The 72,089-nt window shown below is 36.5% G+C and overlaps 1 pseudogene; it reads right to left on the reverse strand.

Annotated features, from left to right (window-relative positions):
- Nucleotides 1–17,983: 17,983 nt before the first annotated feature.
- LOC145660984 (glucose dehydrogenase [FAD, quinone] pseudogene) lies at nucleotides 17,984–27,540 on the reverse strand (annotated as a pseudogene).
- Nucleotides 27,541–72,089: the final 44,549 nt, after the last annotated feature.

Here is a 72,089-nt window from a genome sequence, read left to right on the forward strand (position 1 = left end):
TCTTAGGAGCAACCAGACAAGTCCAGTGGAAAAGAAGGAGGATCAGGGAGAGAGTCCACGGGCATAATCTTTTCAGTATTTTGTTAACGAAAGTGAAGGCTATAGAAGAGTTTGTCTTCAATTCTTACTCTCAACATTAGATATCTCATAAAGGTTTGCGAATTACACTGTTACACAATCCACTGAAGGCTGAGCAAAACCTGATGGTCGAGGACGCCACGAAGTTCGCCCCAATGCGACATCTGAGCGAGATGTGAAGCACGTTGTTGAATTCATTCAAGGTCTTCCTGCGTTGCCTTACCACTACTGTAGAAATAGAACAACACGACTATATCTTCCCGAGGATCTCAAAAACGTCACTTATCTCTATACGATTTACTCACGTGCAATGAACGAAGAAGGAAATATTCCTGTGAGTGAAAGAGTTTTTCGGGGTATATTTAACTCAAAATTCAACCTTGGGTTTCATAGACGCAAAAACGATAAGTGACAGAAATGTATCGCATTTACCATCAAGACAGACGTAACCCAAGAAGAGAAGGCTGATTACACCCGACATATTGAAGGTAAAGGAGCAACTAAGGCTCGTTTGAAAAACAGCAGAGTTTGAGTGGTAGCCAGGAAGGAACACTTGTCGCGAGTTTCGATTTACAGAAAGTTTTGAGCGTACCTCATGACGATTCCGCGCTTTTATACTACACATGAAAGTATTCCGTATACAATCTCTCGATATATGAATCAAAAAGCAGAAATTCATACAATTATGTATGGTATGAGAGCGAAGGTAACCGAGGTTCGAATGAAATCGCTCCCATCCTTTCGAGATACATAGATGTAGTGGACGAACGAGGTAATGTTTCAAATGTAATCCTGTATTACGATAACTGTGCCAGTCAAAACAAAAATAGAAATATTTGGGCCATTTGGCCATTTGAAATATGAACTTGAAAAATCCAAAAACTGGCAACGAATCCAGATCAATTACTTGAAACCGGGTCACACATATATGCGTGTGGACAGTGTGCATAGTCAAATTGAGAAAGCATCTCATAATAAACAAATGAAAGTCCTTCAGAGAGGATTACCGTCATGAGAATGGCTAAAAGAAAGCCACATCCATATAATGTTGAATTATTGAAGCATGATTCTTTTAGAAATTGGTCAACTTTGTCAGCCCAAATCTTTAGTACTAAGAAACATGAGTCAGAGGAACCTTTCTTGCTGTCAAAAATGAGAGTTGTCACTTTTTTAAAAAATAGTGAATTTGCCAACGTTAAGTATTCAATGACTAAGGACGCAGTTTATCTTAGACTGAAATTTCGCCCACCAAGACAAAAGCAGCCAGGAAGACTTTATGTGGCAGCCATCCCTATCAGTAAGACCAAGTACCAGGATCATATCAAATTGTGTAATCAGAATATTCTACAAGGCATCTACACGGGTTCTACCAGCAGTTGTCACACACGGGAGAAGCACAAGGTACCCTACCTGAGACAGATGAAGAGAACACCGAAGAAGAAATTCAAGATTGAAATATGTTGTCATCATTTTTTATTTTTTCTTGCAACAGTTAAAAATTACAGTTTAGTGAAGTTTCGACAATTTGCATTTATTTAGTAAATGTATAATACAAATTTTCATTGTATGTGTAAGCTTAACAAATCAGTAATAATTTACAGTATTCTAAGCTTTAAGAAATGAAACATATAACGCTAAAAATAAATGAGAAAGTAAATAATGGTGTCAGTTATTATTAACTTAACCATTCAGAAGATTAGATTAATTTTTATATATAAAGCTATATAGCTATAGGATCGCTAATATATTTTAAGCAGCATTATTTCAAGAAGCGTTCGGTATTCTAGCGATCAGTATACAACTAACATTCTTCAAATAACGAATCAGGAATGTATTATCATTTATTTTTCCCCTAAATGTCGCTTAACGCAATCTCACTATGACACCGTGTGCCTTAATGAATTAACACATTTGAATGAATGTCGTTTGAAGCATTGATTTGTTAAACATTTTGTAAGCAAAAATGAATTAAGCGCAGGGGTGCAGCCAGCAGTTTTATGTAGGTGGGGCCCGTTTGTTTTTTAGGGGGGGCCAGCTACAATGTTCAAAGCCAAAGAAATTGTGTTGCAGCTAGTGCTCTTGAGGCCTGGAGAAAACGGAAAATTTTAGTTTCCTTCCGGAAAACTAAAAAGCTGGTTTTTAGCTTATTATTATTATTATTATTCGTTTATCTGCATAAATTATGTTCCAGGTAATTTTTATTATGTTTAACCAATAACTACTGTCCCCGCCAAACGTTATACCTTTCTGCATAACTATTTTAGTTTAAGCCCTTGTATCTTCATAAGACTGATTTTCTTTGAAATTTCACTTAATTTCTTTAAAATTTTCTGACAAAAATATTTATTTATTATTCGTCACTAAAAAACATAATTTTATTGAAAGCTATATCTCATTTACTATTTTAGCGACACTCCACATATTTCGTAACGCTATTTTTGACCAATTTTTACCCCCTTTTCCTCCTTGTCACACTTCGTAACGCAAGGTCGAACCTCTTCAACTTTGTTACGTAACACTTTCTGATTTTTGTGTTTCATCAATTGTGATTATTTTGGGGGTAATTACAATAAAAAAACTATTTTTAATGGTAGAACTTTTTATTACAAAATGCTTATATTATTGTGAATATATTTGCAGCGTTTTTCAGCAACAAATCAAAGTATTAAAAAATGGTAGAACCGTAATTATATTTTAACCCCATAAGGTTGTTTAATTAACCAATCCTAATTCTTCAAAACTACTGTAGTTTCCCTAAGGGAATCGCACCCATTATTTTAGGTCACTGGTGCGCGGTGGCTCAGTGGTAGAGCGTTCACCTCTGGTGCTTGGGGTCCCGGGTTCGATCCCAGCCCCCGCCAAGTGAACTTTGTGGTGGACAAACACCGTGCTCGTGGGTTTTCTCGAGGTTCTCCCGTTTCCTCCCACTTCCTTCATTCCACCGTTTTCACTCATCTCTCATCATCACCGTCTCCTTTAGCCTAACCGGCATAACCGTGGGACGGAAAACTCAAAGATTTCATTTCATTTTTTTAGGTCACTGGTGATTGGCAAGGAGAAAGTACTGCGGAAGATGAAGTTAAAACAGGATCTAAAGAAATAACATCGACCTCTTCTTCCGAGATCCAGGAAGCTTCGTGCATTTGAAGTTCGCCAGTGTCAACGACGCAAAGTTCTGTTCCTCGTCGACCACAGATTAGAAGTGGCTGCACACGTGAAGGAAAAGGGACATCACATTTGTAAACAATTTTTCGAGCATCTTCTTTGGACTTTGGACTTCAGTTTACCACTTTACAAATTCTTCTTGTCCTAAAACAGTGCGAGAATGCGAATAAATTCGATTTCTTCAGAAATATTCAAATCCAAAAATTGAAAAAAAAAATAGTACGATATTAATATCTGACGAATTATAATATCTTTCGGTTTTTAATATCTTTTGGTCTGCAAATCGTGGATCGTTCCGTCGCGGAAAATATTATTTTACGAAAAAGAGTTTCTTCTGTTTCACATGCCAAACCTCTGAGAAGAAAAGAGTGGGTAACGATTCGAATCAAAAGTTGTAAATAATATTCTCAAAAATAGCAATACGAGTGCGAACGCGAAGGAATTTTAAAGCGGAACAACTAACTCCAGAAAAGCATGTGTCATAAATACAATGCTGCGATAGCCACAAAACGGAGTTTTATTGTATTGCAATACACACAGAGTTCCACACCAGTCATGCTGGTGTCTAGTGTATCTTGGAATCCCTACTGTATGATTCAATTTATATAGGCTGTAGTTCAAAACTTTCCAAAATAATGGAAATCTCTCTCTTTCTCTCTCTCTCTCTCTCTCTCTCTCTCTCTCTCTCTCTCTCTCTCTCTATATATATATATATATATATATATATATATATATATATATATATATATATATATATATATATATATAATGAAAGTGACTACGTTTGTAAGTTAACTCTTGAACCACCCGACCGATCACGATCAAATTTTCAACGATGAGTTTCGGGCCTGGGATGGATTTTATCGCTTCACTTTGAAGGTGCACTTTGAAGAGAAGGGGAAGATATGTAAAAATGACCAATATTAATGTCGAATCCATAGTTTTTGGGGTGGCTGATATGAACAATGACAGTTCCGATGCCATTTAAATCCAATTTTTAGTCCCCATTACTACTTCTAAGCGGGATGGTGACGTAAAAATAATTGAAAATTACCGATTAATTGGAATCCAAAGTGAAAAACCGAATAACGGTGTTTTCACCAAATTTTCCATCTGATATAAATATGTTTCTTTAAAACTAGTTACAGCATACAAAAAAGGTAATGCAGGCCTACTTACAAATCAATGTAGTACCATTGTTGTATGGTAGTATTTATAGTAAGTACCCTGTTGAAACATTTGTTTTCAAACTGTCAAATATAAATCGCAGTAAATTGTGTAATCTGCTGTGAAAAGAAAAGTATACCATACTATTTTCCGATCGGTGTAAGGAAGAGATACCATACTATTTTTCGATTGGTATGGTAAAATAGTATTTTTCCATACTATTTTACAGTAAATTATTAATTATATGTAAACTTTTTTATTTTTAAGTGACTGAAACGAGGTAATCTTACGATGATGTTTTAAAAGTTGGTCATTTGGGGAGGCCAGGAAATCATTTGCGATGGGCCCCCCTTGGCTACACCCCTGATTAAGCGCCAAAATAAGTGAATATATTGAAGCTATTATATACGTCATTGTTCTATTTGACGGAGTCAATTTAATTATATTAGCTGCATCTTTCTTACGAGAATTGTCAAGAAAACAAAAAAGTTATACAAGAAAAAACATCAAAATTTTAGTTTTCGGCTCTCCTGTAAAATTTTCAAAATGTCGCTTACTGCATTAATGCCGGAAAGGGACGGTATGGTGCTTTAATTTTTAAAACAATTTCAACACTTCCAGTACCCCTATAAACTGTAATAAAGAAATAAAGGCAACATTTTTTTTTTAAATATTCAATTAGAACTGGACAATAGACACAAAATTTCAAATCGACCCTAAAATGGCACGTTCGTAGCACTTCTGGTTTTCCAGATCTCATTGTCGAAAGGACCGGAGACAATCATATAAACTTTTCTTTATCACGAACATATAAACCTAGCATTTTAATACATAGATCGTCAGGGAAGTGCTCTATATATTTGGTGACAACCCATTGGTTACTGCATAAGGAACAGTTAATTATGAGAACTGTTGATGGAGGATCTTTGGAATGGCTATTAAGAACGACTGTTGAAGTGATCAATTATTTGAAAAGAAGACCAGTTAAGTGCTGACTCTGAGGAAAAATTTTATGACTCTATGACGGAGTCCGAGCATATCATTTTATTACTTGCATTCGGAAACGCGTTGGTTTTCTAGGGATAAAGCATTGTTGCGAGTTTCAAGACTTTTTAAAGACGAAAATGGCAAAGTACGCAAGATTTTTCGAAATATTTTTTGGTTTGTCAAACTAGCACATTCTGAAGAAATTTTCCACAAATTGAACTATCTGAATGCAATCAGGAAACACTAAACATAAAATATTATTTCTGCCACTAACAAAATGCAAAGGCTTTGAAAAAGATGCCGTTTTGGCAGTCTTCGATTATAGAAGGTAAAGTATGGTGCTGTCCTCTATTTAAAAGTTCCGAAAATCTTCCCACACAAAATAGCAAAGAGTGTTTGGATGAGTTAATAAAAGAATACCTACATGCGTTACAAACTTCAGTAACAAAGCAACTTCCCTACCTTGTCCGTTTGAGAGTTAGAATGGGTAATTTGTCCTTCTGGTAAGTCTAGTAAGGTTAACATGCAGACCACCACTAACGTAATTGTCAATGAAAAAAATTATTTGAATTTTCGAATTGACGTGCAATTCTACCACCAACATTTCTAGATACTTCAGTACAGTCCGTTTGGATTTATGCACAATGCATGTATCTCACAATGGCAAATAGGTTTATAAAAGTTTTGCTGCCATTTCCAGTGTAAGACTTGTGTGAATCAGGATTTTGTCTCATGAACATATTGAAATCTAATAGAGGAGCAGAGTGGTACAACTTGAAAATGATTTTCTTGTTCACCTATCAACCAAAAGGCCGCGTGTTGACTATCTCTCTGGGATACACCAAGTGGATAATTATATATATATATATATATATATATATATATATATATATATATATATATATATATATATATACCGGGTGATTCAATAAGAACGTACCAGGCCTATATCGCAGCTAATACTGCACGTAGAGCCTTCAAACAAAAAATTGCATTGCCAAATCCTGTGTGTCATTATGCTTTCATTTGCAGCTAATGCTAGTATATTTTACGCTAATGATGAACATCCCTTTCCTTTAATTTTAGAATGTTATAGGCAATGTTACTGTACATTGCTCCAATATTCTTTCGTAATATTACACAAGTATATCACATTTAATTAAATTTAATAGAATCATTAGTCTCCTTTCCAGCACATCAGGCTGATTTCTGATCTATGTAAGCAATGTTCATCTTGGTTTAATGGAAAGTGAAAAACTAGTTGAACTACAGTAGTTTCTTCTTTACGTGATGTACTACTATGAGCAAAATAAATGACGCGTCTCTTTATTTTGAAGTTTTTTGAAAATATCTCCGTTTTCTTTATATGTTCGAAATTTCGGAAGGTTTCCCCAGCAGGACAGGTTAATAACAAACCCGTTTTTAATATTTGTGTTAGATATTAGCTTAAAATAAAGAAATTAGAAGCAAAAAACATTAAATCGACAGAAATCTCGAGAATTACCAACTCTGCTAAAGTGGGAAATTTTCAAGAACGCGAGGGAATTCTGCAGTTCAACACGAAGCAGCGACATCTATGTCATTGAGAGAAGCGTGGATTAGATCTACAAACGAAAATTTTAACGAAATATTTCTAGTATGTCTTATTATATGCATTATCAGCGAACTCCAAATATATGAATCTATGCTAAGTATTAACGTATAGATAGTGCAAATAGTGTAAATTACCTATGGAAAAAGACGAATTGTTAGCCCAATCGTAATGAAAAATCGTCTTTACTGTAGAACAGGTTCAGCTTACGTACGAAAGCAAATAGCTCAGATAGATAAAGCAACGAGTTTGTATACCGAAGGTAGACGGTTCGAATCCCGTGGAAGTACTGTTGTCATTTTTATCACTAAGGTTATTTTATTTATTTTTTATTTGGGAAAGAATCAAAATGTAACATATGTGTAAAACTCATGACGATACCAAAAAAAAAAAAAAAAAAAGTTTGGATATTTTGATAACAGATTTCCCTATTAAATGTTTAATTTTCTCTATAAATATTTGTCTTAAATTGAAATTGTTTTGAATTTACTACATAAGCAAAGTTGCCCGAAGGAGGAGAGCTCAAGTAATAGATATTCTACGTAAAAGCAACCTATTGTAGAATGATGATGCTTCTTACCTTCAGCACATAATCTTAACGTTAGAGAGTCAGAGAGAGAAAAATTCTGTTTTTCCTCCCCTATGACCACTCATCTTAAAGCTCTATCTATAATGATTCGTGTCACATAATTTCGGCTCTCCAAAGACATTCATATTTATTATTATTATTATTATTATTATTATTATTATTATTATTATTATTATTATTATTATTATTATTATTATTATTATTATTATTATTATTCCTGAATATGAGCCAGAGCCCACTCTGAAAAATTGCATCTGGCGTTCTGAGTGAAAGTTCTATGGGACTATTAGAAAAATATATTCCCGTTTCCACGCTGATGGTAGAATTTCTTAAACAGTTATTGAATTACTTTCGAAAGGTAGGCGTAAATAGCGCCCCCGCAACAATGTGGCGTGGGGACCGCACAAGCTGCAAGGCCAAAAAATATACAGAAAGTACGCCGGGGCGGAGCAGGCCAAATTTTCACACGGGCCAAGTGACTTTTTGGCGCCCTTCCCCTAGTAGTAGCCTATATTTTACATTTTATCATAGTGTTTTTAATAGTTCAAACCAGGAGCGTCATTTCAGATTTTGCTTTGGGGGGGGGGGCAAGACCTCTTGATATAAGTAAAATTTCGCGTTTTTCACTGATTTACTACTATTCTAATGATAAAATCTATATACATCTCAAACTCAGGGGGGGCAAATGCCCCTCCCTGCCCTCCCTAAATGACGCCCCTGTTTTAAACCCATTTTCAAAAAGAAAACCATTACCTAGGAAAACTTCACAAAGAATATGGTCCGCTATAAACAATACCAACTCCACCCCCTCTGGTCTAGTGGCTAGCACGCCTGCCCTCTGTGGTACCGGGTCCAATTCCCGGTGGATTACTGTTGAACGATAAAAGTGGTTCGGATTCCACTATAATTAGTATCCACATCTCCCTTGCCCATTAAGGCATAACCGTGGAACGCTAAACTCAAGCAAACAATACTTAATTCCCGGCACTCTTTATTCTACATGCCATCTCTCAATTTTTCGATACAGCCCCCTTAGTACTATGAAACTCTCTTCTTCCATAGTGAAATGTAAAAAGATCATATAATTGCCACTACTTTACAAGAATATAAACCAAAAACGTCAGTAGAAAGCACATTGTAAAATTTACTTTTTGAGGCTCGTTTTGGTGCCCCTCTTTCTCTGGCACCCCGGGCAGTCGCCCGGCCCTTAGTCCGCCCTTGAAAGTACGGACGCATAACTAAGGACTGCGGAGGAGAGGTTAACCTTCATGTTATGCCACTGGTTTGACGTGTTTGAAATGTTCAGTAAGTGATCGGTTAGTGAAATAATTTCGACGGTTACTGATGTTTAAAGTTTAGGTAAGACAAAGCTACCTAATCAAATACATTTGATATCGCGATGTCACAATTTGATTTTTCCTCACATAAAAAAGATAAAAACAATAGTAATAAAAACCCTTACTCGTACTGGGCTCCTAACTAACTAACAACCTAATTCTTACAGACTAGTTGCTCTGACCAACTGAGTTTCGATTTCTTACGCGAAAGAAGTCTGTTATATTAAGAGGCATGCTTTTCATTATCAAAACTGTTCGAAGTAATACGAACATGGCTTAAGAACAGAGACGGAACTGAATTACCACTCGATTGACCTTGAGGGCAAATCACCAAAGCGTAGCTATAAACGTAAGTTCCAGCATGCATTTCTCTGGAGTTGTGTTCAGTATTCCTATCTGCCAGTCATGCTTGTTCGTAGGAGTAATATGTTACAAACCTAACCTTTCGATAGAGCACAATGACAGAGAATCAGAGGAAAGAAACTCTTGCCATTGTGAACGTGGGATACCACACTGTGCAATAAAACTGACGCGTCTCCTTGAAGTGATATTTCATCGAAAATAACTCGTTTTCCTTTATATAGTCTATCCGAAGTTTTTGAGGGTTTCAAAATGAGGAAATGTTACTGACAAACAAGAACGCATTTAGGGGTGGGTGTAGGGGGTCCGGACCCCCTCTGAAACCCCAACTTTTCTGTAAATTTAGCCTAATTTTGGGGATTATCTTTTAAAATTTTATTACAATTTATCCTAATATTGAAGTCGGACCCCTCCCGAAATAAATTACTGCATACGTGTCTCTGACAATTTTCAATATATTCGTTAAATAATAAAGTAAAATAACTAAATTAGGAGCAAAAAGCTTTAAACACGGGCTAACTTCTGTCTACTGCCAATATTGCTAGAAGGGATATTAATAGCAAAAACTGCTAGTCAATGCTAAACCTTGGAACGTCATCCCGAACAACAAGTCTATTATTGAGAACTACATATGAAACATGTTATTAAAACTTATCCAGCTTTTATCTGGCATGAAATTATTATATACACCAAAATTCACTCTCCTAAAATGTGTATCTAAACAATGTATGAAGCAATGAAAATTTTTTATCGAAATATTTGGGCAGGAAACTCTAACAGCCAGCCATTTTATTTAAATCGTAATAAACCCTGTAACCGTACGTTAACGTGAGGACAAAGCTTGGTCCATTGGTAAATTGTTTGAAGAATAAAAACTCAATGTTCGTAGGTTCGAATCTATCCAGTCACCACAACATTTTATTCTTATGTGTAACGATGAAATAAGAAAAAAAATGTATAACTGTTAAGACAAAACTTCAACCAAGTCTGAAGAGAACAATACTAAAATAATAACACAATGACGTCAACCAAAAATTATTTCATGTAGCGTTTGGACGAAATTACAGCTGTTAACAATTGCAGAAATAAAAACAGGCTGATAGCTGTAATGCAATCTAGACTTCTGAATGCATTTACTTCCTGAAAACTTCCGTCTCGTCATTGGTATGCCGTTAATCATTGTAAAACCTTTCAATTGGAAGTGAAATGACACAAAGTAAAACAGTTTTAAATCAATAAATAATGTCTATGTGTAAAAGTAGGTGTCTTTTATCTGTAGTTCTGAGTTCCTTTTACTTTGAAGTGACAAATGAGAGAAGAAAGTATGGTGTTCGAAAAAAAATCAAATTTGAGATTTCAACGAATTTATACGTATTATAGCCCCTAACACCGAAAAAGTTATTTTTCGATACATGTCTATCTGTTTGTCCGTCCGTACACTTTTCTGTGCACTCGCCTAGAGGCCATACCGTTCAACTTATCTGCACCAATTTTTAGTTTAAGATTTTCATAGTATTTCCTATAGATTTTTTATTTCCCTCCTACTCCCAAAACAAGGGTAGTTTCCTGTACGATGAAAATAGAAAAAAGATATTTTCTCATAACTGGCTCTAACGATCTTGTTTTCTTTCTTTTTTTATAAATCAATATTTAATTAGCAACCCTATTTTGTGGTATAAGGCATTTATCTGAGAAAAATCTACAAGGGGTAGTTTATACTAAGGGGGTGAGCTTTTTCTCAGTGATTTTCTCAAAATGGACTCAAATGTTTTCGTTCATATTTCATAAATAAAGATTTCATTAATAACTTATCAATATGGTATAACTCGTTTGTCCTAAAAAAATGCGAGGGGTAGTTTATTCTTGGTGGAGTATTGTCTGGGCGATTTTCTCAAAAACGACTCAAAAGAGTTTATTCATATTTCAAAAATAAATATTTCGTTAATAACCGAACAATATGGCAAAACTCGTTTGTCCTGAAAAAATATGCGAGGGGTAGTTTACTCTTGGGGGTGTTTTTCCTCCACGGATTTCTCAAAAATGAGTCAAGCAATTTTGTTCGTACTCAGAAATAAACATTTCATTAAAAACCTAGTAATATGGAATAACTCGCTTACCCTGAAAGAATCCTCAAGAGATAGTTTATTCGGGGAGTTATTTTTCCCTCACGATTTTCTCAAAAATTACTCGGACAATTTTATTGATAATTCATAAATAAGTATTTCATTAATAACCCTATATTTTAGTATAAGTCATTTCTATGAAAAACAATTACAACGGATAGTTTATTTTTGGGGTCAAGGTTATTTCCCCGACAATTTTCTCGAACGACAGGCGATTTTGTTCAAATTTCGCAAACAAATATTTCATTAATAACCAAAAGTATATCTTAACTCATTGTTCGAAACAATTCACAAGAGATAGGTTACTCCTGACGTGTTCTTTTTGAACGACTTTCCCAAAGTGACTCATTTGATTTTTTTCATATTTCATAAACAATGATTGCATTAATTGGTCTATTATATGTCTAATGAAAATGTGCTCAAAGTGTGAGTTAGTTTTGTAGTGTGGAGTTTCTTCAATCGAAGTTTTTTATTCGATAATCTGACATTCGATGTATTTGAATAATACGATAATTTTATTCGTATTATCCAAATACACACTTCAATAACAACTGCGGTCTAACACAGTTAAGAAATTGAATTGAAAAAGTTTAGTGCGGTGGCCCTGTAATTGAATATTTTTTGAGAAACTCCCTAGCTTTTTGTGGTAAACTTAGGCTTTTCTTTTTCGAGCGACAAAAGAGAGAAGAAAATATAGTGATTGTGAAAATGATATCAAATTCAGATTTCAACGGATTTACATGTTTCATGGCGTCTACATACCGAAAATGTGACTTTTCGACACCAGTTCTTCCGGTCCGTCCGTTTGGCACACTTTTATATGCACTCGCCTAGAGGCCATACCGTTCAACTTATCTACACCAAATTTTAAACTTAGGGTTTACTTAGTATTTTTACAGGAGCTTTTCCATTTTTTCCTACCACCTAAAATAAGTGTGGTTTACAAACAGCCGAAAATCGAAAAACGCTATTTTCTCAAAAATGGTTTTAACAATTTTGTTTATTTTTCATTAATCAATATTTAATTAACAACCCTATATTGCAGTATCAGATATTTCTCTTAGAAAAATTTACAAGGGGTAGTTTATTCTTGGAGGTGACTTTTTCTCGACGATTTTCTCAGAAAAGACCCTGGCGAATTTTGTACACACTTCATAAATAAATATTTGACCTTACAACATGGTATAAGTCAATTGACCTGAAAAATATATGAGTAGTAGTTTATTCTTGGACTTGAATTTATTCTCAGTGAGTTTCTCAAACACGACCAGTTGGCAACCCTGTATCTCGACAACGAAGCTGAATTCGAAAACTGCAAGAGGACCATTTGTCTCCTTTTGATGTCACGAATCACCTCCCGAAGTTTGTGGACATCTTTCAGGTTCACCCTTAATGAAGCTTCTTTTCGAAAAGTTAACTATTAACTTTAGGCATTGTTTATCTTTTTTTAAATCACAAATGTCGTTATTAATTTTAAGGCAGAGAACTACTTCTGAGAGAATAGATCTTGAAAGATAATATTAAAACTTAGACTTTTGTTTTCGAGACATTCCAGACAAGACGAGACATTTTACAAGCTATCTCGTGTCCAAAACATTTGCCTCGTATTATCTTGGATGTCACAAAGCGCGTCTTGTCTCTTTCTCGAGACATGTCTTATCTCGTGCGCATTCGTTAACACTTGGAAAGGATTATCTTTCTACTCAAAGCATTGTTTTTATAATGGTTGCATATTTATGATAATTGCTGTCCACATAAATTACAGTCCTTTCAGTTGAATTAATTTTTATTATTATTATTATTGAAATTGCAATATCTAGTTTAACGTTGGTCGATTGTGCACCTACGCTAAGGGAGAATGATGATGAATGAAATGGTGAAATGAAGAAAGTGGGAGGAAAAAGGAAAATCTCAAGAAAACACATACCCATGCACACGGTATTTGTCCACCTCAAATTTCACTTGGCGCGAAGTGGAATCGAGCCACGGACCCCATGCACCAAAGGTGAATGCTCTATTATTATTATTATTATTATTATTATTATTATTATTATTATTATTATTATTATTATTATTATTAATAATAATAATAATAATAATAATAATAATAATTGTAGCGAGCTCAACGGGTTTCAACCGTTCGACTTAACCAACGTTTGGGTGCCTATTCGTTCGCCGGCTCCATGAGAACTTCTCATAAAAGACATTTCATTTTAATGAATCTAGTAAGTGCCTTCTTTTAGCTCTGCGAAGTAACTATTGCTTGGAATATGAATCTGCAAAACATAACAGGGAAAATTAACCAAATGGTGCAAGTTTCCACTTATATATACAAAACAATTTTGCAATATCAACTACGTGAATCTTGTCCCATAAAGAAGCCGAAACCCCTACACCGAAGAGCCCTCCGAGATTTGATCATTGTCCACACGGACTGAAATTGTCATTTGAAGCCAAGGCTTTAATATGAAGCCAATAATTTCTTTAAAATAGACGGAAAATTCGGAAGTTATAAGCATTTTCATATTTTTGCCTTTTCTTATAAGGGAGCCGTAGCCCCCTATACTGAAGAGCCCCCCCCCGGAGATTTGATCATTGTCCACTCGGACTGAATTTGTCATTTGGAACCAACACTTTAATACGAAGCAAAATATTTCTTTAAAATAGACGAAAAATTCGAAAGTTATAAACATGTTAATAATTTTGCCTTTTCTCTTAAGGGGGCCGTATTAGCCTACACTGAAGAGCCCCACGAGATTTGATGATTGACCACTTGGACTGAAATTCTCATTTGAAACCACAACTTTTAATATGAAGCCAAAAATTAAACTTTTACATCAATTTAAACTGACTGGGTTCCGGTTCCTCCCACTATTGTTTAGTTTAGTTAAGTGGTAATTTGTGACAGCTTCACATCATCAAAAGAATGTTTCACTTCACCTCCCCTCCCCCAGGAGTTCGTGCTGGATCCACCACTGGAATCAATAGACACTCTTCCTATTCTTTTTGTCACCCTTGATTGTGTAGGGGCTCCCTCGTACAAATAAAGAAGCGGTAATATTACAATCAAGGGGCGCTATATGTTAGGTATTTTTTTAGTTACCTACCTCTAACTGCACAGGGCCAGCTTTCGTAGAATAAAAAATATTACGTGATATTCCAATCATGAAAGGGGAGAGGATGCTGTAAATATATTTCTTATTCATTTTGTCTGTCCTGCTTATCAAAAATTACTTTCTGTTGGAAGGGTACTGAAATGAGAGGGGCAAAATAAAAAGTCGTACCCCCTCCTACATGGTTGCTCAAATAAGTACTAAAGAAAGCATTTTAAACTAAGATATTTAAGATTTAAACTAGGAAACTAAGATATCCTTACATTATGTAAGGATGGCATATTCAGGATTATTATAATAATAATAATAATAATAATAATAATAATAATAATAATTATTATTATTATTATTATTATTATTATTATTATTATTATTATTTGAATGGTTTTGGAGCACCGAAATTTTGTGAGACGAACAGTGATATGTAGAGGTTTAAGATGGGTGGTCATAGAGGAGGAAAAACCAGGATTTTTCTCTGTCTGACTCTCTAACGTAAAGATTATGGGCTGAAGGTAAGAAGCATCATCATTCTACAATAGGTTGCTTTTACGTAGAATATCAATTACTTGAGTTCTCCTCCTTCGGTCTACTTACCTTATGTAGTAAATTCAAAACAATTTCAATTCAATACAAATACATTGTAAAACTTTTCCGTAATTAAACATCTAGGGAAAATTAAACATTTAATAGGGACATCTGTTATCAAAATATCCAAACAAGTAGATAGAAGAGTATCTAGTGAGAAATATTGTGAAACTTTATAAAATTCTCCAAATTAGAATTAACATTTACTGGGAAACATTCGTTATGCGCCAGCGAGCATATGGTGAGCAGTGAGCACAGGGGAAATAATTACGAAACTGTTTGCAAACAAAATTAGGGACGCTAATGCAAGTGCGACAACGGCATTTTTTCTTTTTTTGGTATCGTCATGAGTTTTACACATACGTTACAATTTAATTCTTTCCCACATAAAAAAATAAATAAAATAACCGTAGTGTAGAGATAAAAATGACAACGGCACTTCCATGGGATCGAACCCACTACCTTCAGCATACAGACTCATTACTTTAACTAACTGAGCTATTTGTTTTTTTACGTAAACTGAGCCTGTTCCGGTAAAGACGATATTTCATTACGATCGTCCTACCAATTCGTCCTTTTCCATAGATAATTTCCACTATTTGCTCTATCTTTATGTTAATACTTAGCATATATTCATATATTTGGAGTTCGCTGATAATGCATATAATAAGACATACTAGAAATATTCGTTAAAAGTTTAGTTTGTAGATTTAATCCACATTTCTCTCAATGACATAGATGTCGCTGCTTCGTGTTGAAATGCAGAATTCCCTCGTGTTCTTGAAAATTTCCCACTTTAGCAGAGTTGGTAATTCTCGAGATTTCTGTCGATTTAATGTTTTTTGCTTCTAATTTCTTTATTTTAAGCTAATATCTAACACAAATATTAAAAACGGGTTTGTTAAAACCTTCCGAAATTTCGAACATATAAAGAAAACGGAGATATTTTCAAAACACTTCAAAATAAAGAGACGCGTCATTTATTTTGCTCATGGTAGTACGGTACACAGATGACTATTTTCCTGACACCACTTACTACATATTCTTGAACGTATTGGATACAGGTAAAAGTACATTCATGTTGCTGATTCAGTTTTTCTTCAAAATTCACTTTTTAGGATGGTGATAGCTACTTGTAGATTAACGTGTTGAAACTTGCTAAAACAATGTATTCACCAAGTTTAGTCAGGAAGCAGTGGTCGAAGTGAGACTGTATGCGGTGATATGCCATGCCGCCTCTGGTTTATCAGTGATGAAGTCATACCGTCTCTGGTTTTTCAATGATTAAAACATACTGTCACTGGAAAGTAGATGCTAAATACCTTTCATAAATTCATTTTTATACACAGTAATTGACGAACATCTTTGCACGTAGAAAGAATTTATTTCTTATGTAGAAGTAATTTCCAAGTTAAGAACGCCGACATTTTTATCTTTTTCCTATACTTTGTTTTCAAAATTAGGTATCTACAAAGAAGTTCACCTAGTTTATATTTTAATGTACCATATTGAATTGTTTCTTTTTACGTATATGTGTGTTGTGTCTTCTTGTCTTAACGCATATAAATGTCATGTTTTGAGCGTGGGCGGATTTATGGGTTCTGTACTGGGGGACGAACCTTCTGGGAGTTTGGAATACCCCACAGTCGAGTAGAGCGACCAGCAGTTTTCCCGCAGGAAATATTTAATATCCTGATTCGGTTTTTGAGCATTTGCGTGTATAATTCTCTATAATACAAGATAAGGGGATATTTTAGTTTTACCAGAAATTTTTTGGCGGGGGAACAAAGTCTCTACATATTCCCCCCCCCGTTACCATAGGAAAGCTCTCCACTGGTTTTGAGTCATTTTAAAAATATAAATGCAATCTTTTAGGCAACATACCCTCACTGCATTTCAACATTTAGATAGCCGGTATGTGGAGTCCAAATCGTAGCAAAACATACAGCCTCTGCTTTTTTTCACTTCGATAGGAAGTGAACGATTAACATGTTTAAATGTTAATGTAATACGAGTTAACTTACAAAACTTAAAAAAAGGAATAACTGGATAACATAGGTGGGTTAAAAAGATAAAGTTGAACATGTCGTTATTCTTTCTACAGACCTTTTTCTCTTATTCTCAATGATAATTGTTTTATGTATTATCAAGCAAGGAGAAATTAATGAGGAAAAACAATAACACCTATGTCTGTTACAATGTTACCAAAGTATAAGAATTCCAGGTTTTAAAAGAGAGGTAGATATTCATTTTGTAGACTTGAGTGCGGAGTTCCTTTGTAGATTTATCAGTATACGAGCAGACCCGGGTTCAATTTCCTACGGAAGCTCATAAACTGTAATTCGTGTCTCACGTTAAGCTTGTCTCGATGGTGAACGGAACATTAAACTCCACATCAATTCTTGCTGGTAGCTCAGGTGGTTTGTATTCCGCGTTAAGTTGTAGGTGTACGTCTCATAGATTCTCACTGCTGTAAGAGATGCTAAACTCTTATCAATCATCCGAAGATCTTTCTCTCAACTTCTATACTCCAGTCGTTATTATTTCAGTATGTCTAGTAGTCCAGCGTTTGATGAGGTAGGTAGTTCTTGATTTCACCATTTAACAGAATAAATAATTTGAATAACGTATCATGAAGACTCATCATATTATTTTGAAATATATGACCAATTTGACCTTTTTAATTCAAATACACGAAGATACATGTAGAATCTTACTTCAGTATTGAATGCTATGTATAATTCAACTATTTCCGTATGCAACAGTTATTTCCTCCTAGCAGGAATTTTCGTAATCTCGCCTTCTGATATAAGGATTTTCCTATGTCTACTGTATATTATATAACTTTCAAATGTAAGCCGAAAATATTATAATATCTGTATCGCTGCATTAAACGATGAGTTTGTAATCAGAGTGGGAGCGTTGAAAAATCCAAAGAGTTTTACATCCATATCGAGAAATGAAAGAACTGAATCCAGTCTCATATCAAATTTACCCCCCCAACCAAGCATTTTAATAGTAGAGCCAAGCATTTTTATACAGCTGTTTCTAGCTTCTATAATCCAAAGTCAAATGTGATTTCAGCTTCGCTGTCGAAATATTCAAACGAAATTTAGCATGAATGGATGGTTAATTCTTTGAAGTTAAATCCCCTGTGTGACATATGGATATATAAGTTTACTGGTATTCAGCCAAATATCAGTAAACCTGCATGTCCGGCATTGCACTAATTCTTCAAAGAACAACACAGTTACACTTTTCCAAGTTTAATTAAATTTTTATTGCCCTTTTAATTAAAATATGTTCATGTCAATTTAAAATCACAACCAGTCAGACTTAATCATGTCGGACCCTTTCTCCCCAATCATAATGGTAGGAGTATTAAGATGAGCACTCGGTATATACGGCATAATAGAAGCATCAATAACCCGTAAACTCTTTATACCATAGACTCTCAGCTTGGGATCAACGACAGCTGTTTTGTCATTAGGAGGACCCATTTTGCATGTACCCACGTAGTGATTAAACGTATTTGTGTAATGTTGAATAATACATTTCCAGTAATCATTTGTGCCATATATATGGTCAGTACAACCTTCAAGAGCTTCCGTTACCAGTCGAGCTCCAATTTTCCTGAAGGCATGAGTTTTCTCAAGCTGGACACCGATATTTATTCCTTCTATTATCATCTCAATGTCTCGTGGATGATCCAAATAGTTTGGATTAATTACAGGGTAATCCCAAGGGTTTTTGGACCTTAATCGAATTGTGCCACGACTTTGAGGATGTAAATATACAGGGTGCACAATAAGATGATTATAATAACCAAGAGGTTCTTTCGGCTCTTCAGCAGCAAGTGAGGTGTTTTTCACCAAATATGTGGTTCCATCAATCCGAAAATGGATATCTGTAGCATAATTTGGTAAATCGGACTTTTTACTATGGAGGAAAGCTATAACGAAACCGGTTCCAGTCGATGAAAAGGGCCCTACTTGCTTAAGGTGGTAGTTATATTCATCACAAGCTTTGATTTCTTCAGGTATTGGATACGAAGCAGTCTTATCCAGAGAATATACTAATCCTCCAATCTTAACATGGTCTTGGAGATTGTAGCCTACTGGAAGATCACGGATAACAGGTATACAGTGTTTCTGAAGGTGGTCTTTGGGTCCAATTCCAGATAGCATAAGCAGTTGAGGAGATCGTATTGTGCCTGCAGAAAGTATAACTTCCTTTCTTGCAAATACTGTATGACTTTTCCCTCCTTTATGAAACTGAACTCCTACGGCTTTCTTTTCCTTTTTGTTAATGAGAATTTTAGTAACAAAGGAATTGATTGAGATATGTAAATTATTCCTACTTGCAATAGGCCTCAGAAATGATTTTGCTGTACTGTAACGTTCCCCATTGGCACTGGTAGTTTGTCCAAGCATCACACCAATTTGGCTCTCACCATTGATATCCCTATTCGGAAGTCCCATCTCTTCAAAAGCTTCTACTAATGCCGCTGCGTTACAATCAATATATGGAAACTGTTCAACAGGTTGATATCCTCCTTTGGCATGATAGGGGGAATTCGCAAATTCTTCATTTCTGTTGTCTTCAGATTTTAAGAAATATGGAAGAATATCTTTGAAGCCCCACCCCTTATTACCCAAAGATTCCCATCTGTCATAATCAAATTTGTTTCCTCGTATGTAATTCATATTATTGATGGTGCTACCTCCTCCGACTACTTTCCCACTAGCCCAAGGACATGTTTGGTTCCCTTGAGAGAGACAAGCATTCTTCTGAAATTCCGTTCTGTATTGCCAATCAATATTAGTTCCTAAAAGGAAACTTTGTTTTGCAGGGATTTCAGCTTCATATGGTTGATTTCCACCAGCTTCTAAAAGTAATACTTCCCATTGTGGGATTTCGGTGAGTCTGTTGGCTACAACAGATCCTGCACTTCCTGCACCTACTACGATGAAGTCATATTCGTTCTCGAAATGCACAGTATCTTTGAGGGAATTTTTCTTAAAATTCTCAATCTTCTTTTCTTTGATAGCTATGTAAGGTATGGCTAGAGCATCTTCACATGAGGTATCATAACCATTCAAATTGCAATCTTGAAATGTACTTCTAATGTTGCGTTGAGGAGAACTGTGTGTAGAAATGTCTGTAATGACAAATAAATACATAAAATAATAGCATTAAAATTGATCAGCCAATTTTCCTTAAATATCTAATTTTAAGTTAACAATATATAAGCGTTTATTGTATTTACAATAAACAACTATTGATAAAAATCAAGTTAGTAAACTGATTATGAAAATTATGTAGCTATTTTGTAATTAAAGGCATACATGTAGATAGACACCCACACACCATATATATATATATATATATATATATATATATATATATATAATGTGAAACTCTAAAGAAATAGTAAAAATCATACATTTACAAAATTAACATTGAACTAACAGGATGACGTAAAAGATATTTGAAATTTTACACGTTTCATGTCTATAATCTGTGAATATTTAGAAAATTGTTCGTTTTCCTAACACAATTTTAGGTAATTTAGACCAACAAACTTCCCGTAACTTTCGATGAGTCGGGCGAATGAAGTCTTAAATACATCATAAAATATAACAAGTTATAATCTGGAAGTAGTAGGGGTCCCGTTTGGTCCGAATGAGTCACAGTGACGTCATAGGTCAAAGGTCAATGACCTTGGTCCGGTGTCAATGACCGAGGGGTACTTAGGAGCACCCACCCTAGATTTTGGCAGGGGTACCTTGGCCCACCCGCTAAATTTTGGCAGGGGTACATAGGACCACCCGCTTAAGTTTTGAAAATTGCCAAATCTGAAAATTTGGTATGGTAGCCTAGGACCATAGTATGTACCTGTGTTAGTATTTGTGGGCTATCTTGTTCCCTTTCATGGGTAAAAAATTGCCAAAAATTCAAATTTCGTTAGTTTTTGACCTAATTTATCCTCTTTGATGAGGTCCTATTACCTTATAAAGTTATATGGACGTATACAGGGGTTCATTTCCTTTCATAAGACATGGGAATATTGATGCACTCCTTTAAATTTTTGGGAGGGGTACCTTGGCCCAACCCCTAAATTTTGGAAATTGCCCAATTTAAACATTTTCTGTCATAGTATAGGACCCTAATATGTATCATGATTAATTTGGGTGGTCCACCTTGTTTCCTTTTAGGGGTACAAAACTGCCAAAATATAAAAGTAAGCAATACGTTGTACCACGTGTTTGGCCATAGGCCCAATTTATCCCCATTGATGAGGTCCTATTACCTTATGTGGTTATATGGTCATGTATAGGTGTCCATTTCCTATCATAAGACAGTTACATTGATGCACCCCTTTAAAAATTTTAGGAGGGGTACCTTCGCCCACTCATTTAATTTTGGAAATTGCCCAATTAAACATGTGATATTACAGTATAGGACCCTAATATAGATCACTATAAATTTGGGTGGTCCACCTTGTTCCCTTTTAGGGGTACAAAATTGCCAAATTTTAGTACAACCACGTGTTTGGTTTTTGCCCCAATTTATCCCCATTGATGAGGTTCTATTACTTTATCTGGTTATATGGTCATGTATAGGTGTTCATTCCCTATCATAAAACATAGGTACATTGATGCACCCCATTAAATTTTTGGGAGGGGTACCTTGGCCCACCTCTTCAATTTTGGAAATTGCCCAATTTAAACATTTTGTATCATAGAACTGGACCCTAATATGTATTATGATAAATTTGGGTGGTCCATCTCGTTCCCTTTTAGGGGTACAAAATTGCCAAAATATAAGCGTAAGCAATACATTGTACCACGGGTTTTGTTTTTGACCTAATTTATCCCCTTGGATGAGGTCCTATTACCTTATATGGTTATATGGTCATGTATAGGGGTCCATTCCCTATCATAAGACATAGGTATATTTGTGAACCCCTTTAAATTTTTGGGAGGGGTACATTGATCCACCCCTTCAAATTTGAAAATTTTCCAATTTAAGCATTCGTTATCATAGTACAGGACCTCGACATGTATCAGGATAAATTTGGGTGGTCCACCTAGTTCCCTTTCATGGGTAAAAAATTGCCAAAATATAAACATAAGTAATATGTTGTACCACGTGTTTGGTTTTTGGTCTATTTTATCCCCTTCTTTAGGTCCTATTACCTTGTATGGTTATATAGTCATGTATAGGGGATTAATTTCCTATCATAAGATATGGGTACATTGATACACCCTTTTAAAAATTTGGGAGTGGTACCTTCGCTTATCCACTCAATTTTAGAAATTGTTTAATATAAGCATTTGGTATAATAGTACAGGACTTCAATATGTGCCACTATAAATTTGGGTGGTCCACCTCGTTCCCTTTTTTGGGTAAAGAACTACTAAAAATCAAATTTCGGAGGTTATTGATCTCTCCTTTGATAAGGATTTAGCACGTTATTTGGGGTTTGTACAAAGGTTTATTACCTTTATATGTTTATGTTCCGTTTTAAATTTGGGAATTGTCAAATAACAAGTTGGTGTCCCTCTTATGAACAAATATTCAAATTGTAAAGGTTATTGACCTAGTTTATCTTTCTTGATACGGCTTTATTATTGAATGAATACAGGATTTATTACTTTTTCATAAGACACAGGTATATTTGTGTACCAATCTTAAATTTTGGGAGGGGTACATTTCTTATCGTTAAATTAATAATTGGTAATAGTTCTTAGAATTGGGTGGTATCTCATTCTTTGGGTAAATCATTGTCAAATATGAGTATGATCACGTTATCTGTTATTGACCTATGATGGGACTAGCAGTCCACAACATTGGTGCATTTAAACTTTGTAGGATAATTTGAGAATACTTCTCTCGATATACCTGTCTTAGAATTAATCATATAATTACATGTTGTAGTTAGGTCTCAATTAGATCAATTGTTTATCTTAGCAGAACCAACTGTTTTCTAGAAACGTGTTATTTGATAACTTCCACGAATCTTGAAAAGGAAATGAACCCCTGTATAGTACCTCATCAAGGTCAATCGCATGGTACATCGTGTTGCTTACGTTTATATTTGGCGGGAATACTCAAAACCAATGACGTAATTTCATTTTGACAATTCTCACATTATCGTACAAAGTTCAAATGAACCAATGTTGTGGACTGCTAATCCCATCATAGGTCAATAACAGATCACGTAACCATACTCATATTTGACAATGATTTACCCAAAGAATGAGATATCACCCAATTCTAAGAACAATTACCAATTATTGAGTTGATTTTAGTTTAGCGTCCCTTTTCAGCAGCGAGGCTATATGAGACGTGGACCTACTGATTAACGTGGAATCCGAACCACATGAGCTCCCGCCGGGAATCGAACCCGGATCTCCCACGCCAAAGGCGCGTATGCTAACCGCTTAGCCACGAGGGAGCTCAATTACCAATTATTAATTTAACAATAAGAAATATACCCCTCCCAGAATTTAAGATTGGTACACAAATACACCTATGTCTTATGAAAAAGTAATAACTCCTGTACTCATTCAATAATAAAGCCGTATCAAGAAAGATAAACTAGGTGCAGACGGCACCTATCGAATCACACCTCGCTACCTGTTACGATGCTTAGCCAATCAAGGCTCGTTCATATTTGATCCACCTACGTACCCACCATTTCACAAAGAATGTAATTCAATGTACTTAGGTTACGAGCTAACTCACTTAAAGATTATTTCTACTTCTGCTTATATAGTATACAAAATGAATGAAAGCATGCCATATTCGTCTTTAGTTTATTTGGTAATGAAGATAGAAACCATTAAAGAAACGTGGAAGAAATAGATAAAAATAATACTATTGGCCAAGTTCTACGAATAACTTGTCTTGATGTAATTGGCCGGACGAATGTTACTAATTTCCTATCATTATTGTTACAATACAACTTATAATTTTGTCGACTGAATTGCAATAGGTACAACATATAGGAATGTGAGACTATATACTTAAAGAAATGTGTAAAACAAGAATATGTTCTAGTGCTGTACAAGTAATTAGAAGCCTTCCTCTACATGAAAGAGGAATGACTTGAAATTTGTCAGAGTCGTTTTGAAGTTCTTGAGAAAAGAAAGTTTATGGTTTGTTACCGCTCTGAAAAAAGGTTTGGCAGATATATTTTTCGTGGTCGACGACAGTATATTACCTTACGCTGAAATATCAAACTGACAGACATTTTTCTATTAAGGAATCATTGTGTTCCGAAATAGATTTGGTCTAATGTAAATAAGTTTGGACTCTCTTTTAGCTAGATCATTAGCATACGCGCCTTTGGCCCAGGATGCCCGAGTTCTATTCTCCACTAGAGCTCACGATTCGGAACTCACGTTAAGCTATAGACCCATGTTTCACATAGTCTACTGCTATCAGTTAATCTGCCTATTTGCTTAGTTTAACCTCCCACGTTTATATACGTATCAGGCCCGTACTGGCATATTGCGCAAATGCCCGGTGCATCCCCATCAAAAGGTAAAAAAAGAAAAGAAAAAAGAAAATGTGAAACCTCAGGATGGAAAATACCTCGTACACAGTGGTGGATCTAGCGTGGGGCTGGGGGTCTAGGTCCCCCAGTTTTCAGAGTGGGGAGAATAATTTAAGCTGTTATTTATATTTTTTGAAACTTTATAGTAAATTTATGATATATTTATTATAATCTAAAGTCTGGCTGGCCCCCCAGTTTTTACCTCTTAGATCCGCCACTGCTCGTACGCCCCCAACGGTCGCAGAATCTGCTCAAAAGATAGTGGCAGAACCAGGGACTGGATACCGTTAATTGTAGCAGAAAACGCAAATATGTTTCCAAAATATCAAATGTTGTTTCGCCGTGCTTATATTGAGAACTCTACCAACACCCCGATAATGGTGCAGGGTCAGTACTTTCCGTGGTCACGGCATCAGCCTCATTGGTCGGTCTATCTCATAACATACCCTTTGTAAACATATCCTTGCCTTCGCGTGAGAGAATTGGGCTCCAAAGAAGGGGATAGTGGTTTAAACTCTTCTTGTAAGTTTGAACTGTGAAAATATTTCAATTCGCATTTTTTTGAGACTGTGCATACTTCTTAAGGGAAATATACCTTTCCCGTATACCCACTGCTAATCTTCGGCCGTGCCTTGATCTCCCGCCTACTCACAAAAATAAAGATGTAGCCTATACATCTTGTATTTTTCGTATTATATTTCATACAATGTGTGCTGAAAAACTGTCACCTTCAGCCAGTAAGAAACGGAAAAGCGGAGGTCAATATCTGAAGGGAAAACGATGAAATAATCTAGAAGAGAGCTCAAAGATATCCAGCAAAACATCACGATATTTCTCAACCGTATTTTCGTAGAACTTAGATATAATGCAAAATCTGACTTTGCAATAATATTTACGCGTTTGACATAATGAAAACACCCGCATGTAATTAAAAGCAGTAACAATATTCTCATAAATGACAAGACACTACAAACTTTTCATTGCATCAAATCTAGTAACGGCGTTGAAGCTCGATGAGTGGCTGGTGGTATCAAGAAACATAATAAGTCTGGAATATGAAAACTGAGAAAGGCTGGCAGAAACTTCACAGCGGTTCTTAGTGCATCAGCCAATTTTATTGTCTCTTAAAAAGTAGTTAGAGGGTCCTTTATTCCAATGTGGAAGTAAACACTTTGATGCTAGTGGTCTACTGTGCCACGCTTAGTTGCATGCATGGAGAGCATGCCCGCGACTGTTCGGTCTATTTAATGGACGTGTTCCGCCAAACAAGGCACCCCATCCGTAGTTCCCCAATACGCTATTGATTTCACATGCACAATGTGCACCGTCAGAATTTGCCCCTTAATTCTCACTCGCCTAAGCGATGTAACCCCCATTCACTGAGGGAGTGGGATACGTCCACTGCGCGGCCACACCGAAGTCCTGAGTGCCTACCAGTAGACCTACTGGTTGAGGCAGACTGCTAGCGAGTCAGTCCTACCATGCTCTGCAGGCATGGCGCCCGAGCGTTATAAGGCAAGCTCACCTCCCGCCCGTGTTCACCGTTACCCAGATTCCTGGGATTCGCTCCCACAAGCTACCGAATCCCACGATATGACCACAGCCCGGCAGAGTCCAACCCAAATCCGGGGCCCCAGGCAATGCCCGAGGGGGCTTGTTCAATCCCGGCCCTATCTACCTCTATCGTTCAACTGGCAACCGCCTTGTCATGTAGAGGTACCATGGACACGTCGAGATATTCCCGTATCTCATTCCGGACCCAATGGTATGTGTTAAGTCACCATTTCAGTTTCGTGCCGGCCCATATCCCATAGAGTTTCCTCCCTTTAGCAGGATCAGAACCGTTACCCAGATTCCTGGGATTGGCCCCTCCCCCACCTCGGTTTGGTCCCTCCACAAGCAGGAATCCAACACTCCCCCCCGGTAGGGACGTCCGAACAATACGGGACTTCCTCTAATTACGGTAGAGGTACACCGTACATTACCAGAGCCATTGACTGATGTAGGCCGTTTGCTCAAGGCACACATTGTCATTTGGGAGCCGTGTCTCCCCTGGTAGGCCCACCCAAACAATACGGGGCTACCTATCTTTAACGTGTTTAGGTACCACGTACACGTTGTAGCAAAGCTACTTATCCGAAACCCAATGGTACGTGTAGGCCACCATTAGAAGGGACACCCACACCCTTCCTCGGTAGGGCCGTTCAAGCAATACGGAACTACCTCTAATTACGGTAGAGGTACACCGTACATTACCAGACCCAATGGCTGATGTAGACTGTTAACTCTAAAGACAGTGACCATTTAGGAGCGGCGGCTCCCCTGGTAGGGTCGTGTGTCCGCCCACTTTCTCAGCACTCCTGAGGTACGAATATGCGTTAGGATACTAAGTATCCCATCCCGGACCCAAGAGAACGCATAGCACTCTCTTTGAGGACAACCGAGATCATCCTCCCGGTAGGACGCTGGATCTGCCCACACTCTTGGACACATCAGCTAGCCACTCTTGTTTAGCGTGTTGGGGTATCACGCAGCCTTATCTCCCGGACCCAAGGACACGGCTTAATTGCCCATTTCGGGGAATACCCAAGGGCTCACCCCCGCCGGTAGATACAGCAGCCGAAGCTGCCTACCCCACTCAAAACGTGATGGGGCCACACGTACTCTCCCAGATCCAATGGCACGAGTTAGTCGCCCATTTCGGTGGATACCCGAAGGTACACCTCCGCCGGTAGGCTGTTGTCCTGCTTTACATACAGCCTCACAAGGAGAGGTGTAAGTCCGCTCAGGACACTCGAATGGAATTTTGTCGCCAAGCTGCCACCCGAACCAATCTCCCCCAAGGCACACTGTGGCCACAATGCATGGCACAGGCATAAGGCAATTGGGGGTTCCTCCCCCTTTCTTAGCACGGGCTTGGGACCGGCCACGGCGGGGATGTGGAAGTAAACAATGAGTTTACAGAGAATCAAATTTCAATGCGAAAAATTTACCTGGTGAAAAGGCAAGAGACCATTCAACACAACTTAGAACTGCGGCCGATCGCATCAGAATAAACGCATTTAAGGGAATCATGGATACTGTCAGAGCGAATATTGAGACCCGTTTTGCAGCACACAAAGAACTTTAAGGTGTATTATGCTGTTTAGATCCACCCAATTTTGAAGACTTCTCCAAGGGATTACCAGATGGAGCACTGTATAAAATCAATGAACATTTCCAGATGGATGTCACTACAGTTAGAGAGCAACTCTTCAGATTTTACAAGCAGTGGGAATACTTAAATACAAGTCTGTTGGGCTATGTAACTTACGCATAAAAAGGCAATTAAGCATTCAAAGAAGATTATTACTATGATGAGATTGATGATATCTTTGAGGTGGAATCTGGGATATCAGATTCAGAACACGAGCAAGTTCAAAAAGATTAAACGTGTGACAAAAAGATGTTCTGTACCAAATGTGTTTATTGCGCTTTTCTTTGACCTCTTAAGGTACAGGCTGTTTGATGCACAATTAGACACTTTGTTCAGAGTGCACAAATTCATTTTAAATTTTCCTGTTACACAGGTTTGTTGCAAAAGGGCAAACTAAGAATAATGAAGAACCGTTTGAATAGTTCATTGAGTCAGGTCCATTTAAAAACGCTGTTACTAATCTGTTTTGAGAGAGAGCTGAGCAGTAAAATCAAACCAGAAAAAGTGATAGACTATTTGTACAGTCTATCGTTTGTTTGTGTATTTGTTCTACAAGTAAAGAGGTTGCTGGATATCTTAATCCGCGACTATTTCCTTTGTTAAGAAGGAATACATTGCTTATCAATTTGTATTCTACCAGGTAATTGCACATGTAGAAACATATCAGTTTTGTAATTTATTTTAGTTATAATTTCATATGTAATAAAGCGTATAAAAATATCAGTTCTATATAAGTTTGTATAAGTTCTCTATCAGATGTGTATTACGTATTTGTTATGTGTAGAAACTATCATTTCTGAGGTTTTTCCCATATTCTACTCTGTAAGTATAAAAATAACAATAAGTTTTTTTCTGAATCCACACATTGTTTGCTAAAAGTTTGTAATGTATATAAGTGTAATTTTTGAAATGTCTAATAAACATTTTTGGAATATTTGATATTTTTTAAATAACAGTAAACGTAGAGGATAGTTAAAGTTAATTGAAGTTATACAATGCCCTCAAAACATTTGTTATTGACAAAAATTATGTCTTTTGAAACATCTTTCTGGTGGTACGCCGCCTTCAATACAATTTGCTCGATTACAATTTTTGAGCTAGTACGGGTCTGATACGTAGGCTAAGAGAAACGGTGATGAGGAGACGGAGGATAATGGTGGAATGATAAAAGTGGGAGGAAGCTGGAGAAAATCCATGCACATCGTGTTTATCTATCACAAAACCCACTTGGTGGGAACCAGGGACCCCATCCTCCAGAGGTGAGCGCTCACGTTAGTAAGTGTAAATTCTATACTTCTTATATCCACTTTATGTTCATTCCCTCAACATGCGTATTATTGCAATCTCTATAATAGATCTGCGTATAAAACCAGGACGTGCTCTAAGCTTGAGCCGAATTGTCTTCCTAGAAATCATTGTACGACTCTCTCGCTATATTAATATAAAATATAACCTGCTCACAAATATCTAGAAATCTCCATGAAATATTCCATGTAAAAAATCATAGCAATATTTTGTACTAATTTTCCATATTATTAAATAAAATCTCTCGCACATTTATATATAGGATATTAGAAAACAACACAAACAATTCTCGGGTGGTCATTCCAGTTACCAAAATTTTACAAAAAGTACGTAGAGACTGACAAGGATGCAGAAATGTCTTCTTTCGGCGCTAGGATCAGAAGAGAGTTTGTCAGAAAAATGAAACAACAGCCATAGTTTGATAACGAAAACCCTATCAAAGACGGATAAAGGTGTTCATTTATCATGTTAATCGTAGATTTTATTAATGCATAATTGAATGTGATGCAGGAGTAGCCCCGAAAAGAAATTCGAAACTTCCCTCAGTATCCGTCCCAATCGTGGTAAACCATAGCAGATCCAAATACCATCGAGTAAACCATATTCAGACTCGGCTCTGGAGCCACTATACTTGAGCACAGGCAAGAGGTGATAAAGACAGCACCACGCTCTTCCATATTTACTCTCAGTTTCCACCAAAGGGTTACTGTTATTACTAGATTGGTGACAGTAGCGGGAAAACGTCGTGACTGGGAAAAAGAAGATAAAGTGAAGTAAGTAAGAGATATGGCCCTTCTAATTGTCGCCAATTTCAACTTCGATATTTTAAATTAATAAATAAATGAAGATAATTTATATTTTTCCTGTTCTACATCTGTTTCATTATTAATTATTTAATATGGGACTTCCGAAGAGAAATCTATTTGCATTTATTGGCCGTGCCTACGACGACAACTCCCAGTCACGACCTCTCTTCAGTTTTATTAGAATTAGGAAAGACTGAGAAAGAGATTTATGAAATCAAGAGGAAGATAGAAGAGGGAGAAGAAGAAGAACCATAGAGGGAAGAAAGAGGGTTTGAAATGTTTCTAAGGAAAGATATCATGTTGGAGGTCGTGCGAGACCAGATGGAAACGCTACAGACAAGGGATATTGGTTAGTTTATGGTTAATACAGAAGAAGATAAAAGAGGAAGAGAAAGAAGAAAATAGAAATGAAGAAATACTGGACAATTATGGATATATATAGTAAGGAAGCTTAAACAGATATTAAAAGGAGCTTCGTATCCGAGTCTTCTTATTAAGGAAACCAATTCCGAATTGTTAATAATGAGACACGTGTTCCCTCATAGTACTCTGACTTGGATCCAAGTAACTGTACAAGTTGGATTTACCCTGACCCAGCCCGGATGATGAGAAGTATTAATTTGATTGTTTATTTGTTGTGTCTGAGCATCGAATAACTTTTATCCAGTGACTGATTTTACATAGTGGAGATCGAACACACGTTTGAGTTAGCCAAAGAAAGAAAAATTCGTGATGCATATGTTTTCCACAAATTGGAGCTCTTGAAATTCTTGTAAAGATTATCGTTATCCCAGCTTATTCTGTTTCGGCTTGCCTTTCAGAGCCGAGTTTGATTAATTTAAAATTACTTATTCTTCATGACCTCGGTCGTGAATCAATATACATGTGTTATAGTAATACACACATATAGTAAATGTTATTATATGTATGTATGTATGTAGATCAAGATTAGAGGTTACCACTTAAAACTAAAATTATCATTCATTCACACAAACACAGGCATAGAGGACAATGTATTGATATAGGTAGATCTGCTTACAGTTTGTTAAAATGTATTACACCTATCAATAATAAGCACAAAAAGGTGTTAATTACATGAAATTCCAGGGAGCGTTAGATTAATCACAAATGATACAAAATTAATATGCCGATGTTCCTTGCACGTGCCAGTGACTGATATTGATACAGTCACCCTTCCAAAATCATATAATTTACGATAAATATCCTTAGCAGGGACGTACTGGAAGAAAGTAAATATGCTTTACAATTAATGTGCTATTTGTCATTATTGTAGACGAATGTTTTGATTTTTTTAAAATCTCTAATCTAGTGTAAATGAATATCGTTTTGTCAGTGTACCATATTGAGGATATAGCTTCGTTGTTTTAGCATCACTGGAATATAATCAAAGAATTACGCGTTTTTAAAAGCCAAATTGGACTCTTCTTATAGCATAAAATCACACATACAAGTCACCAGCATATTTTTAGCACATTTAAGCAAACCAGCTCGAAATAGAACACAAAATGACAATGGAAAATGCCGCAGGTACCACAAACGAAAAAATCTTAATGAGAAGGTAATATTTTAAAAATTAATAGGTGACCTTTAATTTTCAATATTGTTTGCTTTATTCATAAAAAAGCGTACCTTTTTCCTACTTCTTCCACAATAACTGTATGATCCCTCTTTCCACGTAGTAGCTTACTCGTATACTGCACATGTAAGCACGTTAGGAAATCATATACAATGGACACATGGTTTATTTAGTAAAAATCAAATGTCTCGCGAGGAATAAGGATCAGATTGAGTAAAGCTATACCATAAACCCAAGAAAACATATTCCTTTTTAAAAACAACACTTTTTTGGCTCAGTTGTCATTAACTAAATTGTTAAAGATTTCATTAATTTAAGTTTAAGACAGATAAAATGAACTTACTTTTATTCAGCATGCCCTCGCGAACGAGCAAGACATGAATTAATTCGATTTACTAAAGCCACTGTGAACACCTTCTCCAACATATCTGGAGTAATCATCTCTGGACAATTCTTTGTTTTAAGTCATCTACATTGTTACATGATTTTTGATTGAATTTTTGGGAATCTTCACAAGAAAAAAAAATCTTATGGAGCAAGATCTGGACTACTTGGTGGCCATTCGACACTTTACCACATAGAAATAAGTCATTCATTCTCCAAACTTGTCTCTTAAGATATTTATAGTCGTATTTGAGCGATGTAGTGGTGCTCCATCTTGTATGCACCATAATTTATCAATTTGACCTAAATTTAAGCGATCTTGCTCGACAAATATCTTTTCCCTAAGTAGGTTTTGGTATGATGCCTTTGTTACATTTTCATGAAAGAAGAAAGGTCCTTTCACCTCAGTAGCAGTTATACCATACCAAAGAATGATTCCTCGTTTGTGCTTTGACACTTCTGATCTCGCGTTAGACAGCACTGATGATCAATATCTTGCATGTGATGAGGATACTGAAGCATTTAAAAAGAGTTTGGCTTCGTCAGAAAACATCACTTAAAACAAGAGCATAGGGTTTTCATTTAATTTCTCAATGAACCAGTTACAAAAATAAACTAGATTATCATAATCACTTGCACAGAACTCAGAAACCATTCGGTCTTTCTATGGTTTTATCTTCAGGTATCTTAAAGTTTTTTGCAGCGTAGTGTCTTAATATTTAAGCCTAAACTTCGACGAACAAGGGATTTCCACGGTGAATTAGTAGTAACAGATAACTACACGTATCCTTTTGTTTCTTTTGTAAATACGCTTGGAGATCTCTCTGCACATTTTCTAGATGCAAGATGGACACTGTGAAAACAATTGCAGGGAACTGTTTGTACAAACATTGAATTTGCACATCGCGCACTATTAGTCCGAGTTCTTACACTATACGAGATCTTGTTGCTTTTGTCGATTTTTCTGGTAAAATGTAGTGCTAATAATATTAGCACGCTCATCCCAGTTAAAGACTGCGTGATCAAAGAATACTACAATGTGAACGTACTCTAAAAAATGTAGTGGAAACGACAAGCATTTCACAAACGCTTAAGCCAGTCTACTCACCAGATTCACGTGCTATGTAATGTGCATTTCCAAAGAAGTCGATCTGGTGTTGGGTACAGACACAAACTCCTAATGAACGTCGTAAATCATTGGTGTATCGCGATAAGAAAGGCCTGAAACTGTTGTCAGTGCAGATAAACATGAAATTTAGTCAACAATTATAAGGTGGTTTACGAAACAAAAAAATGTTGACATTGCTTGAAATCAATTTACACTGGAGCGCCAAGGTATGGTTCAGACAATGAAGTTGAGAGTTCCAATCCTCTTTAAAAACACGTTTCTTAGCCTGCATTCCGAATGGGCCACAAGAAGCATGAAAGAAAATTAAAGAAGGTGGTGTGGATATTTATTGTGGTTTTCAAAGTGATTTTGGGATCGGGAAGGGAAAGTTGTAGGCCCACAATGACCACTGGTACATAGAAGTAGCTTCTGAGCGTAAATTGCGTGATATTAGTGATTATTTTTACGCTCACGCCAATAACACAAATAACGAAAAGTTTGAATTTTTCACGTCGCTATTGTTGCCCAATAAGGAGGAATGGCCGTAATAAAATTCCAGAAGCATGCAACATCATAGGTACAAACGAAAGAGTGTTATTGTATTTTCTAACTAAAAATGCAAATTTACCGCAAAATTCTTACAAATAATTAGAGAAAACTGCTTTCAATATTTCACATTGACACTCCCAGTAGACTGGGCCGCGGTGGCTCAGTGGTAGAGCGTTCACCTCTGGTGCTAGGAGTCTCGGGTTCAAACCCTGCTCCCGCCAAGTGAACTTTGTGGTGGACAAACACCGTGTGCGTGGGTTTTCTCGGGGTTCTCCCGTTTCCTCCCACTTTCTTCATTCCACCATTTCATTCATTACTCATCATCACCGTCTCCTTTAGCCTAACCGGCATAACCGTGGGACGTAAAACTCAAAAATTTCATTTACTCCCATTAGACAAAAGAAATTCTGAGTCCACGCCCCTTAAAGAAATCCACACATAGGTATTACTGTACCTCATTGTCACTTCAGAATTTTTTTTTAAACAAACATTTTGATCTAAAATAATGCTACATTTCACATTAATTATTTTTTAAAAAATGATTCTGCCAGTAAGTCTTTGCGTAAGAACAATCATATTGAATTTATGATGCTTTTCAAAGAGAGCTATAGGCCCTAGTCCCATATTAGTCACTGGTACATGCAGTAGTATGCAGCATTAATTATGTGCATGTTGTAACTAATTTGACACTCATAAGCACTCCCAAAATAAAATTTGGAATTTCTATTAGTCCTCCCCCTATGACCCCCAAAGGTACCAAATTACCCTCTGTGCCTCCTGTTAACAAAATAATATTCCAGATTTTTACTATCCAAATTTAACATTAATTGACAAAATATAGATTCTTCCGTACGTCCCTGCTAAGGATATTTATCGTTAATTTATAATGTGATTTTTGGAAAGGGGGCTGTAGCTCAATATCAGTCACTGGCACATACAAGGAGTAACGGAATATTAATTTTGTATTATTTGTGATCAATCTGACATACTAGATTTTCCAAAATAAAATTTGAAATTTTTATAAAGAACCACCAACTTAAGCTTCATTCCGTGTGCCCCCCGTAACGCGGCACATTACCAAAATAATATTCCAGATTGGATAAACTCATAACTTTTTGCTAACCCGACACCAAGTTTCACATTAATAGTGAAAAATTCATTCTTCTCGTATGTCAATACTAAGGATATTATGGTATTTTTTAAAATTTTCCAACTGGGGCTATAGCCCCATATAAGTCACTGGCAGATGCAAGGAGTATTAGAATATTAATTACGTGACATTTGTGAAAATTCTGACGCTCACTAACATTTCCGGAATAAAATTTTGAATTTTATAAATATCCATCATCTAATGCTTGCCCCCTGTGCCCCCCAAAGGCGGTGCGTTACCAAACTAACATTCCAGATTTGAAAAACGCATACTCTATTGCTACAATGACGACAAATTTCACATTAATTAACAAAAAGTACCTTCTTTTCGTATGTCCCTACTAAGAATATTTATGGTGATTTTTTTTTATTTTTGAAAGGGGGCTGTAGCCCCATTATCAGTCATTCTTACATGTAAGGAGCATTGGAACATTAATTCTGAGACATTCGTGATTAATCTGACGCTTACTGACATTCCGAAAATGAATTTTGGGATTTTGGTAACACATCTCCTACCTTTTTACGTCCCTTGCCCCCCAAAAGGGGGGCCTTCCCAAAATAGTGTTTGAGACAGCTTTACTAGCTTTGTAAATTAGTGTTTTTGCATTTTATAACAAATGCAACTTATTTACCCCAAAATCTTTACGAATAATTATTGTAGAAAACTGCTTCCAAAATTTAACATTGAATCTCCCATAAGGAAAATGAACCTTTGTGTTTACACCCTTAAAAGGGGGGCTAAGCAGCAATCTTCTCTTATTTCCTTTAGAAATTCGAAAAAAATCATACATGTCTCAATAAGAGTGCCAAGTTTTACATTAATAGTGTGAAAACTTCATCTTCTCCCAATGCAGTAGAAAACTACACGAATTATGGGACAGTCTGTATATATATAAAATCAATACTTTGGGGCAAAAATTAAGTAGTTTTTCACCTAACAGTAGATGGCATGGGAGTATGAAAACAAACTTTGCACTACTAAACACGCTTTGTACTGTATGAAAAGCTGACTATGCTTGTATACCATGAGATAACGGTACGGAATTACTATAATTTTGCATTATGGATCAATGTACTTATTACGACGGACCAAAAGAGATGAATAATTAAAAAGCAAAAATACATTGTCTTTAAATGGGTTAATCGTACTTTTACACATACATCACTCCTACTAAATCACATACTAAATTACACATATCACACCTCAACTTAGAAAGTTACACATGCGAACACATATCACTAGACATATTAATCCATATTATCACACAAATTAACTGTATGTAAATCAAACATATCGCTAACATTGCTACATTCTAAACCGGCTCGGTAACTAGGAAAGGGGGAGGAGAGGTCAGAGCCAGGTGGCCCTTCTGTCAGCTAAATGATGTTTGTTCACTTACAGGATTATATTAATTCCCCGGGAGGGACATATTGAGAGTATTAACGAAAAAGAAAAGATGGATCCCTTTCTTGAGGGGGAAAAGAACCCTCATGAAAATCACTTAACCCATTTTCGTTGGAGGCTTTTGTCAATTTAAGAATAACTGAGAGTCTCTGTGCTAACTTACACTGACATAATAGTAATTAATTCAACTACAAAGAAACCTACACCTATCGTCATGTTAACAAAAAAATTACATATACTACGTACACAGGCAAACACTGTATAAGGACAGGCCTATCATAACCTAACGGGAAATTTTAGGAAGTGGAGAGGATATCGTAAACGTCGAAACTTAATTCAAGATCACTTAAAGCTTTTGTTAGCGTTCAGTTGTGCAAAACTTGCGAGTGGTGTTTGTTCCATTTTTCTAGCTCCATGAACATTGCCACGTCTACAGAGTGGGCAATTTATCTTGACCATCCGCTATAACGGACAAACCAAAAGAGAGAGAAAAGTGAAACTTTGCTCGACGCAACTATTAGAAGTGGAACATCTTTGTATGTATTCAGCAGAAAGACTTAACAGTGTTGCCAACCCAGTATAAAGTTATATTTTTTCAAACGACACTACGTCAGATTATTACCTATTTCAAATCAACGTGTCAAACGTAAACCTTAAAAAATCACTTTTATTATTCAGTGTTGCAAACTCAGGATGTTATAGTATCACAAACATCCAAAGTTCGAAAGCCTCTAACGCAACTACTGCATAACGGAGATGCACAGGATAACGCACATCGGCTTGAAAATTAGGGCTTGAAAATTTTTTTGAAAGCATTTATTTTGAAAAAAAATGCTTAGATAAGTATCATATCTAGTTACTCGTATGGTTTGTAATGGATGTGTAAATTATTATGCCGTTTAAAGCACTTCGATATCTCAAACCGTTCCGGAGATATGATAAACATTCCTAAAATTTGCAACACTGCTTAAATCGTGTAATTGAGAGAACTTATAGTTACAGCTACTAAAAGCTATTGCTGTAATACTGTAGAAGAGAAGGGGAGCAACAATCATTTTAAATATTTTTCACAAATACGCCACTTTCAGCAGGACAGGATTGACAGCGTAACGCAGCCTTCAGATCACATTAACTTCAGTAACCGGGATTAGATTTCAATGACACTTTGCTGATACATTACGTGCCTTAATACCGCGGTCCAGTTTTTTGGACAACCCCTTACCCTGCTCCAACGGACTGAAAGTTTTTAAGTGTTTTGTTAGGCAACACGCACAACACCAATGACAGAAAAGCTACTTGTGGTTGTTTTTAGAGTTACCTGGTGGTTATAATACAAATATTTTATTAAAAGAAAACAATGACAGTAAATAATTTTAAAATGTTTATGAGTCAAAGTACAACCATATTAGCTCAGTTGTTGGAATTAATGTCCAGATTTTGTTTGGAATGCCACATTAACGATGATTATAGGCTTAGCTCTTGATATAACACAATTTGTTTTTGGCAACTCTTCGCTTGTTATGTACACCGACAGCAAATGCAATCTAGCGGCAGGCTACACAAGTTTGTGGTTGGTTACTTTGGCCACGCTTTTCGAGCGTCGTCGCAACGTCCGGCTCCGTCCAGAAGATTCGCGCACCTCCCGCTCGCCTCGTTGGCTCCAGAACCTACGTCGACGTTTCTAAAATATTCTCGCTCGAAGTTCGGCGGTGGTATAAATGTTACGTACTTCGGCCAACCAATCGAAGAAGCCACTTTATTGCAGCTTAGGCTTTAACGATTTTAGTTCGCTACTGTTTCTGTTAAGACAGAGAGTTTGTGCATTGCACCTAAAGTTACAGCCTTCTTAGTGTGATATGATTCAGAGACATCTTGTATACTTTGGTTTCCAAGTCCGGAAGCAATGGAAAGCAAGATGAAGAAAAAGCCTCATAGCAGATCAACGCGGGAAAATATGAAACGAGGCTTATTTGGCACTCCAAGTGAAATGAGTGAAGTGCAGTTACCCATGTACGCTGACATTATGCGACATTATCATTTGTTTCGAAGTGGTTTAAGTGGTGACGAAAGTGTAACCAAAATTCCAGTGACTGACATTTGTAAACTAGTTGGACAAAGAGTTGTACATATTTGGCGTAAAGCAAGCATTCTTGTGGTTTCAGAAAAGATAGTTTTTGACATACTGAACGGAACATTTTATAATAAGTGTCGCACCAAGGAAAAACATTTCAGTCGACAAGGACAAGAAGCAACACTTTGTGCAGATTTTGTTGCACACGCGGAAAAGTCTCTTTTTAATATTGCGTCTTGCAAATGTAAAACCGCCGAAGATTGCAACTGTGACAGAACACACAAGATTCCGAAACGAGAATTCAAGTTTCTTTTGGACCAGAGAACATCACGGAAAATGAGCATTGGTAACATTGACGTCCGAACAAGCAAATCTCTGCCAAAGATGTTTTCCCATAAAGTGAGCAGATTTAAGAGGCAGACAACCAAGGAAGACGCTGCAAGTGTTGAAGCAAGTCCATCAACTAGTGGGATTAGGCTTAGGCACAGGTGAAAGACACTGGCGTCGTCAGGGGAATTCAGCGAAGCTGTTGAATCGGGAAGCACGTCGGGATCTGACTTTGAGGCGCGATCAAGAAGGAAACATTGCCTAAAGCGCATCTGTGTTCAAAATACAGCAGAGTCAGCGTTTAGAAAAACTGGAGCTTCAGACAGACAGATTGCTTTGATCGCTTCTGTCGTACTTCAGGACGCGAGACTCATAGCGCCAGAGGACAAAAATCTTGTTGACAGATCTAAGGTACGAAGAGGAAAAGATAAACTGGGTGAGAAGATCCAAAAAGAAAAGGCTCACGTAGACGAGAGGTTTCTGAAAAGCATATCACAGTTCTATCGGTGCCCGGTTCAGAATACTTGGGTCATGCCACACCTAAATCAGGCACTAGCAAGGATATTGCCGACTCTATAGAGAAGAACCAGTACGACGTGTCAAGTCTTGAGGCAGTTGGCAGTGATGGTGAACCCACGAACACAGGATAGGATAACGGTGTGATAAGTCAGATACAAAGATCCCTAGAAAAGGAACTGCAGCATATCATTTGCCTTCTTCATACCAACGAGTTGCCATTTCGACACCTGGTTACCCAAATTGGATGGTGGACGACCGAACCCAACGGAGAGAAATTAAAGAATTGTGAACGTTCACCGATCGTCTCCTTTACATCCATTCCCGTTGAATGGGTGTCTGAAATGGAAAAACCAGATGGTTTAAGCAGTGACCAGAATTATCTCTTTGAAATTGGTAAGGCTGTTGCTACAGGAATGTTTACTACCGATCTAGCAAACAGAAAACCAGGACCATTATCACATTCACGATGGCTTACATTGGCCTGTAGGATGCTTCGCCACTACATCAGTACTGATGAACCTAGTTCAAGTTTGTGTCTACTTTGTCAGTACATTGTAAAAGTATACGCTCCCGTCTAGTTTTCAATACGACGAAATCCTTCGTGCGAAATGGGCGCCATGCATCTGTTTAGCATAGTTAAGCTATCACGTTTTCTTCCAGAAAATCTTCAACACATAGTTCATTCTGTTGTAAAAACAAACGGATACTACGCTCATCATGAAAACCTGCTGATAACGATGACATCAGATGAAAATCCGCATATTCGAACGTTAGGCTGGAGAAGGATAAAGAAAGTGCCGCAGCCAGAAGACTCCGAGATCAAGTCGCCCACGTGACTTCATTGTTCTCTATTTAAACTTTACAACTGAAAATTACTACGACATGATTAATTGGCCTAAATGTTTAACAGAACCGCCAATCACACGAAAGAACGGATCAGCAGCTTGAAGGAAACATCCGAACTTCAGCAGCTCTAACAACAACATTCCCTTGCCATAGTCAAGCTGTGGAACGCACAGTGAAGCTGGTGTCCGAGGCAGCGTAAAAAAAGTGCGGCCAGAACGCAAGAGATATCTACGTTAGAGCTAAACTGAAGTCTAGAACAAGAATGCCCCATTTCGAGACGAAGAACTACGTAACCGAAGGTCAAATGTCAACGTATGTCTACTGCGTGGGTGGGTGAGCGGAACTCGATGTGCAACCACCTCCCCGTGTTGCGTTCTGGGTTATATTACGTACAGAGCAAAATAAGCGAAGAGTTGCATAAAGAAAATCGTGTTATATCAAGGGCTATGCCTATAACCATCGTTAACGTGGCATTCCGAACAAAATCTGGATATTAATTCCAACAACTGAGCTAATATGGCTGTACTTCGACTCATAAACATTTTAAAATTATTTACTGGCATTGCTTTCTTTTAATAAAATAATTGTATTATAGCCATCAAGTAACTCTGAAAACGACCACAAGTAGCTTTCTGTCATTGGTGTTGTGCGTGTTGTCAAACCAAACGCTTAAGTCCGTTGGGGCAGGGTAAGGGGTTGTCCAAAATTTTTTTTAAAAAAATCAGTAAGGTCGGTGCCACTAATGGCCCCTTTTCCGCACTAGCCGTCATCGAATTTCGAACAAAAGTGCAAAACGCTCCACCCTAGTAAACATGGGACCTACAAAGAGCGTCATAAAGGTATGTATGCGGTACGAATTCGAACTGGAGTCAAACACCGCTTCAGCGGGGTGGAAGAATATGCCAGACCTAGGGTGAGGGTATCGTGACTAGGCGCACAGTGCAGCGGTGGTGTAACAAGATTAAGGACGGTTGCGAAACACAGAAAGACGCACCACGTGCCGGAAGACCAATACATGTAATAAAGGAAGATCTTCAGGCAGCAATTGAGGCGAATAGAGGCCAGACATGTGAGGAACTAGGACCGCAATTCAGTGTGGGTAGAAAAATCATTCGGCAGCACCTCCATCAACTTGTAGTGACAAGTTGGGTCAGTGGGTGTCACATGATCAGAGTCCAAGCCAGAAGGCAACGCGAGCAGACAGACACCTGTGTTTCTTTCCTATCTGGTTTGAGGAAGAAGCCATTTATAGACAGGGTGTTGACATGTGATGAGAAGTGGGTCCTCTACACAGCTCCATGGAGCTATCATCATTGGTTAGCATCCCATGAACCGGTTCCAAAACAGCCGAAACCAGCATTGCGCCAAAAGAAGGTTCTCCTGTTTGTTTGGTGGACTGCTTGCGGCATCGTGCATCAAAAACTGGTACCAGCTGGTCAGAGCACTAATGCAACTCTGCACTGTCAGTAGTTGAGCCGTGTTCAAGAAAAACTCTAAACTCTGGAACGCTTTTGAATAACAAAGGGGTCTCCTGTTAGAGGACGACGATAAGCCCCACGTTGCTAGGATGACCCGGGACACCATTCTATACCTTGGATAAGAAACTATTGAATCCGCCATACTCCGCGGACATTGCGCCGTCCGATTTAGCACCTGTTCTAATCCTTAAACAACAACTTTAGAGGACAGCAGTTCAAATCCCTAGTAGAGGTGCAATATGCACTTGATACCTTCTTCGTTTCATGCCCACCAAGTTTTACTGCGATAGAGTCCATGGCCTTCCAGAAGTCCTCGATGCTGATCTGGACTAGTTTTGATCTTCCAGGTAGTTTTAGGTGACATATCGATGTTCGAAGATGGTGGGTGAGAAAGCGACAGAACTTTCTTGATTCCCTTTATAAAAGAGCGGATACATAACGGTCTGTGAGAACATCAGAAAATTCGAATAAATAGTCCTGCATGGAGAAGACAAGTGAACCAACTTTTTAAAAATGCGAAATCTCGAGGACTTGCCTCATACAAGTAGAGAGAAAAGCATAGTTAATGCGATGAAGCATCCCCTAACGAAAATGTTCATAGTACGGTCATTTTTCTCCGGCTAAAATTTATGTATGATTACAGGAAAGAAGAATCTGTTTTACGTCAGAGACATTTTTCTTCCTTTCCTCAACGTTTTAATAACATTTTCTTAACGGATATGCTTTATTCTGAAAATATACCAATTTAGGACAGAAAATACTTTTAGTAATTTGAAAATAACTGTGTGGGCAAACCAGCATACAGAAAATACCTTCCTCACAAAATGCCTTTCTAAGAACTCATGGCATGATAAACTCCTACCCATAAAGGCTACAAAAATGAACTTGAAACTATTAGTTTCGTTGTCCACAATGAACTGTAAATATTGAATATACAGTACCTACTAATGTGGTATGTTCTTATTTCATTACTTTTAGTGCAGCCAGTATACGAATTAAGGATTTTTTCTAGCAACTTACAACATAAACATAGTGTTTTGCAGGTCATATAAACACATCTGTTGCCCATACTGCTGTTTCTATGCAGGTTTACTAACCCTTGCTCATTTCCGCATTAATTTCAGCACTGAGTACACATTTGATATTTTGCTTTTATTTTCCTTTATAACTAACGCATTTTCTGTGTACTGCATACAGTTACCACATCAGCTGTGAGTAATGTAAATTTATGCAACCTCTCTGTGTCGGAAACCTCTCTTTACGGACAAATAGTCATAACCCATCAAAGTGCATTATTCAGAGGTTTCACTGTATTGACATACAAATGAAAATCCTTATTCTCAGTGACACGTACGGCTAAAGTAACCGTTATACCTATAGTCAGAAGTAACATTGGGAATATAAATTACAATTTAATCCTTGCTTTGACTCCATGCAGCACCAATAGAGACTGAGGGTTCTTTACAAATATTTAAGATCATACTACAAACAAGTCTTGTGTAAGATACCGACACGTTTACACACTTTTTCTATTATATATAAGCAGATATTGAGATATCTTATTAATAGATCTTTTATGTATACTTACGCTGAAAACAGATTATTATTTTTGTAAAGTATGTTATAACACAGCACAGGAACCAAAACATGGCTGAAAGTCGTAATTAGCGGCACGAAAATCGGTAATGTGAGACATGAGATAAGGAAATGAAAAGGAAATACTCATGTTGAATATAAGTACTGTCCATTATCAGTTCAAACTTTTAAGTTGAAAGTATATATTAATATTTCGCTGGTAACGGGAACGAGGACAACAGGATGTGCAAAACGAGAAAAAAATGTAAATTACGCATTTAATTTTATCGTAGTAACGTCACAAGACTAAAAGGACAAGTGACACAAGCGACCATACAAGTCACAGTAAAAATTGCGTATTTTATCACATTTATCACGTGTGTGTGTTTATGTACTTATTTTATCGAAAGCAGACTACAAGGGTTGTCTTTGAGCATTTTGAAAGTAAAATTTCAATAAACAACAAAAGGAATAGCTATTATTTTTTTTAAAAAAATAAGAAACAATGTCAAAATAATTATTTATACTTATCATAATCACTCTCATGGTTCTGAGCTCCTTCGTGGCTAAGCCGTTAGCGTACGCGCCTTTGACGCGGGAGACCCGGGTTCGATTCCCGGCGGTAGCTCATGTGGTTCGGATTCCACTTTAATCAGTAGGTCCACGTCTCATATAGCGTCGCTGCTGAGCGGGACGTTAAACTCAAAATCAACTCAACTCAACTCATGGTTCTGTGTCAACGGCAGCAGAATTCTTGTGAATTGGGAAACTTCTAATGTGCATTTTGCTCTTCTGATGATACAGTTCCGTGCCGTGGCTAATTATTCAACATTTTTTCACGTGCTGTTTAACATTTTTTCACTTTTTACTTTTTACAGAAGCGAAAGTAGCAGTTCTTTATTGATTTTTGGCCACAGAACGCGAAAATCGTACTTAAAATTCTCTCCTGGCTCAGGTTTCTAAGTAATTTAGCGTTTTATGTTTTGTATGTAACGCTATGAGACAATATAAGTACATGATTTGAAATTATTGTTTTACACGGTTCAAAATGTCGTTCTTGACAAGTATTTGCTGCATATGCGACTTGGCAACGTTGTACGTTATCAACAGCTAGTGCGAGCGTCTCATGAGTCACGTGAGGTAATGATTGCAAGTTGAAACTAACTCCAGTTAATTTCTCTAATCGTATTCGTACCGTGCTTCAAGCAGTAGTTTGGCAGACTGTTCGTGTTACTGGTGAACCAGCAGTTTGAAGGTAGCGAGTGAGGACATTATCGCTGCTGTACATATTGTTTTCATTGCGAAGTGTCAGTGATTCGAAAGTGCAGCAATGCCCGCGTTTGTAAAACAGTGTGTGCTACATATGTGCAGACGTGATTTGTGGTTCCAGGAAGCGACCATTGACTGCTGCAGTGCGAAGAGCATATTTACTATACTTTGGGTGTCGTGTTGGAGACCAGGATAAATCATGTGCGCCCCACGTTTGTTGTACGAGTTGTTCATCTACTCTCAATGCCTGGATGCATAGGAAGAACGTTTCCATTCGCTTTGCTGTGCCCGTCATTTGGCGTGAACCAACAAACCATAGTACAGACTGCTATTTTTGCATGCTACCCTGCTTGAAGAAAGGTATAAATACGAAGAAGAAAAGAAAGATCGAATACCCACTGATACCATCTGTCATTCGCCGAGTGGCCCATGGAGAAGGATTGCCTGTTTCCGATCCCCCGGCTACCATTCACACGGAAAGTAATACAGAGAATGAAAGTGAAGGTGAACCTGCTTCACGTACCAGTGACGCTGATTCTTCATTTGAGCAGGAAACCAACTATCCTGAACCACACCGACTCACACAAGCCAGGAACGGGCTAGAGGGGGCACAGCCCCCTCTAAATTATTTTTTGCCCACCTCTTAAAAACACATTGAAGAGAATTTTCAAAGTGACACAAAACCAGTGAAATTTTTGCTATTATAATTACCAAATTAAATTCAACTTTGCGAATTCTACCCATTTATGTGTAAAATTATGTTTCTTTGCTAGATGCACCAAACATCTTCAACTGCGTTTACTCATTTCAAGAATTTGAAACCATGCCATGTTATTGCAACCACGACAAGCATCCAAGATTACCAGGTGCACTTCCAAACAGTATCATTGTCCATAATGTTAGTTGTGAATATAAATAAACTGTAATGTCTCTCTTATTTTGGAAGGTAGAAAATTGAGTACAAACATTTAATAAACCATATACTTCTATTTTGTATTGATATAATCTAAAGTTGCTGTAATATAATTTTGTTCTGTTTAAAAAATAAATACTTCAATTTTAATTAATATGAAACAAAGTACCTCGCAAAGAGCTTGTATTAAGCACACAAAAATGAAACAAAAAAATTACGTTCGATTATACATATATAATAATATTCTCTTTTAAGTTTTTCTATTAACAAATGCAAGTGCTTTGGTCTCAGTATTTTTTATCCCATCATTCTTAGGAGTTAATACAAACAAAAAGTCGCAGTAAAGCCTTACGAGAAATTAATAACTTGTAAAACAATACTACAAAATAGCCCTTACCACTGTTCTAGTGAATAGAGCACACGTATTTGAATGTGATCTCGTGGTTTGATATCGAGAGCAATGTGGTGGTTCGTTTTTTAAACTGCAAGCTTCGCGGTTTTTTTATAGCCTTGGTACAGAAAAAAGATGCTAAATTTTAACAAACAAACAAGTTGGCCTTCTACAAAATGAGAATGTGTAGGAAAATAGTTTTTTTTTTTTATTTAGATAGAAACATAAATCAATTTTAATGAACATATAATGATGCCATTATACAATAAAAGTTAATTGGAGTGTTTTGTTGTGACAAAACAGTCTATGTCAAAATATTCTGTTTATAATATTTCGTTTCCTGCAAATGGAACAATCCTGATTAATGGGTCATGTGCTCACTCTAACATTCAGTTAATTAGCTTTTTTTTTTTTTTTTTTTTTTTTTTTTTTTTTTTTTTTTAGTGTAAATGCGACGTACAATGACGTTCCTCATCTACGTTTACGATAGCACTATATTACCCCAAGCACCTCAGTTGTATTGCAGGGCAGTTTTTTTTAATCTTTGTATGTTAATGATCAATTTCTTAATCTTGAATTTGTGTACTGTAATATTGTCAATACAGGATATTATGTATAAAAGAAACTATAGCTGTTACATATTCTGTAAATAATAAATAAGTATCCAATTTTATGGTGTTGTGTCGTCTCTTATTCATTGCCCCTTAGTATTCAATTCTGCCCCCTAAGAAATCAGGCTGGCTACGGGCCTGAGTGCTCCTCATTCAAAAGACTATTTTCTTCCCATGTAATTGTTTTGATTTCTTGTGGCTACAGCAGGTCAATGTGGGCTCTACAATTTATTTTGCCTCATTTTTCTCTTGCTTTTAACGTTTATTGTATTGTTTAAATGCTTATCAGTTAACTTGCTAGAAAATGTCGTAGTCAAAGGTTAGACTACTTATAGAACTGATATTAAAAAATAAATAAAAGAATTATCATGGAAACAAGTTTTTGTGTTGTATTCAGAAAACAAAGGGTTCTTTGCTAAATTGTGCTTCTGAAATATCGCAGGCATTCGTTGACACAGTACAGGTTGGTTCTCAGTTTCCATATAGGGTAAATGTGCCAGTCCTCGACCACCTAACTCATTTTCTTATGGTCCTTAATCGTTTTTCACTCAATGGAACAACTTAGGAGGATGCAAGTAGCTCACATGTGTTCCTAAAACTATATTTTATCTATACTTTATCCAAAACTGAGATAACTTATTCCATTTATGTAATATTAGTCGGAGAGACACCAGTAACTGATTTCTTTTAGTGTTCGACCATTTTTCGTTAATGTTCGACCGCCCACTGTTTAGTCATCGACCACTACTCGGTTAATGTGCTTTTAATTACAGTATGAAGGCCAAAGCATAACTTTACCAAACTAATAGCATCTGTAGATGTTACATCATTAGTTTTTCAGGTATCACTTCGCAGTTTCGCACAATAGCCGCTGAGATTAAGTAATTTTGTGATAGTTTTGTCAAGAAAGGGACCACCAAATTCATTTAAGGTTCAGTGGAATGCAGCACCAAACATGCTTCGTCTTCTCTGGGTTGAAGGGGTATAAATCCCATCTTCTAAATTAGTTTTTAATTACTAATTGTGTTGCTACTTTGTATATCACTCTTTTAATTAGTGGTGCAGAAATGACACGTGTAACATTTTACTCAGTTTCCATGTAGAACTCTCGAAAACGATTTGAACACTGATACGTCGCAGGGTTGAAGAATATGTGTGCTGTTTGGTGAAAGGCAGTAGAGTACTATAGCATGGCTGGAACAAAATTCGCTGACTTCCATTGCCAAGTGAGTCTTGTGACCGTCGATTAGCAAAAGGACTGGTTTCTTAATAGAGGGATCATTCACCCATTTTAGGAAGCCGTTTGCTATCCATTCGTAGTGTTTCACTTCGCACCCAGCCGCTATCTGACCTGACCTGCCTACGAATATCTCTGAAGAAACTCCACTGATGACGTCTTTTGGAAGATGTCTGACATACAGATATACGACCATCGGGGATACAATTTTTCCTGCTGCGGAAAAAGTGCAAAGCAGTGTTAATGTTTCTTTCTCGTTGCCCTTTACCTCGTACATATTTTTCCACGCTTTGGACTCCAACGCCTTTCCGGATTTGTAACACAGTTGAAAGCTGGATTCATTAGCATTAAATATTCGATCAGAATCATTTAGAATATCAGATTGTCCCGTTTGTTTCAAGTATTTCTCAAGATCTTAAAACCACAAGCGAATGTTTTCCCCGGTTAGAGCGTACCGCGCCCTGTTCAAAGCTTAGGGACACAATTTGTGGGTGTCTCCTCAAGTAAGTGTAGTACCAGGTTTCACCAGCTCGATTTTCTTTGAACGGCGTTTTGCGTTTTTCTGAATCGACAATTTTTTAACACTGTTCCTTTTGCTCATATTAAGGAGCCAGTTTGCTGATCCCTCTTCTCCTTTCTGTGTTAGATATGGTTCTGGATCTATTTTTCGCTTTTTGGGACTGTAACCATGAAATTTATCCATCAGCGTTACCCGAGGAATTCCATAGATTGCTGATGCCTTTCGTATGGAGCGGTTTTTTTTTTTTTTTTTTTTCGACAAGCCTCCAGAGCTTTTTGTAGATCCTCGTTTGAATAAGCTGGCAGTTTAAGCTGAGGCCTACTCACTCATTATCCATGAAAGAAACAAAAATTCTTAAGGACATGCAAGGAAAACAGATGTATTCCAGACGTAAGCTGATAGTAGCTATTCCGCTAACAATATTGAATGCGTTGCACGACGAAGCGAGAATAGTGTAGTTCAGTATTAAACGAATTAGACCAAATATAATAAATTTATTATTCAAATTAAATGCCATATTCTAACAATGCCGTTAATTTTCCATGGAAATGTTGGGAAACTACATGAATATTCAGTTACTTGAATTTGAATTTATTTTATGGCCTTAGGCATCTACGGTTCCGACCGGGATAGGGTGGGGGAGAGGATGTTAGAAGTTTGACGGCCAGGGCCTATTTTGAAGATACCATCCCAGCATTTGCCTGGTGTGACTGAGGAAAAACCCGAAAAAACTCAGTCAAGATGGTCGACCGCTGGGATCGAACCGAGGACCTTCCGAATGCTAAGTCAATGCTTTACTATTTTTTTCAAAGTTCGTCTCAGCCGAGACATTAAGCCTGAATGCTCCTCGAGCCAATTGGAGGTAATCCAATCCTGACAGGGACCCGAACACAGAAATATCGAGGACAATTAAAAATACCTTTGCTCTTGAGAGGGATTCGAACCCTCAGTGGATTGCCTCTTCACCATTACCACTGAGCCACGGCCATTCGGTGAATATTCATGTATTAACGGTAGGACTCAGCAGATGATTATACAAATGTAAATTGATCACTGAATTAGTGTTTGAATCAAGAAATTCTGCGAGAAAATACAAACGCAAAGCATGGTCGGACACTGAGAAAGAAACAGCTAATCTTCGACCAGTACAAATGTATTACGAAAAGTAGTGGTCGAACACTAGTAAATGTTTTGGTATTCCATTATAACTTCAGAATTGGTAACTAGGTACTCATTTCATGCAGATGAGTCGAAAGTTAGTCGTTATTGATATTTCTACAATTTTTCAGTGCTCGACCACCCTGTGGTCGAACACTAGTTAACAAAGAATATTTCGTAAGTCATTGTCCGACCACTACATTTTATTGATTTATTCTTCATACCTTACAGTTACCACTAAAATTTAATTATTAAAATGTGCTCTACAGTTCCATGTAACAGAATAATATTGCATTTCTTACCTGGTGAGATAAAACTATGGAAAAGCACGAAAAACAGGGCGCTGTAGTTCCCATTTGCAACAGATTAAAGTTGTCGAAAACTCAGTGCGTCTTCCGTAGACACACATTTGATTGTCTATTACCGAATGCATGTGCAATATATTTTGACAGTATCTTTGTGATTGGTTCAGAATAAGCTGCAATTCAATTATAACGGAAAAGCATGCTTTTTTATCGGAAAATAAGCCTAATATATGGTTTTAAAGTGAAAAGTGGTCGGTAACTAGGGGGTGGTCGAAGACTGGCACAACCACCCTATACATACTTTAGACAAAGAAAGAATCCGAAAGGAAAGAAAGAAACTACTTGAAAAGGTGCAATCTAGAGTTTTATATGATTGCCGCTGGAAAGGGGCGTCCGTTTAGAGGTCATCCGCCCCTCCCTGAATTTCAGATGTTGGGAGCGTAATGCAGATTTCCTGAGCAAAGTGCACAGAAAAAAATTGGCAGTTTTGCCACTTTCCCTCTTCCGTTAGTTTAGTGCATTCCTGTTCGAACTATGATTTGTTCCTATGTATTTCCGCGTCCCTCAATTTTTCTTTTGCTGAAATTTTAATGCTATCACTAATTTGAACCCAAGTATCCTCAACATTAGTGCTCGCAAAACCTCCTAAAAACAAGAATCTATTACACTTCACTTTGGTATTCCCCTCTCGCCTGGTTCTCCTCTAATTTCTTTAAACCAAACCTATCCGTTTTCAGATTTTGAATATTCCCTTTATTCAATGATAATCTTTTTCCCTTGTTATCGCTCCTACCAGATAATGATCAATGTCACAGTCGGGTCCTCTGAACGAGTGGATATTAATTATGCTAGCGTGTCTTCTTCTATCTACTAAAACGTGATCAATTTGATTGTGTGTTCTTCCATCTGGCGTGATCTTTGTGTATTTATGAACGTTGCGATGCGGGAATTTTGTACTCTTCGCGTTAAGGTTTTTGGATGTTCCAAAGTTCACGAAACTAAAGCTGTTGTCGTGACTGTCCTTATGCAGACTTTCTTTCCCCATAAGCGGTTTGAAAATATCCTGTCGTCCTACCTTCGCATTGAAATCCTCTAATAGAATTTTCATATGGTATCGTGGAACTTGGTTGAATACCTATAATACTTCTTAAAAAGTGTCTTTTCAATCGTCATCCTTATCTTGTATTTTGGCATGTACACTTATGTCCAAAATTGTTGTCGCATGTCTTTAGGAATTACGAGGCGTGTTTTTTAAGTAAGGTCCGTTTGAACATAAGTACACAACGAAAGGTTATTTAAAAAAGGTAAATGTATTTTCAGAAAGTACATACTTTACTCTATTTTTGGACATAGTTGCCAAGTTTGTTCAAACACTTATCATACCTGTCAACCAATTTCAAAGTACCCTCTTCATAAAAACTTGCCGCCTGCTCCGATATCCAAGAGTTCACTGCCCTTTTTAAATCGTTTTGGAACCCAACGGGACCACAGTTTCCTAAACTTTAGGTGTTCAGAAACAATTTTGTAAAGCACTGATCTCGACACGTCAGGAAATTCGTTTGAGAGACCTGTTATTGCGAAGCGCCTGTTCTCACGAACCCCCGCTTCAACTGAAGCCACCAAATCGTCTGTAATCGAAGAAGGGCGACCGGAGCGGTCCTCATCATGGACGTTGTCACGGCCATTTTTGAGTTGTCGTACCCACTTAAGCACTTTGCTTCCACTCATAACAGTATCACCGTACACTTCGCGAATCTGTCTATGAATTTCTGCAGAGGACAGGTTTCTTGCTGACAAAAACCGTATCACTGAGCGAACATCACACGCGGCGGGCGACTTGATAGTCTTAAACATTGTGAAAGTACAGATCACAACCGTACAGGTCAGCTAGAGAGCTGAAACTGAGCATAGTTGTTCCCGAGGCATGCCGATACACGACGCACACGCTCGTTGCGGGATGCGCGCGAACTACTAGTGTCTACAACAAAATGGACCTTACTTAAAGGACACGCCTCGTACATAAATAGAAATAACTATCTTTCTTGTGATAGAAAATGTCACATATCTTCTTGGAAATAAGCAGAAAACAAAACACATATTTCCAAAAAAAAAAAAAAAAATCAATAAAAAATTACGGAATAACAAGTTATAATTGAAAAAAGAAATCTCCGAAACTTTCATCGAAGAATTCTAAGTTCCATTTTCGTAAACGTGGCAAACGCGTAGCGAAATTTACAAAGAGGGAGGGAATTTTATGCTTTGTTAGAAATACAACGTAAATCTGTCATAAGATTAGTTACCATACATGTGGCACAGCTCTAACAATCATTGCTATTAAGCATTTTACATTTAAACAAAGGACTAAATAGAAATAAGCTACCAAATGTGCGAAGCTATCAGGTGTTTTGTGTTAGTGGGTTCGTTATATGCGTCTGCCAAGGTGCAGTCTTTACCGTGCTATTGTAGAGTAGTTTGTTAAAGCTTGTTCTTTACATACTTTATTTTTCCATCATCATCACTTCGAATTCCATGCCCTATAGTAGAAAAGCTTGATTCTGTGAATTCCTTAAGGAACAATGTTTTGTTATAATAATGCTCCTTAGTATTATTCTCTTCATTCTAGTTTATTTGAATATTTCCAAATAATTTAGAATTATGTCTTTAAAAACATTAAAAGTGTCAAGAATTTTATAAAAGCGGAAGCTTCAGTTATAATCATTTGCATAACCGAAATGAGAAACTTACAAATAGTGGAATTTTAATTAACATATGACTAAACTTTCATGAAACAGCAATTAAATAAAACATTTACTCCGCATAGTTTCTGCAAGTAATATGTAAGAAATAGACAGAAATAATGAACGTGAACTATTAGATGTCGATTAAAAATTAGTAGGGATGGCACTAAAGCCAAGTAGAAAATTCTCTCTGCTTCATGAAAATAATAAACATTTTACAAAAATAATGGTATTTTTGCTGTATCGGAAATTTGTTTAGTAAATAATTAAATAAAATACAATTATATATATTCAATCACTCTGACTCGATAGCTTGAAGAGAAACTGTGTCGGTCGCGATCCTTCGTCTTTCTTCGTAGCACACGATGGGACACGAAGTTGATCCGAATCAAGGGAAAGGGTGTAGAAAGAAGTAATGGCACTCATGCCCGGGTACGTGTTTGCTTGTCACATAAGAAAATGCATGTTCTCCGCAGGATAGTATCTCTTGCTTCTTGACGCGATGGAAGATACGAGAAAATCGGTTCAGTTAATGTAATTGACCATAAAACTTTTAAAAGCTGTGGATGCTGGTAAATCAACAAAATATATTACGTTTGCAGATGCAATTTACACAACAAATAACACGAATAGTGGGACAAGCAGGGAAAGCAGAGAAACTGTTATATGGTAAGACAACAGAAACAAAAATCACAAACAGGATGTTTAAAGTATATAGCAAAAAAAAAAAAAAAAAAAAAAAGCACCTGAGTATGTGGCGTAGTAGATAACGTTCTAATCTACCAATCAGTTTATCCATGTTCTAGTATTCGTCAAGTGTATTTTGTTTTTTCTCGCCGAAGGAACAGGCATTACTTGTAATATTTACTTTTTATCTTTTCGTCAAAGAAACAGCCATTACTTGTAGTATTAGAGTTTTATACACGGTGTTAATGAACCCACAAAATCTAAGAGGTGGTTCCTTACATCAAAATAAGAGAAAACGTTCATATGGACCTGTGGACAAAAGTGCATAGTTTCAGAGATAGGGCTGTCCAAAATCTCGAAAAAGCAAAACTTCAATATGTCCTATTTCGAATTTGAGAAATTGTGAATGGTGGTCCTTATCAGGTAAAGGAAGTCACGCATACGCAATCCAGAAATGCATATTTCATTAATTTTCAGTGGGTGTATACTCTGTCAGGAAAGTTTATGCATATTTACTGCGGAATAGTATCTTGTCCCTTGCTGGTATGAAAATAAAATACTACACATTACCCCATATCATTTCGCCAGTAGCTTCCTATTTGCTGATAAGTTAAAACAGTATACCTGGGCATCGTGGCGAAAAATGTATTTGCTTTTTCGTGCATTCTACGAAAAACAGAGTGAATGCAATAAAAACGAAACAAGGAAAAAATACAATGCGATGTAAAGTGCTTTCACTCTTTCCATAAATCACTCAATGTAGTGCTTACCATGAAAGCAGGTCTTGATGGTGTAATTGGTAAGACCGTGGCCTCAATTTAACGGGGTCCTCAGATCGATTCCCCATGAAGACATACTTCTGATTTTCTTTACAACAATAGAAGCTTTTTTTCAACTACCCAGTCATCCGTAAAAAGGAAAGTGCGTAGAAACACAACATTTCAGTTTTGTATTCACATTATCGCGATAAAATATGATCATTTCTTGCACTTCAAAACGTAGACAATAAGTTAATGAATAATATTTTTTGGTCTTTTTACAAACAATGTCCAGTGTGTTGTCGTCGGCAGAGCTCCATACTGTAGACCTTAAAGCCGGAAGTTTCTGAAGAAAACAGTGTCCATTTATTATTATTATTATTATTATTATTATTATTATTATTATTATTATTATTATTATTATCACGACAATGATAAAAAAGGAAAGAAAAAGAAACTATAGAAGCTATTGATAGGAGCAGAAGAGATATACTGTATGTCAGATTCTTTTTAGGTTTACACATGAATAAAATAATATTATTACATTTATGGATTGACAGATAGAATTACTATTTTATGAGAAGAAGAAATGGAGTAAAAATATTTGTTAGCTGGTAGCAGTAATGAATTTTGTCTTGTCCTTCTTCTAGATAGGTTGAGTTGATTTTGAGTTTAACGGCCCTTTCAGCAGCAAGGCTATATGAGACGGGAACTACTGATTAACGTGGAATCCGAACCACATGAGCTCCTGCCGGGAATCGAACCCGGGATTTTGTAGGTCGGAAGGTGAGATGATACCTCAAATACAATCGTTCTTGTGACTAGAATTGTAAGTTCGATCACTATTTGTAATTTGTGTCATTCCTTTAATGCTTTATCAATGTTGTATGTAGCGTTAAAGCTAATAATAAATTACTCGCGAAATCACGTGTAAAATTGGAAGACCGAGTTAGTTGCGTAAATTTGCACACAGATCGAGGCAACGAAGCCAGGCTAATGTGCGTATGTCTCTGCTCTGGTCATCCTCCCTCGTAGAGTATTCAATAGCAAAGTAGTCTGAAGATCTTGTAGTCCACTAATCGATTACCGTGCACGCAGAAGCATTTCTGTTTGTTGAGCACAAGCAGAAAGGGCAAATAAAGACGAATTTGGATGCAAGAAGTTTACAGATAACAAGTAAGACCGAACCAAAGGTATGGGTCATTTCGTTATTTGTTTAAAGAAACAATAAAATGGAGAAAATTTGTTTTGTCTGTGTCTAGGAACAGAGCATAAATAGAAAACAGAAAAGCACTTCTGTCTAGAACTTCTGTCGCACATCTTTCAAAATTACATAAATAGAAATAACTCTCTTTCAAATGATAGAAAATGTTAAATGTCTTCTTAGAAATGTGCAAAAAAAGAAAGAAAACCAATATTTTGAAACAAAAAAATTCTGGAAAAAATAAAGAAATTCTAATTAATAAAAGAAATCTCCGAAACTCATCGCCAAATTTTAAGTTCCGTTCTCGTAAGCATTGGAAACGCGCGGCCAAATTTACAGAGAGAGAGGTAACTCTATGCTTTAATAGAAATACAACGTAAATCTTTCATAATGTTAGTTACTATACATATTGCACAGCTCTAATAATAATAGATATTATCCATTTTATACGTAAACAAACAAATAAAAGGGAATAAGCCAAAAAAGATGCGAAGCGATCAGGCAGTTTGTGGCAGTGATTTTCTAATATGCGTTTACTAAGAGAATGAACCTTAACATACCTTCCTAGAGTGGACGGTTAGCGCACGCTCCCGGAGTATTTCGTTTTTATTCACAATCATCAGTTCGAATCCCCTACGCTCCCTTTTTACTTTTTAGAAGAGATTGATTCTGTCAATTTCTTAAACAACAATGTTTTGTTCTAATAATGTTGCTTAGTATTATTGTCTTCATTCTAATTTATTAGAATATTTCCAAATAATCCAGAATTACGTCGTTTAAATAAAGTATTACAATTATAAAGAATTTTTATAAAAAAGGAAACTTAATTTTTAATTATTACGCTAACCGGAAATAAATATTTGAAATGGTTATTAACATATGACTAAACCTTAATGAAACATTACCTAAGTAAAACATTTACTCCGAATAGACTCTGCAAGTAATTTCTAGAAAATGGACAGAAATAATGAACATAAACTAATAGTTGTCAATTAAAAGTGTAGTAAGCGATAGTTCTAAACCCAAGTAGAATATTCACTCTGCTTCATGAAAATAATAAACATTTTACAAAAATAATGATCTTTTGGCTGTATCATAAAGATATTTTAGTAAGTAAATAAATAAATAAAGTACATATTATGTATAATTTAATCACGGCGACTCAATAGCTGATTCCGAGGGTAAAAATAATGATTATTACTACAAACTGTTACAGAGCTAGGGGCCGCAGTGGCCCAGTGGAAGCCGGTGGGTGTAGCTGATCAGCCTGAGATGTTAGATTGTAGTGTTGTCAACGGCTCGAGCGGCTTGGCTCACGGCTCAGTCAGGACCGAGCCGAACCGACAAGTGAGCCGAGCCCACACCTCAACGTACCGAGCCGGCTCGAGATTTGTAAAAGTAATTAGATGCCAATACATTATGAAGTATATGTTCTATAAGCCTTTCCCACAATTCTACTGCTTGGGGCTGAAATCAGTCAATAACGAGGAAGTTAACTATTCCTCCCTGTTCTGAAAACTGTTCCGCGAAGACATCTTTAAGCAAATCCCATTTTATAAAAACATAGTGAAATTGATCAAAGACAAGGCGATGAAAAAAAAACTTCGCTCACTTCTACGATGCACAACACCATTACTTAAACTTGAAACTAGCGCTACAATTCGACTGAACTGACATTTGTGAGTATTTGCGGCCGTTTCTCTGTTCCACAACTAACTTTTATTGTTTTTGTTTCATTTTAATGGAAATTGGCTTACGTTTTGAACTAATAATCCTATTGTTTGGGATTTAACTCTATCAAGAATAAGGGGTGAAAGCTAAAACACTCACCCTTTGCACATATACATACAAAACAATTTTGTGTTATAGGCAAAACAACGTGAAGATCATTTGATTAGATAAAACATAGCCTATTTTTACTTTAGGCCATACGCATCATTCGAATTGATTGTGGCTGAAATTGGCTATGGATAAGCGCGTAAATGAACCAAGTTCCTCTAAACTTCGAAACTTCATTATTTAAATATTTTAATAAAATATTTTTAAAAATAACTTTGACCATATTGAGTCAATTTCGATTCAATATGGCGTATATTTTCTTTGTGGCTTCTCGATCATCAATATTAAAAGAAATTTAATTGGAATCAAGAGAAAATGAAATTAACTCTTTCAGTTTTAGTCCAACGATTATACCCTGTAGACTAAGGGAGGCGATGATTAAATGAAGTGAATTATGATGGTAGACTTAGCGGAATGATAATGTGGGGGGAAACGGAAGTACGCCAACTGACAAGAATTAGAGGTTAAATTACTTTACCCTGCCGTTTTAGAAAGATCTATTATAACTTCTCTAAAAAGTATTTAATTTTTACTAGCGATAAATCCCGGGAGTGGTTCATTAAACCAACTCCAGTTTGCTGGTCTTTTTAAATAAATCGACGTATCTTAAGCCGGATATTTGATCAATATATTTTCTCCTTTGCATAAATTTTAGTGAGAACATGTAACGTCAACATTTCGTTAGCAAATGTAGCAACTGATCAAAATGAATAATGCTAAAATTAGCCTACTTTGCGTGGTAAAACCTATTTTTGGTAGAAGTTACTACATCAATTTGTTTTTCTTTGTTTTGTTTTGTTAGGTTTCTGAATAATTCGGAAGATTTTAACAGAATGCTTGTTATTATATGTTTATGTTTTTTCTGTTTGATACGACAAAAAAGTTTATTATGAAGAAAATGCTCCTTAGAATTCTTTCTAGAATGTCTTTTATTAGTTCTTGTAGTTGATTTGATTTTAGCGTCATAGGGAGGTTATATGAGACGTGGACCTATAGCTTAACGATCCAAACCACATGAGCTCTTACCGGAAATTGAACTCCGCTCTTGGAACAAAGTATATGACCACATTCAGTTCTTACCCGTTTGGGTTGCAACAAACTTTGTGATATATTTGTTATTGGGGAACAGTGATAAAACTGAATAAGAATTTCATTACCTGGAATCAGTGAGACCCGTGATCCGGTATGACCGAACACGCCTGGAGACGATGGAAATGAAAATGTCTACGGCACAGATAAAGGAGCCCTTACCGTTCCTGTTGTGCTAGTGCCTAGCGTGTGCGCCTGTCGTTCTTGTAGTCTCGAATTCTATTTTCGTTAGATCATTAAAACTTTATTTAACTAGCATTTATTTTCGTAAATGATCCGTCTCCTTTAGCCTAAAGGACTTAATCGTGGAATGTGAAATTTTCATTAATGTTCATTTCAATTTTAAATGGAATTGTAACACTATTCTGCTCTCTCTTCTCACTAAATTTATATTTGCCTTTCTTGTTTGATGTGTGCGTCTGTGTGTGCCAAAACATTGCACTGAAAGATAACTACAAGGTCTGTAAGAATAAAAGCGCTTGAGAATAACAGAAAAGATAAGTTATTTGATTTTAAGGGATTGTCAAAATTCAACCAGGCGAACCAGTGAAATTTGTCATGTAGAATGTACGGGGTTGGGGAACGGGGGTAATTGCCACAAGATCCTAATTAAATGGTCAAAGCAAGGAAGTAATTTAACTGTGTGCAATGAATTTTGAACATACGTAATTAACACGTGGATTGACTGGGATAGCTTTTATCATTCACTGATTTTTTGGGGGGAGGAAAGGGGCTTAAATATTTCCCAAATAACATTTTCATAAACTTATTCTTCCCGTGTGGAGAATGGAAATTGTAATTAGTTGGATGATAATTTTTAAACTGATGTGAACAGTGAAAACGTGTTTTGATAATCCAGACGAATGCAACTATGTGTCTAATTATTTTTACATATTTCTTTTTAAACCCTGGTGTAATACTCCTGCTCTGGCAAGCATCCGATGTCTTACTTGTGTGGTGCAGACGCGCGTCAATCCGTATGGTGTTTTCTGGATCCATCATATTTGCAACCCAATCACAAGTATTTAACCTTCAGCTGCCGATATCGCAGGTATGCGCAACTGTCAAAATTGAAGATGCAGTGTCGTCTTTCGGGCTTAGTCTCCATCCGCGAAGAAGTGAGCATCTGTGGCCCAGTGGATACGCCACCCCATTTTCCTAAAATGGGGAAAATTCTTGGTTCGCGGTAATGACGTGAGTACATGGAAGCAAAAATACAAATCACAACGCGAGGTGAGACTTATGTGTAATCCTCACGTATTTTCATAATTTAAAAAAATACAGATCTAAATAATTAATAAATACAGAAAACCTTTAATCATGACTTTCTAGGAATATACAAATGAAAGTTCGAGTATACAATTCTTCAATTTACATTTTGTATTCTGATTGGTATCGAAACCCGAGAATACCACAAATCATACATAACATAATACTTGTCATAACATTGTAAAATTGAAGACCATTTGTTAACAGGTAAGTATTGTATTTAATTCAGAGTACTATTTTGGAAATGTTAGGCGTAAGATAAATAGTAAAACTTCATACATAGATATACTTGTGTTTACATATTTTAGCTGATATTCTATATTTTATTGTTGTTCTAGTCTAAATAGTTATTTTTAGAGTTCTGGATATCTTCGTTATAGATGATTATGATGATGCCCTGTTGTCGGTAAGTACCACATTTTATATTTTCTTTATTACTATTTAAATTATTTTATATCATTTAAACTTCCGTAGTTATACATTCGCTTCATTTCCGTTCCATGTTTCTTCGTAGCAATGCTTATATTTCCTATGTTTACATTATTTTGCTTTAGTGCATCATATAATTGTCTAATTTTTATTTTTTTTTAATTTAGTCATTAGCAATGGCAGCAGTACCGGTTATACAGAAGACATACAGGTTATTCTATAATCCTATGGTTACCTTGTAATATAAAATTTCTTCTTATTCTGCAAACGCTGGAATGTCTAATTTCACTCCAAAGCACGAATGTTACTTAATTAATTATTTTAAAATAGTATTTAATCGATTCGTAATCTTACTGCTTATATTCGCCAATATTTAAAACACAAAAACAATCGTTTGATAAAATCGCAAAATAGAATCTCATAGAAGTACATGTAACAAATCAATTTTTCTTCTTCGTTTTCTAATGAAAATATTTTCAGTTACAGGTTAGCAGACATATTACCTACATTCAACTCAAACTAAAAATATTAAACGTTAAACAGATAAAATTGAACAAATAAATAATAATATAAGAAATAAATAATATGTAATGCATCAAGAACAGATAGAGAATAGGGGCGCATTACATTCTCCCCTTTGTTGAAAAAAAATTTATCGTGAGATAAAATTTCAATTACTCCTTTTTGTTGTCATTAGAGATATCAGATATGACAGCATATTTGTTCAAAATCCTTTGTTTTTCGTCTTCTGTACAGTTGAATATTTTCAGGTTTCTAAGGTTATGTGTTCCCCGATTTTTGTGAGTTAATGTTTCTAATATAGCACAATTCCTCAATAGCTTTACTACAACGTAGGGTCCAACATAAGATGTTACTGTTTTATTCGTATTAGTGGATTTCTTACTTTCGCAATCTTCGACGTCTACATTAGTAGGCCGCTAGCCTAGTTTCCTTGTGAATAGGTCGAGGAAATCGAATCTGCAGTAGGCGCAACTTCGTGAGCCGTCGGCGTGTCTCTCATAATATTAGGATTCGTTCTCCTTTCGGTCGCATCTTGTCGATATTTATTATTTCTCCACCAATATGGGTTATATTGGTACCAGGGAGGAGGAGGCTAATAATTTGGGAATCCCCATCCTTTTCTTCTTGGTCTTGGTGTGGTATTCCTCTTCTCATAGCTGCTATTTCCCTTTGTTGCATCCGTAACAAAAGGCCTCGGAGTAGACAGTGGGTCCTGAGTACCAGTTACTTTGGTCTGGACCGAAGTATCAGTGTTAGACTTCTTTACATAATTTACTTGTGGTCGCTGATACATCTTACGATTGTTTTCTCGACTTTCCATAGCACCTCTTCGGTAATCACTATTACTATAGTCCTGTTTTTCCGCTAAGCGCAGGAGCAAATCATCCACATTTTTACTGGGTGTACCACGTAAGATCTTCGCATCATCAGCCGGAATACTATTCAAAATTAAATCTTTAAGTTCTTCTTCGTCCACAACACTTGTTATACTTTGATATTTCTGCACAAGAGCCCACGCAAAATCTGACACTGTCTGATATTTGTTTTTATCATACCGCGTAAGTTGTAGTTGCCTTTTCTGGGCTCGCTCTACTCGTTGAGACAGATATTGTCTTTCGAAGCGTCGCGCAAAATCCTCGTACATTTTCAATTCACCCTCGACACTCCTAAACCATGCCTCAGCCGATCTAGTTAGACATAATGACGCAACAACCAACTTGTTTTTTTCAGATAACTGAAACAAGTTCAATGTCCTTGTGAGCTTATCCAGAAATGTTTTGGCAGCGCCATTGAATTGCCCATCAAATTTCGGAAAATCACGAAGGTCATCGAACTTTATTCTTTGTCCTTCAATTTCGTTATCGTTGTCATTTAATTCGAACGTAGGGGAAGGTTCAACCATCGGTTGTACCGCTGGCTCAGTTCTTTTTGTGCCATCATTCAAACTTCCTGTCACATGCTGTTTAAGTGGCTGACATTGTTCTTCTGCGACTCTACTTATAATTCGCGAATCGGTTCCTATTTTATTACCTTTTAATGCAGATGTCATCACATAAATGGGCTGGGACTGTGATTGGCTTACCGTTGTAACAACGGAATTTGTATAACTTGTGGTGACACTAGCAACACGTGGCAGTATGTTTTCAAATTTATTTTCGCTAAGTTCATGGGTATTGTTTATGTTTTTATCTATTCCTAGTGTTTGAAATCCTTCCTCCAGAGTTTTAACTCGTCTGTCCATTTCTCCTTCGAACACTAATAACTTTACAGGAGTTGTATATATTTCTTCCTTCCGTTTTTCCTGGTCGGACTTTATGTCGCAAATTAGAGTATTCATACTATCCTGCCATGTAACCATTGATTCTATTGTGGATTCAACTTCATCAATTTTCTCCTTCTTTTCCTCTTCCTTTCGTTTTACTTCATGGATTTCCCCTTTCATTTTCTCCAGTTTCTCATTTACATCCTTTTTAACTTCGATCTTGAGCTCACCCATCTCCTGTCTGAGTTCGTCCATCTTATTATGCCAGTAGGAATAACATTGTTTGAAATTACGACTTATATTAATATTCAGTTCTTTCTGAAACGACCCAGAATGAGTTTCTGCGGTTTATCTGCAAACAAAATAAGCAATCTCGTTAAAATTTATCTCATCGATATCTTTCACTATCTTCTCATATTCTTCTGTTGTCTCTTCCCAAAAACCAACAAACGGGGTTTCTTTATCATGTTTCCTATTGTGAACTTCCATTTGTTTCTCTTTTGTAGACTTCTTTTTCATTTCTTTTAGGCTTTTTTCCAACTGATCTTCACTCTCTTTATTAATCTCTAAACGTTTCTTCTCTCTTCTTTTATGTTTGTCCTCAAAATCTCTCTTTTTTAAACTTTTCCTATCTTGTTTTTTTCCATCTTCTGTTTCATATTTCTTCTCTCTGCTTCCAATTTTTCTACCACTGCTTTCTTCCTTTTCTCTCTTCTTGCTTTTATTACTTTCAATATCAGAATTTGTTTTCTTCTTCTTAGCTTCTATTTTACTACTTTCTTTCTTCTCTCTCTTCTTCTTTTCACTCTCAATATAGCTTTTCAACTTCTTTATTTCTCTTTTCTTTTCCTCAATTCTACTTTGCAGATCGGATTTTATTTTCTCTCTGTTATTTTCTATTTTGTTACTTCCTTTCTTTTCTCCCTTATGCTTCTTTTCGCCTTCCATATCACGTTTCGACTTTTTTCTTTCCTTTTTATCTTCTTCAATTTTGTCTTTCAGAACGGGTTTTGTTTTCATACTATTAGTTTCTATATTCCCACTTTCTTCCATCTCTGTCCTATGATTCTTTTCGTCATCAGTATCACGTTTCGACTTCCATCTTTCCTTTTTAGTATCGGTTCTTTTCTTCCTTTCTGTCTTCGACCTCTCTTCTTCAGTATCGCTTCTTTTCTTCCTTTCTGTCTTCGACCTCTCTTCTTCAGTATCGCTTCTTTTCTTCCTTTCTCTCTTCAACCTCTCTTCTTCAGTATCGCTTTTTTTCGACCTCTCTTCTTTAGTATAGCTTCTTTTCTTCCTTTCTGTTTTCGACCTCTCTTCTTCAGGATCGCTTCTTTTCTTCCTTTTTCCCTTCGACCTCTCTTCTTCAGTATCGCTTTTTTTCTTCCTTTCTCTTTGCGACTTGTCTTTTTCAGTATCGTTTCTTTTCTTGTTTTCTCTTCGCGACTTTTCTTCTTCAGTATCGTTTTTCTCCTTTTCTCTTTTCGACTTTTCTTCAGTATCGTTTCTTTTCTTCTTTTCTCTTTTCGAATTCTCTTCTTCAGTATCGCTTCTTATTTTCTTTTTTGCAGGATTGTTTACTTCTGGCTCTGTTACTACACTTGCAGACATTTTCACTACATTTTCTTCATTCAGATTTTGTTTTAATTTGCATGGTTCACAAATCCACCTGACCTGTGCCTTACTCCAATAGTCATATTCGTCCACATTTAGATTAACACATCTGAAATGATTCCACGAACCACAGTCGTCACAAGCTATTAGTTTTTTGTTTTCCGGCATTTGTTCTGTTGTAACGTCTTTGACATTTTCGTCATTGCAACATACACAGAATACACTACCACTACTATCACTTTTTGACATTTTTTTTTGAACATTTGATTGGAAGAGCTCTTCTTCCCTCTCCTCTAATGCCACCATTCACTCCCAAATTGAAAAGAACACTTTAAAATTGTACATACGAAATTTTCATATAGTACTTATCTTAAACACATTTCTCGGAAAATTTATTTAGGATCACAAACAGTACACCATATATCCTTTTTTTTAACTTCTCAACATCATTACCTTTTTACGGTTGTTACCATGACAACAAATCCGTCGCTGGTTCGCAATTTTGTAATACTCCTGCTCTGGCAAGCATCCGATGTCTTACTTGTGTGGTGCAGACGCGCGTCAATCCGTATGGTGTTTTCTAGATCCATCATATTTGCAACCCAATCACAAGTATTTAACCTTCAGCTGCCGATATCGCAGGTATGCGCAACTGTCAAAATTGAAGATGCAGTGTCGTCCTTCGGGCTTAGTCTCCATCCGCGAAGAAGTGAGCATCTGTGGCCCAGTGGATACGCCACCCCATTTTCCTAAAATGGGGAAAATTCTTGGTTCGCGGTAATGACGTGAGTACATGGAAGCAAAAATACAAATCACAACGCGAGGTGAGACTTATGTGTAATCCTCACGTATTTTCATAATTTAAAAAAATACAGATCTAAATAATTAATAAATACAGAAAACCTTTAATCATGACTTTCTAGGAATATACAAATGAAAGTTCGAGTATACAATTCTTCAATTTACATTTTGTATTCTGATTGGTATCGAAACCCGAGAATACCACAAATCATACATAACATAATACTTGTCATAACATGGTAACATTGAAGACCATTTGTTAACAGGTAAGTATTGTATTTAATTCAGAGTACTATTTTGGAAATGTTAGGCGTAAGATAAATAGTAAAACTTCATACATAGATATACTTGTGTTTACATATTTTAGCTGATATTCTATATTTTATTGTTGTTCTAGTCTAAATAGTTATTTTTAGAGTTCCTGGATATCTTCGTTATAGATGATTATGATGATGCCCTGTTGTCGGTAAGTACCACATTTATTTCTTTTTTTTTACATTAGATATTATTATTATTATTATCAAACTTATTTTATATTTTCTTTATTACTATTTAAATTATTTTATATCATTTAAACTTCCGTAGTTATACATTCGCTTCAATTCCGTTCCATGTTTCTTCGTAGCAATGCTTATATTTCCTATGTTTACATTATTTTGCTTTAGTGCATCATATAATTGTCTAATATTTATTTTTTTCTTCATTTTAATCATTAGCAATGGCAGCAGTACCGGTTATAGAGAAGACATCTTCAATATGTAGACACCAGGTTGATCAAATAACAGATAACATCCTACATCTCTCAGATGGATGATTGAACAGAATATAAAATGTAAAACACATATCTATGATGTATATTATGTTAAAATATAGTAGATGCATATTTTGTCTTGTATTTGAAAATTTTTGAAGTACGTATTCTACAGCTAAAACGGCCTGAATATTATAAATTGATTCTTGAAGAGGATACATGAAATTTGGATAAGATTTGTCGAATTATTTATTATGTTCAGAAATTCATAGTGTTGGTTATTCCGGGTGACAAAAGAATATGGGAGAGAGAGATAGATCTCTCCCAACCTAAAACTTTTAGAGCAGCATCGTTTTCATCTTAACCTCCTGGTTTCGAAATTATTCTATAATCCTATGGTTACCTTGTAATATAAAATTTCTTCTTATTCTGCAAACGCTGGAATGTCTAATTTCACTCCAAAGCACGAATGTTACTTAATTAATTATTTTAAAATAGTATTTAATCGATTCGTAATCTTACTGCTTATATTCGCCAATATTTAAAACACAAAAACAATCGTTTGATAAAATCGCAAAATAGAATCTCATAGAAGTACATGTAACAAATCAATTTTTCTTCTTCGTTTTCTAATGAAAATATTTTCAGTTACAGGTTAGCAGACATATTACCTACATTCAACTCAAACTAAAAATATTAAACGTTAAACAGATAAAATTGAACAAATAAATAATAATATAAGAAATAAATAATATGTAATGCATCAAGAACAGATAGAGAATAGGGCCGCATTACACTAGGTTGACAGTTATACTCAGTCAATAATTTTAAATTAATTATTGATTCTATTTCATGATTTTGAGGATATATTTAACTACTTGCCAAGCTTATATTAGGGACCTATAGGCCCAATTTTGGAAGTTAGAAATCTGAAATTTAATTATAAGCCACGATGCTTCAACGAGAGATCAACTTTTATATCCAGCATTGTGATTCTCATTGTGGCTTCTTTGATTAATCGGAACCCATCACGGATCACACGTCAATCACTTTCTTACAATCCTATGAGCTCTAAGACTGATGGGTTGGATGGTTAGAAGTTTAACGTAACTTGCAGCACCGAGACTATATGAGACATGGGCCTACAGCCTAACGTGTTATTCCAAACCAGATAAACTCACACCGGAAATCGAACCCAGGTCTTCCGCACCGAACACTAATGCAGAGTGTACTTCCATTTTTCATTTATCGTTGCAACAATTATTTTTAAGTTCAAGATCAATTTAGCATTGTCTTCTTTAGCCTAAATGTCAATCATAAAATGTTACATTTCTTCTGGATCTGACACGAACTTTTCCAGGTATAATAAAAGGTTCCAGGACACATACGGCCTTTCCACGCGATAATAACGCTAGTTTATTAACCATATTTTGATTAAATACAGGATATGGTTTTATTTCCAACATGCTTAAAGATCTAATAGACTGAAGTGGATAGCTCATATGTTTTTCTTTCCCCTCTTTGTTTTCACACACAGACCAATATTTCATTGACATAATGTGTCAGAACTTAGTTTGGGAAGCAAAGTGCCGTTACTTCACAGGTAAAACAGAGACAAGACACGCATTTTAAACAACCTTAGGCGTCAATGCTTTGCCTTTCGTTGCCTATAGCGTTTAGTGATGACTCACTGAATAAGTAGTTGCTTAATACTGAAGGAAATTGCGTTGCGTCAACAGTCTCACACCCAAAAACAAATAAAAAGATCCACATTCGTCATATTATTTTGTCAAAAATAGAAAAAGAATATAGTTAGAAGTATATTTATATTTGCGGGTAGTAACTTGCTTCTTTACAAAAATAAAATTAATAATACCCACAATGAACATGCGTCAATAAATAAATCGACACATAATATTACTCTGATCCTAAATACACGCCTTGACATTCGTTCATCCTGTGGAGGATTTCGTGTGTGATTTTAATGTCAGCAAAAATGCCTAGAGCTAAAGGCGCTTTGGAGTTAACTGCCGCTCAAAAAGGCGAGATTATTGGCCGTGCTGCTAATGGAGAGAAATTGTCTATCATTGCTAAAGATTTTGGGTGTGATTCTAGAACCGTGAGGAAGTGGCTGGATCATCATGGGGAGCAGGAAAAACAGAGAATGGACTAAGTCAAAACCCAGAGGTGGAAGACCGCGGGCAACATCAACGACCCAAGATGAAGCTCTCGTTGAAGAAGTATGGAATCATCCTTTGCGTCATCGGTCTGTGTTAAAAAACAAAGCTGTTGAACTAGGATGCTCACACGAGACAGCAAGGCAACGGCTTACTGCGGCTGGACTCCATCACGCACGACCAGCTATGAGAACTGTTTTGACAGATTACCACAAGAAAAGGCGTTTAGAATGGACTAAGAAGAACGTAGTCTTCCACAAGCCTATTGGGATCTCGTCATCCGGTCTGATGAGGATTTCCTCTCTGATCTGCAAGGGAGAATCATATTATACAGGCGACGCGGGAGACGATATCTTCCACAACATGTGATTCGCACCGAACATTCAGGACGAGTTTCAGCTCATTTTTGGGGCTATATGATAGCTGGAGGTCCGGGCGAAATCGTTCCTCTTCCTGGACGAATTACTAGTTCGACTTATATCCAAGTACTGGAGAATACACTGTTTCCGTCTCTACACGAAAAGCTTCCAGAAGAAGAGGAATTCGTGTTTATGCAAGACAACAATGGTGTTCACACCTCGAGGCAAACTTAAGCATGGTTGGAAGATCATCCGGAGCGAATATGTACACAATGGCCGCTTCGATCGCCAGACCTTAACCTCATAAAACATCTTTGGGCGTTAATGGACCAAGAATCGGAAGAACGTTGACAAGACCGTAACAAAGAAATTCTCGAGGCACATGTTCTAGAACTCTGGAATCATTTTCAACAACATCCAACTATATGCTCGAGTCTTGTAGCTAGTATACCTAATCGTTTGGGTGACGTTATAGAAGCAGAAGGTGACTACACAAAATACTAGAATTCTTTCATTTCCAAATATTTGCCTTTTATTGATCTTTTCTTCTTTTATTCAATGGTAAAGAACTTATACATTTCATTTCTGTTCTCAATTAACCTAAAGACATTTGAAGCTGGATTAAATGTCTTATGTTTTCTTCATCAAATTCAATTTTGATTTTATTTTCATCCCAGTTAATGCCCAAGAGACCTTTGGAGCTCAAGTTAAATATTTTATTTCGTTTTTAGAAGAATCAATTTTAATATTTTTTCCTAATTAATGCCCAAAAGACATTTGGGACTAGAATTATGTATTTTATTTCTTCTTTACAAAATAACGTTTTATCACTACTACTGGTGATGCGTGTTAAAGAAGCGAGCGGATTTCTTTTCAACTTTTACATTTACATTATCTTTCTCTTCATCAGTTTCACTCCCTACCAACAATAGTAGGTCTTGCATTAAAAAAAGGTTGCTTCGTGAAATCAGTTTTAACAAAAGCACAGAAGTTATCCTAAAATGTAATCTTGAAGTTGGCTTAATTTCCCCCAACTCTCATGCGTAACAGCATAAACAAAAGGTCTAACTAGAGCCTGAAAGAAAACATACCTACTATTTCATGAAAATTGGGAACTTTAGAGAAAAAAATATTGTTAACACTTTCACGAAATGAAATTAATTCACCTTTTTTCCTCCAACTTCAACTCCAAACAATAGCTTTAAGCTGCAATTTCAACAAAACACATTATGTTTCACAAAACTCTAATTTGTACGAAATATTTCTTGTTACATGACAAGAGGGATAAAATGTACTCCTTTATTTTTGACCAACTATAATTCCAAACAGCGAATATAATTGGGAACCTACAAAATAATATTTGGCATTTTGTAAGGGAACATGGTTGGGAGGGGCGACTGGTCATTCTAGACTAATTTTACCCCTAAACGTGAGGCTTGTTAATAAATTGGAAATTGCATTCGCACCATATTCTTTAAAAATTACATACTTTTTAAAGAAGTTATACTGGATCTTTTTAAAACAGCAGGGTAAAGTAATGCAACTTAAAATTCTTGCCAGTCGGCGTACTTCCGTTTCCTCCCACATTATCATTCCGCCAAGTCTACCATCATAATTCACTTCCCTTAATCATCGTCTCCATTAGTCTACAGGGCATAATCGTTGGACTAAAACTGAAAGAGTTAATTTCATTTTCTCTTGATTCCAATTAAATTCGTTTAATAGGGATGATCGAGAAGCCCCAAAGAAAATATACGCCATATTGAATCGAAATTGACTCAATATGGTTAAAGTTATTTTAAAAAATATTTTATTATAATATTTAAATAATGAAGTTTTGAAGTTCAGAGGAACTTGGTTCTTTTTTGCGCTTATCCATTGCCAATTTCAGCCACAATCAATTCCAATGATGCGTCTAGGGTGCAGCGTTTTACCACTTTTTTCTCGGAATGAAATGTAATACCTGGCAAAAGTGGCCAATTCACATGGACATTTCAGGTGTAGATTTGTTTTCAAATCAGATAATATCTTCTGTGAGAACTATTGCCTCAAAGTTTCAAAATTTACCTGAAAATTACAAAAAATACCAAAGTCGTTCATTAATTTTAGTTATGTTAAAGTAAATATATTTTTGGTTAAATACATGTCAGTTGCTATGAAAACTGACATTCCAGTCTCAAAATACCAGTTATATGCCCTTGGGGGAAATAGGGGTGCCTCTTCTGGGGCTAGAAAAGGGGGCAAATTCAGTACAGTTAAGCGGTTGTGCATTTCCTCGCTCACATGGCAATATAGCCTGGCCAAGTGACCCAGAGCCCACCATGTAGAGGTGGCTGCACCTAGGGCTCCTCTGCTAGGCCTATCCAATCAACCAACCATATGTTGGGCCGGATGAACTGATCCGATTAGTCACTGTCAGAAAAAATTGTCACAAATTGGGACTTTGATTGAAATTTAGACTGAGCTTGCCTAGAAAGTAAGGTTGACCTGATTATTCCGCCTCTAGCATCACTGGCACATACTCGGGAGGCTTCTTCAGTGACAAATTCACTATCCGTTTTACTGCCACCGTTTGGCACGGATGGACGGTGAAGGACCATTCTGGCACAGTGTTGTCAGGAAGTGAAAGTTTGACCATGAGCTGTTTGTTTGGTACCGTCCATAGAACTTACTGGTAGTACAGTTATTGAAATATCAGTGCTTTCCCAAAAGACCATTGCAGTGTAACCGTTTGCCTCAAAATTCAGTCTGGGAATGATGTTATATCTAATGGAGTTATGGAGATTCCCTGCTTTGTATTCTCGAGCACTAAGAATCTTATGTAATGCATCTTGTCGGACAGCAAGTCGACCATCAGTCATCATGGCGAGAATAAATTTTCTGGGAGTGAAAAGAATGCATTCGTCTGAATGGATGAACGGATTACAGCCTGGTATTCTCTTGGTAAGTATCTAGACCTTGAATGGCCTCAAAGACGTGAGAGGACCATCAGCAATGGAAGACTATGTTCTGATACGGCATTGTATAACCACACAGACTCTAAGTATGAATTTCGCAATTTCTATTAATTTCTTGATAGGTTTTTGTTGCAACATACAATGTTAAAATTCTTTTTGCACTAGTCAACCAACTAGCTTTGTTTAGTTTGCCAGGGACCATAGAAACAAGCTCTTCCGGGCATGCTCTGGAGTCAATGGCATGAGATATCTGGAACAAGCATCTCACGTCCTTACTGAGTTTTCTGTGCTCTTCTGGACTATGATGAGGTAGGTCACATTTTATTGGTTTGAATAGCAACACTGAAAGATTTTTCACAGTTAGATAGTTTTGAAAATATGGGAAGTGTGTAAGAATAGAGGCTTGAATAAGCGCCGTGAATATGCGTGAGGAGAGCTCTGAACAGCAGTTAATTAAACTGCAAGAAACAAATAGCCCATTGCATATGTTTTCCTGTTAGTTTTTTTTTTTTATTTTCGAAGAACAACTCCATTCCAAGCATGTTAGTGTATGTTCCATCACACCCAAGAACCTCAACTTTATCAAAGCCAACTCTGAGTTGGTTCATGTAGCACTGGTCTCGTCATGTGCAGAGCCAGAGGATGGTGTCACGTGACCAATATATTGAGAGTTACGTTCAGCCACAAGTGATGAGTGCTCTTCTCTAACGATGCCTGTGTGTGTTTTAGTGTCATCCCTTCTATCATCAAAGTATAGGTTTTTAATGGAATCATCATTTCTAGAACTTTCTTCTAAATTCCGAGCAAATTTAAGTTTCGCATGCCTTATTTGGTTCCTGTCTACAGTTAAAGCAGATGTTATGTCTCTAGATTTTTGAGAAGTTATAATTCCAGCCTTTGAAGCTGCCTGAAGCACAGTTGTTATATGTGCCGCAGCCCTCTCGCTTACATTGTATCTCTGAGCAATCATAACAGTTTCAGTCAAATATCTCTACGAAAGTCGTTCCTAAAGTAATGCATCCTTTTTTTTAATGGAAACTAATAGAGATACATAACTACACAGCTAAACAGAGCGATATTTCAGCTACAGACTCATTATTCCACATAGTTCTCACCATTTGTTATGCACTTTTGCCAACGATGAACCAGAGCCTCCATGTCGCGCTTGTAAAAATCGGCATTCCATGTACTGTCTTCTGGATTCCGACTCGTAGTGATAACACCACGTATCATCTCCAGTGACGATGCTATCAAAAAAAATTGTCACGTTCATCTTGCCGAAGGAAAAGGCAAGGACGAAAAAAGTTGTAGAAACGCTTAATTGTACTGAATTTACCCTCTTTTCCGGCCCCAGAGGAGGCACCCCTATACCCCCCAAGCGCATATAACTGGCATTTTGAGACTGGAATGTCAGTTTTCATAGCATCTGGCATGTATAAACCCAAAAATATGTTTACATTAACGTAACAAAAAAGTGAACAATTTTGGTATTTTTTTGCAATTTTAAATGAAATTTTGAAACTTTGATGCAATAGTTCTCACAGAAGATATTATCTGATTTGAAAAAAGATCTATACCTGAAATGTTTATATGGATTGGCCACTTTTGCCAGGTATTGCATTTCGTTCCGAAGAAAAAGTGGCAAAACGACCCACCCTATGGCCTAAACTAAAAATAGGCTATGTTTTGTCTAATTAAATGATCTTCACGTTGTTTTGCCTATAACACAAAATTGTTTTGTATGTATATGT

This window comes from Thermobia domestica, chromosome 9 (genome assembly GCF_964235325.1).
Source record: "Thermobia domestica chromosome 9, izTheDome1.hap1.1, whole genome shotgun sequence".
NCBI classification, from domain to species: domain Eukaryota; kingdom Metazoa; phylum Arthropoda; class Insecta; order Zygentoma; family Lepismatidae; genus Thermobia; species Thermobia domestica.